Source organism: Conger conger, chromosome 13 (assembly GCF_963514075.1).
Source record: "Conger conger chromosome 13, fConCon1.1, whole genome shotgun sequence".
Classification (NCBI taxonomy): domain Eukaryota; kingdom Metazoa; phylum Chordata; class Actinopteri; order Anguilliformes; family Congridae; genus Conger; species Conger conger.
This window is the reverse complement of record NC_083772.1, coordinates 8,299,451-8,371,539: the sequence shown is the minus strand read 5'-3', so window position 1 is coordinate 8,371,539 and position 72,089 is coordinate 8,299,451. Positions and strand designations below refer to the sequence as shown.

At 41.6% G+C, this 72,089-nt stretch overlaps 2 protein-coding genes and 1 long non-coding RNA gene across 4 annotated transcripts; 2 read left to right on the top strand and 1 right to left on the bottom strand.

Moving 5' to 3' along the window:
* Positions 1–6,731: 6,731 nt before the first annotated feature.
* LOC133108567 (uncharacterized) lies at positions 6,732–10,822 on the bottom strand. Its single transcript, XR_009704675.1, has 4 exons — positions 10,561–10,822; positions 8,299–8,380; positions 7,677–7,775; positions 6,732–7,384 (listed from the first exon to the last, which is right to left on the bottom strand). It is a non-coding gene; the product is annotated as an uncharacterized LOC133108567 (long non-coding RNA).
* Positions 10,823–25,497: 14,675 nt separating this feature from the next.
* Positions 25,498–36,391, top strand: LOC133107717 (short transient receptor potential channel 4-like). Its single transcript, XM_061216841.1, has 5 exons — positions 25,498–25,889; positions 28,518–29,036; positions 33,609–33,945; positions 34,643–34,782; positions 36,065–36,391. The coding sequence occupies exons 1-5, from the start codon at positions 25,512–25,514 to the stop codon at positions 36,389–36,391; spliced, it is 1,701 nt and encodes a 566-aa protein (XP_061072825.1). The 5' UTR covers positions 25,498–25,511.
* Positions 36,392–47,038: 10,647 nt separating this feature from the next.
* Positions 47,039–68,450, top strand: postnb (periostin, osteoblast specific factor b). 2 transcript variants are annotated; one of them, XM_061217492.1, is made up of 22 exons: positions 47,039–47,195; positions 47,699–47,797; positions 54,455–54,519; positions 54,967–55,124; positions 55,290–55,454; positions 55,606–55,752; positions 56,099–56,240; positions 57,259–57,471; positions 57,883–58,017; positions 58,856–59,004; positions 59,409–59,545; positions 59,691–59,821; positions 60,062–60,192; positions 61,045–61,150; positions 61,745–61,812; positions 62,194–62,239; positions 62,421–62,450; positions 64,169–64,477; positions 64,921–64,965; positions 65,692–65,778; positions 67,294–67,332; positions 67,599–68,450. In XM_061217492.1, the coding sequence occupies exons 1-22, from the start codon at positions 47,077–47,079 to the stop codon at positions 67,634–67,636; spliced, it is 2,559 nt and encodes an 852-aa protein (XP_061073476.1). In that variant the 5' UTR covers positions 47,039–47,076; the 3' UTR covers positions 67,637–68,450. The 2 variants fall into 2 exon arrangements, with proteins under 2 accessions (XP_061073476.1, XP_061073477.1); XM_061217493.1 differs by lacking the exon at positions 67,294–67,332.
* The last annotated feature ends 3,639 nt before the right edge of the window (positions 68,451–72,089 follow it).

Here is a 72,089-nt window from a genome sequence, read left to right as displayed (position 1 = left end):
AGTCACGGTCCCCGACAGCTGAGAATTGCTGGTTTTCCGCCCTCCCTTTACCTGGGAGGTGTGATGACAGTCTGGCCAATCAGTAGCACTAATTGCCCAGGAGAAAAGAAGGGCTGGATTTGGATTGGAAGCCTAGCATTGCTGATCCCTGATGCTGTAGAAGGGAAAAACAGACATTGAGCCGAATGAGAATGAGAATCCACACACACGCATTACATTACATTACATTATTGGCATTTGGCAGACGCTCTTATCCACAGCGACGTACAACAAAGTGCATACCCATAACCAGGGATAAGTGCGCTGAAAGACCCTAAAGGGAAGTACAATTTCAATTTCTACCTGCACAACAAAGATAAGGGAGGTGCCAAGCGGCCTTTGGAGGCTGAACGAAGAGGTCTGGCAGGGGTGTAGGGTCTGATAATTTTTTGTAGGTAAGCTGGGGAAGACCCCTAAACTGCTTGGAAGGCTAGCACCAATGTTTTGAATTTGATGCGAGCCATGACAGGCAGCCAGTGGAGGGAAGTAAGCAGGGGGGTTACGTGTGAGTATTTGGGAAGGTTGAAGACCAGACGAGCTGCTGCATTCTGGATAAGTTGGAGGGGTCTGATGGCGGACGCTGGGAGGCCAGCCAAGAGGGAATTGCAGTAGTCCAGGCGGGACAGAACCATCGCTTGGACCAGACACACATTACATTACATTACATTAATGGCATTGGGCATACGCTCTTATCCAGAGCGATGTACAGTTGATTAGACTAAGCAGGAGACAATCCTCCCCTGGAGCAATGGAGGGTTAAGGGCCTTGCTCAAGGGCCCAACGGCTGTGCGGATCTTATTGTGGCTACACCGGGAATCAAACCACCGACCTTGGAACAAAATATATGTTTCATAGAAAACATTAGCTAGTGGAAATATGTTTCTGCAGAAAGCAACTAACACTTGCTTTTATTTACAAGTCGAAGTAAAGGACAAATACTGTCTGGTCTGGATCCAGGCCCCGGTCTCAGGACCTCAGTGGGGCATGACATGGGTTTTGTATAAAATGTAATCACTGAGGTATCTTTTTCAGCAAGAGCCGCCCCCATGGAATAATGTACTGACATTATCACATTTTATTTAATATGACATTGTCTGCCGGGTACAGAAGCAATCATGTTTAACTAATACCAAAGTCACTTCATGAATTTATGTCAGGGAAGCCACAGAATGTCAAAATATTTCATGACATGAGACAAGCTTACTGAACTGTAATTAATGAATTGCCTTCAGTTAAATAAATTGTGGCAGGCCATGAATACGTTCCTAGACTAAACTGAAGATGCATATAACATGCGGCACTCCATTTTGATGATGACACAGGACAATATGTGGGCATATCATTTTGAATAAGGAGTTGCGCAGTGTCCACAATTTAGCCCTGCCCTCGCAGATTCTAATTATAATTGGTGATTCCCCATTTAACATGGGCAGAAATATGCGCAGAGCTACATATAACCTCCTCCAATGAAAGGATCAGGTTTTTATCATAGTGTGAAAATCTATGTGTTTTCACAGCATGGTGTTTATCAAGAAACCCCATCACGCACTGTGGAGGAAATGCAGTTGGGGACGTGCAGTTTTTTTTATCTACATCAAATAAGGCCAGTTCAGAAGGTGACAGTATCCTCTCATATTTGTAAGAACCTTTAAAATAGTTGTTCAGTCAAAAACAGTTTTAAACAACCCTGCCACTATATAATTCCAAGACCATTTATCAGCAGCGATTGACTGATAAAAGACTTCTGGGAAACTCTAGCCATTAAGGCATCAGTTGTGGTTTAAGACCGCAGAGTGAATGCAATATACTGACATTGCTTTTAAAAGCCATTTCTGCTTTCTGCTGACAACTAAAAAAACCCCGACACCTCCAACCCCTCGCCCTACACACACTCAGTGAGCACATTATTAGGTATATATTTACCATTTATTAGACTTATATTCTGCTGCTGTAGCCTATTCACTTAAGAGGTTTGTTGTGTGTTCAGAGATGCCCTTCGGCATACCACTGTTGTAACGTGTGGTTATTTGCGTTACTGTCACCTCCATGTCAGCTTTGACCAGTCTGGCCCTTGTCCTCTGACCTCTCTCATTAAGAACGCATTTCTGCCCTCAGAACTGCTGCTCACTGCATATCTATTCTTTCTCGTCACCATTCCTGAATTCCACAGGCTTCATTGAGGCTTCATGGGAATTGCTGGGGAACATGTTGAAGCATGGTCATATATGACATCACAAGCACATGAAGATTAATTGACAATGTGCTGTGAAGTCACTGCGGAATCTTAATGATGTGTAAAGCTATTGCAACAAGGGATTAATCAACGCTCTTAAGAGGGTGAAATATGTTACGTTAACGTCATTAATTCTCATTGAGAAAATATTGCTCGTGTTAAAATTCATAGCTTGTGCAGTCTCCCTCTTAACCATTCTGCATACATATCCAGCTGATTAGTCGCTCATTGTCTTTGAGGATTAAACCCTTCAGCTTGATCACTTTTAATTTTGGGTTTAGGATTTTTATTCCAGATATTTCTCCAGTGCCTGCCTCTTTGTACTCAAAGATCCTCAGTGATTAATTAGGAGAAAAAAAATAATGTCACAAAAAAAGCGCTTTAGTGCCGTTCGTCATTGTTTTTTGTTTCAGGCTGTTTATTTAAAGTGGATATATAAGAAGCGCTCTTCCATAATAACCTTATTGTTCAGCTGGCGTCCTCATTTTGCTTTAAAGAAACAGTAGACAGACATTAAGTGACTTATTTACATTTCCTGTTTATGACTAATTAAGGAGTAAATGGCCCAGGCAATGAACAGAAAGCAGCCAGTCATTGTGCTGATTTTCTTTCACTGGAAAAGAAAACAACTAAAAAGGGATTATTGGGAAATTAGTGCCCAGTTTCAAATGTCCCCCTTCCTCTGATGTGGAATTTTCCATTTTGCTTATTGAATTATGGCAATTATTATGTTTTCAGTATCTCCTATCAGACTGCATGTGAGGTTGTTTGGTTTGTTTTTCTTAGAGGTTTAGGGGCTGTTTCTTTTTATGCTTGTTTGTTCAGATTTTGACTAGGCTGGTATGAAACAACTGTCCCAGAATGACCCTGAATTAGGTTTGATGTGTATTTTGATGCTGTAAATGTTCTGGCCAGATTGTCTAAGATTACTACCATTTGCTACCATGAACAACTACCGGCCTGTCTCTCTTCTTCCCTTTCTCACTAAAACTCTGGAACGGGCAGTCTGCTACCAACTGTCCACTTATCTTCTCCAGAACAATCTCCATGATCCCAACCAGTCCAGCTTCAAAAGTGGCCACTCCACTGAGTCTCTGACCCTCACCCCCTACAAACTGGAGTCCTGCAGGGCTCAGTTCTTGGTCCTCTCCTCTTCTCTATATACACCATGTCTCTTGGTTCTGTTATCTCTTCCCATGGCTTTCCTTACCATTCTTACGCCGATGACACCCAGCTTTTTCTCTCCTTCCCCCCCAATACCCAGGTCACCACAGAGATCTCTGCATGCTTGGCTGATATCTCTGCGTGGATGACCTCCCACCACCTGAAGCTTAACGTTGCCAAGACTGAGCTTCTCTTTCCCGCTAAGTCCTCTCCGACAATCAACCTCTCACTGACGGTTGAGGACTTTGTAGTTTTCTCCTCCCACATGGCAAAGAATCTTTGGCTCCACAAGTATCCTCCACTGCCAGAACCTGCAGGTTCTTCCTCTACAATATACGCCGTATCCGTCATCTCCTGACGGAGAAAGCCACCCAGCTCCTAGTCCAGGCACTCATCATTTCCCGCCAGGATTACTGCAACTCCCTCCTAGCCGGTCTCCCAGCTTGTGCCATCAAGCCCCAGCTGGTCCAGAATGCTGCAGCCCGCCTGGCCGAAAAGGACAGGTTTTATACACAGGGGAATGAGACAAACTAGGTGGGGCATGGGAGTGAGGGCGGTCTAACAAATAAACATCAGGTGAGACAAATGAAAGGGTAATAACACAATAATGAGGGGGAAATGAAAACGCAGACTGGATTTACAAAGACACACATGTAATACAAACGGCTCCGGACTAGGGAGTAGACAATTGCACGGAATCAGGGGATGTCGAGATACGAGAGACAAGTGTGAACACTTCCCTGAAACTAAGCAAGTAATTAGTGATAGAATAGGGAGGCAACAGAACAGAATTTAACCTGGAGATGCATTAGTAAGTTAATTATGTGATTAAATTTAAACTACCCAAATTAAGTGATTGTTAGTTTGTTAGACAGACAGTAAGTGTATTAATATGATTAGTACTGTACAATATCTAAATTACCAGTTGTTAGTAAGAATAGTGCTTTACAACATTAACTAGCGAAAGAAGCCGGAAGTAAGGAATGCAAGATTGGAAGGAAGGTTGAACCTAGGGATGCCACCCGTCCTGGATTCTCCGGGACTATCCCGGATTTCTGTTGTCTGTCTGCAGTGTTTGGCTAGGTAAGCGGTTTGTTCATACATTTGCGTGTTGCGGTATTATTATTATTATTATTATTATTATTATTATTATTATTATTTTAAAATCTGAGGTCCTGGGTTCGAATCCCCGTCGGCCGGGGCCTCTCTGTGCGGAGTTTGCATGTTCTCCCCGTGTCTGTGTGGGTTTCCTCTGGGTACTCCGGTTTCCTCCCACAGTCCAAAGACATGCAGGTTAGGCCGATTGGAGAGTCTAAATTGCCCGTAGGCATGAGTGTGTGAGTGAATGGTGCGTGTGCCCTGAGATGGACTGGCGACCTGTCCAGGGTGTATTCCTGCCTTTCGCCCAATGTATGCTGGGATAGGCTCCAGCCCCCCTGCGACCCTGTTCAGGATAAGCGGGTTCAGATAATGGATGGATGGATGGATGGATGGATGGATGGATGATCAAATAGGCCCTGGTCCTTATCTTTATTGTGCAGGTAGCAGTTGGAATTGTACTTCCTCTAGGGTCTTTCAGCGCACTTATCCCTGGTTATGGGTAGGCACTTTGCTGTATGTCGCTCTGGATAAGATCTGCCAAATGCCATTAATGTAATGTAATGTAATGTAATGTAATGTAATGAATAATGAATACATGAATAAATTAAAAGAATAACGATAATAAACAATGACAAATGAACAGACAGAACTTAGGAACATAACAATAAAAGCAGCAGCTAAATAACAAAAAAAAGAAAAAAGAAATTAATTCAACTTTTTGGTTTGTAATGCATTTTGGTGCACATCTAAGTAAATGTACAGTGTTAGTCTTTTCTGCTCAGTTTGGCAAGATTGTTGAGTTCAGCAAACTGTGTTTGTGAGGAAAAACATGTCTTAAACTTTCTAAGATGAGAGCAACGCTCAGTGAATTCAGGTTTAAATCTCACTGGAAAAGTATACTGTATCTGCATGGCATCAATGACAAGCAATGCCCAATTCACAATAACAAAAATAAAGACCCACAATTGTATGCAACAGCAACAGTTCATAGCATCTTGAGAACAAAATAACTTGCGCAATCTCTAATGTACTGCAAGACTTGCTTTTTGAAAAAAGAAAATTCAGAAGAAAAAAAACATTATCCACACTGAATCTGTAATCTTATTACACCACCGGCTATCAACTGGTCAAAAATCTCAATGAGTGGTTGACTGACATATAAATCAAATATGCAGGCACTTGGAAACCCTGAATTAGGGTTTCCAAACTTCAAACTTTTCAAAACCAACCATTTTGAACAAACGGACATTACTGTCCAAAACCGGGTATCTTGCAACCCTATTCTGAAATCAGCTGTGTTTGTCTCTGAATGACAGGGGGACATAATAAAAATGTAAAAGCTTGATATTTTTTGGAAGTTTTTGAATTGCTCAGTGTTGCATATTTTCATTATACACAGTGCTGTTAGCATGTGTTTCTCATGAAACGTTAATCTGAAAGTCAGTTCTCCGAATCATCACCACCATGACCATCATCATTAGATCATATCCTCTTGATAGATTCAAGGCTTTGGATTTTAACATTACTGTGTTTTTGGTCTGTTTGAATAAGCAATGCGGACCAATCTATTGAAACTGCAAAAGCAATGATTGATATTCAACAGCTAATTCTGTATATATGATAGCCAAAGCCATAGGTACAAATGACAGTTAGTACTAATCCTTCTGAATAATGCCTTAATTCTCCTGACTGGTTCATATTCAGTGGAAGCATCAGATGGTAATGAAGTTCTCCCTCTCTGTTGAAACCCTGTAATATTTAGAACAGCAGCAGCATGATCAGCCTTGTGCAAATATAATGTTTCACCATGCCAGAATGTTCAGCAGTTAAACAAAAAAATGTTTTGTGTCAGATCTGTGATTTGTTTATTTGCTATGAAGTAAAAAAGCTGGATAAACATCCTCTAAGTGTGCCGATTCCATAATTTTTGCCAGGGGTTGTATGTGCTTGTAAAATCCCAGGAGATCATCAGTTTCTGAGATACCACCCTGTTTGGCACCAACAATCATTCCACAGTCAAAGTCACTTAGATCACTTTCCTTCCCCATTCTGACATTTGGTCTGAAAAACAGCTGAACCTCTTGACCCTGTCTGCATGCTTTTATGCAGTTAGTTGCTGCCACATGATTGGCTGATTAAATATTTGCATTAATAAGCTGTACAGGTCTGTCTAATAAAGTGATCACTGAGTGTACATGGTTGGATATACCTCATGGATATAATCAAAACTATATTTATTTTCTCAAAAATACATCTCATTTCCCACAGTCTCACGTTTGCCACACTGTCCTTCCATGAAGCATTTCAATAAAGAGTCAATAAAAAAAGAGTGCCCCAAGTGTCTGTGTGGAAGAAATGTAATTACCTCGGTGAAAAGACGCTGAAATTGTGTGCAATTGTGTAAATTTGGTTTTATGAATGTAGTTAAGAAGTTAATAATTCCAAGCATAAATTGGGAAATATACTGTATGCAAGAGTGACTGTAAAATATGCAAAATATACTGTATGCAAGAGTGACTGTAAAATATGCTAAATATACTGTATGCAAATATACTGTATGCAAGGTACGGTTTGCATGAAAGCGATATTATCATGTCAAGCCACTGTAATTGGTTTCATGGATTTTTGCCTTGTTGTTAGATCAAAGATTTCAAATCAGGTAGCACCAAAATATCACAAATAATGCCAGCAGTCCCAGAAAAGACCTGTTGATCAAGATAGCAGGACTGGAATTGCACAGGTTAGAGGTGCAGCAATTGAATGTGGATCCATGCCCAGGAAATATCAAATTCAGGAGGGCGCTGTCACAGGCTGACGATTTGAAGCACTGACGAATGGTCTTCCCTCCTGTGTGGAAGACAAAAAGGTTAGGCTACCTGTGTTCTACTAACACTGTTTTTAGCAGAAATAGCAGATGCTCTTATACGGAGCAATGTACAGTTTATTAGACTCCTCCCCTTGGGCAATGCAGGGTTAAGGGCCTTGCTCAAGGGCCCAATGGCTGTGCGGATCTTATTGTGGCCTTTGAGTATTGTGTTCAAACCACTGGCGGGTCTCAGTCATGTACCTTAACCACTACGCTACAGGCCACCCAATGTAAAAACATTTCAGAAGCTAGATGTACATGGAGATGTCCAACCTTTTTCTTTTAGTGTCAGGCAGGCATCCTGCCTGCCGCAGTCCTGGACAGCTGAACAGCTTTTAAATCCTGAGCATTTGTAGCAGCGAAGGGTTGATCCTTGTGATGGAACAGAACAACAACCTTGTGTATAATGTTTCCATTGCCATTTTACATTTTAGTCATTTGGCAGACGCTTTTAATCCAAAGCGACTTACAAGTGCATAGGTTCTTCCACAAGTCAAAGCATCACATCCATAATTAGGAAAATACATAGGATGTGTTGTTTTAAACATATAGTCATCATATGTTGTTTTAAAAAAAAAGATTTTTTGGGGGGTTAGACAAGGTAGAGTTTGAAAAGGTGTTCAAACATGTTCAAACATCATTGCTGAGATGTGTCTGCTACAATGTACATGTATATTGTTAAATGAACTACTGCATGTGAAAGACAAACCATGTATTTCCAAGCTGAAATTCACGGGTGTTTTCCCTTTTAGCTATTATGAAAAATGCCAGTATGTAGGCCTAGATCACTACTAATTCATAGCTCTTGTTAAGGATAAACATTTTATGGAAAAGGTAATTATGACAATACAATAAAGTAAGGTTGGCTGATAACTATAACATTATTTTGTCTTACCCAAGCTAAAGGTCGCAAAAAAGAACCCCAAGCCTATTATCAGAGATGTGTTCATTTTTGCAGTCATGTTTGTTTCCTTTTCCTGAAACAGAAAATTAAAATTGTCTTTCGAAAAAAAGAAAGCAAATAATTATTGTTTGGTTTTGTTTTGCGTCGTAGCAGAAAAGAAATGGCAAATGCGGTACGTCTCAAAAAAAAAGGGATACATTGACTTATATTAATATTACCATAAGTTGTTTTGTCGGAGCCAAGTTCATTACAGAAAACATGGAAAAATATATTGGTAGCATTTGGTCAATATAAACTACACAAACTCCAAAGCACAACGTATAAAATCACATTACTCACCCGTTTAAGGGTCATTCTACGAAAACGTGCCATTTTATGTCCCTGACACAAAAACTACCTCATAAAGCTATATTAACAACAAAACTTTAAAAAATTTAGTTGGTATCATTTGGTAAATAAACAGTCTTCATTTTAAAAATGTATACATTGATTTATTTCATGAATTTTAAAGACTTTTTGTATTGTATATCTTGTAAACATTGTAAAAATAGCTAAAAATGGCTTGTCCCTGGGTAAAATATTTCTATTACAACAGGCTTTTAAGGAGGATGAAATCAAATTATCTGAAAACAAATTATAATTATGAAAAGCTTCAATTGTCAGTTAACAATGTATTTCTATGTATTTTCTTCACCTTTTTGGAATATTGAAAAAAATAACATTTTAGTGCTGTCCCTGCGTTTTGCGTCAACCCTGTTACTTTGGATAAACACCCCCCTCAGGGACAATGGACTATCCCAAAAGTGACATAATTTTCAGGAAGTGATATCCTCTGCCTTTTATGAAGATGATGCCAAGCAGACAAGTAAGTGCTCCTCTCTTTTCATGGATTTTCATTGAGTTATGTTTAGTCTGACAGAAGGGGACAGTCATAGTGTGTCAGTCTTGTTATCATGTATTAAAAAGTTATTTCATGGAAAATTTAAATGTACATATAAACAAGCATATTAGCCTCTCTAGAATGCACACCATGTGGTGTCATTGTGTTAACCACAAGGCTAGTAATGGCTGCCAAAAACATATTTCGTCAACCCTGTTACCGTCAACCTTGTTACTATTAACCCTTTCCCTGCCATGTCCCAATGTTTACTGTGTGTTCAAAACCAGAATTATTTATACAGTACATAATTTTAAATAATATTTATACTACAAATAGCATGTTTTGTCCCTAAATGTGTTTGTTATTTCATTGTGTTGCAGGCAACATCGTGAGGGGCGTTTAAGATCAAAGGAGAGAAAAAGGCTCTGACTTGAACTTGAGGAATCTGGCATGGCCAGATTGTTGAACTTGCAGCTCAGTTTGTTAATGGGGAGGCTGCTCTGCTCTTTTTCATCAGAAATTCCTGAGAGATGACACTGATTGTATTTGAGAGGATGCATCAGATAGCATCATTTCATTTTGATGCAAATTATTTTAGTTTTAATTCTTTCATAATTTTAATAAAATAACTGTTTTACATATATGTCTTCAGTGTCCTCATTCATTTCCATAATGTTCTATGCCAAATCCACTTACTACAGTCTAAAAACAAACTCGTCTCCTGAACAGGTGTGCTACCGTCAATCCTGTTACTCTTATAATACTCTTATTTAATGAATAGAAATAAAAGTCAAATATACATAAACTCTTTTGATATGTTAAGTAAAATATAACAATACCCCCCTTAAGTAGTTAGGATATGATTATAAACACATTAGTTTGTTTTCATGATTTTGTCCTAAAAACTAAGATACAGTGACTGGGCAGATTGCACATGAGTGTATTCATCCATGTAAAAAAAAACATATTCCTCATTATTTTAATTTATAAACACTCTTAATGTAAACAGGGATGATGTATCTTTCATAATATACCAGATTTATTATAAGTATGACTTCAAATAATTTTAAATACAATTTGATGTGTGTAACAGGGTTGACAAAACACACTTGATTATTTTAAGAAAATAAATAAATAAGTAAGATAGCCTGAGATGGCACCACATATTTTTCTGACAGGTAAGGGTCTACTTAATCCAAATAAATCCTTAAACACAACAAAAACAATACTTACAATACAATACTGAAACAATACTGAAAATCTGATTTTCAGAATGCAAAATGGCACGTTTTTAGAATGACCCTTAATCTAATTTGCTTTCAACTCTAATTATAGGCAATTACCTAACGCATTATATATAACGTTTTACTTACGAAGACCTTGGACCGACGACCAAAAATCAACTGTGAAGTGTACCGTAAAGAACCGTTCTTCCACGAGACTATTTTGATTCTGGACCACACCTCTTTCATGACATTACGTTTCAAAGCATTTAGCAGACGCTCTATTTCGAGGAGCGACGTACAACGTTCTTGCCGTTATACGATTTTCCGAGTCTACGAAGCCTATTTGTTTCCAGAAATCATTTTAATGCCACTAATTTCCTCCTTTTTTGGAATATGACGATGTGACCGAATTTTTTGTACTTTTATTTTCGGGATTATTGTCTAACGTTATTGTCTAACTTCTTCTTTTCATATTCAAAATGAGAGGTTTATATAAAGGGAACCTGCACCTTGATATGGCTCATAGACGACGTTGTGAAACCACGCGCACATGGAGCAGTGCAATGCGTACAGTCATGTAGATACGGGTCAGGAGCTTCAGTTAATGTTCACATCAACCTTCAGAATGGGGATCAAAGTGACTTTGACCATGGAATGATTGTTGGTGGCAGACAGGGTAGTTTGAGTCCTGCTGATCTCCTGGGATTTTCATACACAGTAGTCACAAGGGAGCAGCAATTTTGCTGACTTGTTAATGAGAGAAGTCAGAGGAGAATGGCCAGACTGGTCAAAGCTGACAAATCCTGCAAATCTTTCAGCGAACTTATCCCTGGTTATGGGTATGCACTTTGTTGTACGTCGCTCTGGATAAGAGCGTCTGCCAAATGCCAATAATGTAATGTAATGTAATGTAAATAACCACACATTACAACCGTGGTATGCAGAAGAGCATCTCTGAACACACAACACATCGTAACCCTAAGTGGATAGGCTACAGCAGTAGAAGTCTAAAAAATAAATCTAATAAATACCTGATAAATAGCTCAGTCAGTGTACATACTGGTTATATATACATACATTTTATTCCATTGGAAAGCCTGTTTATTTCCCTTTTTCGAATCATGGTTGAGGAGTGGAATGCCATCCCACAGCAGTGTGTGACCAGGCTGGTGATCAGCATGAGGAGGAGGTGCCAGGCTGTTGTGGCTGTGTATGGTTCTTCCACACGCTACTGAGGCTCCTGACTGTTTGTTAAATTGATAAATTGTAAAATTGCCAATATGTCTTGTTTCTTCCTTGTTACTGATCGACTTCAATCATCAAACAACACCAAACAAGAGTCAATAGCAACAGCAGAATAAGCTGTTTGGCATTGGCAGGGAATATTTGGCAAATTTTACATGAGCGCTACCCACATACTCAGCTGTGCTGCTCATCCCACAAATGCATGTTCCTTACAAAATGGGGCACCATTTAAAAGGGAAATAAACAGGCTTTCCAACGGTATAGAATGTATTTCCCAGAAGCATTGTTACAACACAGAAATAATCAACCAAACACAAATTTCCGAAATTTTATATACAGTATATATTGAAACATCAAATTGGTTTGCTGAAATAATGCTGAAATAATATTCCAACAGCAATACTACTACAGCAGCCAATTAACCTGTGCACATTCTGTTCTGCATGTGAGCTTAAAAACTCAAAAAGTAGCAAAACTGTTCTACAACTGGTTATCATCACAGCAATTGTCAAGGTAAGTCTACATCAGTGCCATAGCTGGCCACAGTGGGGTAAATAAATATAAGTCTGTATGATGCACACACCCCTATGTCCACACATTTACAGGCTATTTATGCAGAGGTTTATTAAACCATAATTTCCTTTAGATTAGCTTCTTATACTATTACGAATTTGAGTCCTGATGTTAAAAAGTAATTCTAATTTAGGTTCTGATTTTAAAAAGTAGACAGTCATTTGACAGCCCACCCTGACTTGTTAACCAATTGTTTATTATCTGGAGATCCATATGTGGGTGAAAAAGATTTACTTAAACCTAAGATAGAAAAAGACATCCATGTATGTGTAACAGTGATGATTTGGTTTCTTCCACTTGCAAGCTTTCTGTATAATTTTCTATACTACTATCTAGACATATAACACTGTTGGGAGAATACTGGCCCCTAGGGGATAAACAGGTAGAACTGCGTGGCTCTCGTCCCAGTTCAAAAGGATTAGAGCCACGGTAAATTGTGTTAAAAAGCGCTCCTGGAATATTATTTTACAATTCTACAACTGAACGTTCTAAGTTAACACTAACTACTAAAATGTGTTCTACATGCGTCCCTTATGTAAACAGTGTATTTTGTGTTACACTTTTGCACATTGAGAGCTATTTTTTATCGAAGTTTATAACAAAACGTGTGAATAGCTAATATTTCATCTCCTTTTCATATTAGCATGCTGTGTTGATCCATGCCGCCTTGCTACGGAATCCAACGTATTGTCTTTTGCGCCAGGTACATGTTATGTATTTCATTTGGATGTTCTTGCTGTATTTTTATTGAACTTATAAAAATAGCGAGCCCAGTTCAAAAGGATTAGAGCCACGCATGCTGTGTTGATCCATGCCGCCTTGCTACGGAATCCAACGTATTGTCTTTTGCGCCAGGCTAATAAACTGACGAACTGGTCCCACGTCTCCTGCCTTTCATTGAGACACAACGCAGACGAATATGAGAGGTTACATATGCATCATGATAGAAACATGCATAACCACACATTACAACAGTGGTATGCAGAAGAGCATCTCTGAACACAACGCGCCAAACCTATACGTGGATAGGGGTCAGCAGCGGAAGACCAATTAGTCTAAAAAATAAGTCTAATAAATACCTAATAAAGGTATTTAGGGGGGAGGAGGTGTCTGACAAGTTGAGATAAAAATGTTACATTTGTTACAGGTGGAGCAAGTCCTCCCCATTATTTCGTTCCAATCACCTGGATTTACTAATGAAGACTATTCCTCTGCCAGGAGGTAGAAGTAATTAGTGAAATCAGCTAGTGGAGTTCATGGGTGAAAGAAAGGCATGTCAGTACTTTTAATTTCTGAACCCAGGACTTTTCATCCATGTGATGCCATTGTGTCAGCATGGACCAATATCCAAAATTAATATTTCCAGCACCTTGTTGAATCCATACAGAAATCAACAAGATGGTGGGAAGACACACAAAAGAGCTTGAAACCAACAAGTATTGTCATCAGAGATGCCTTTACGCTAGCCTTTACGCAAGGTTGATGTGAGTGTTTTTTCCCAGTTGCAAATTGCATGAGCAGCCATGCTCAGTTTCCTCCAGCAGTGCATAATTCCAAACCTCTATACAGGGTGTGAAAGATGTTCATTGTTCTCCCTGCTGCCCATCAGTGGAAAATGTGATATAGAATTCATTAATACCAAAGAACTGTTCATTGTGCCTGTCCACAATGCTTAATACATTACATTAATAATACAATTGCATTACAACTGAAGATAATGATTCTGGATCTTTTGAAGGACCGAAGTGTCCCGTGTGTCCAGTGAGGGGGTGGTGGTGTAGAGAGAGATACCGAGACAGACTGAGAGACAGAGAGCGAGAGAGAAACAGCGATGTAGATGTACAGTACTGTGCAAAAGACAGGTGTGAAAAAATGCCGAATGCTTTCAAAAATAGAAAAGTTAATAGTTTATTTCGATCAATTAACAAAATGCTTGAACAGAAGAAATGAATGAACAGAAGAAAAATCTAAATCAAACCAATATTTGGTGTGACCACCCTTAGCCTTCAAAACAGTATCAATTCTTCTAGGTATACTTGCACAGTTTGTAAAAGAACTCGGCAGGTAGGTTGTTCCAAACATCTTGGAGAACTAGCCACATTTCTTCTGTAGATTTAGGCAGCCTAAAAGTCTCTTCAGGTAATCCCAGACAGACTCGATGATGTTGAGATCCGGGCTCTATGAGGACCGTACCATCAGTTCCAGGACCCCTTGTTCTTCTTTATGCTGAAGATAGTTCTTAATGACATTGGCTGTATGTTTGGGGTCATTGTCCTGCTGCAGAATAAATTTGGGGCCAATCAGATGCCTCCCTGATGGTATTGCATGATGGATAAGTATCTGCCTGTACTTCTCAGCATTGAGGAGACCACTCATTCTGACCAAATCCCCAACTCCATTTGCAGAAATGCAGCCCCAAACTTGCAAGGAACCTCCGCCATGCTTCACTGTTGCCTGCAGACATTCATTCTTGTACCGCTCTCCAGCCCTTCTGCGAACTGCCTTCCGCAACAGCCAACTATTTCTAATTTTGACTCATCAGTCCAGAGAACCTGCTGCCATTTTTCTTCATACAAGTCGCTTGGCCTTGTTTCCACGTCAGAGGTATGGCTTTTTGGCTGCAATTCTTCTATGAAGACCACTTCTGACCAGACTTCTCTGCACAGTCGATGGATGTACCTGGGTCCACTGGTTTCTGAGCAGATGGTACAGCTGGACATCTTCTGATTGTGCAGGGAAGTAAGCATGATGTGTCTTCCATCTGCTGCACTAAGTTTCCTTGGCCGACCACTGTGTCCATGGTCCTCAATGTTGCCCGTTTCTTTGTGCTTCTTCAACAGAGCTTGGACAGCACATCTGGAAACCCCTGTCTGCCTTGAAATTTCTGCCAAAATCCCTGACTTTGTGCGAGTCTTCCTAGAAGAATTGATGTTGGTTTGAAGGCAAAGGGTCATCACACCTAATATTGATTTGATTTAGATTTTTCTTCTGTTCACACACTTTGTATTTTGTTCATTCATACAAATAAATTATTAACATTTCTATTTTTGAAAGCATTCTTAGATTTTTTTACACCTGCCTAAAACTTTTGCACAGTAATATAGATGCTGTGCTCCTAATGAGCTGCCCATCTTAGAGACCCACATTGTACACTGTGGCCTTTTGACTCTGGTCCTAAAGACTGCAGGCCAAGCTGCTGGCATCCTTGTCACTCAGACAGCACTTAATTGATTAATTAATTAATTAGCTGATTGCACCACGATTGGACAGTCTCCCTGTACACTACTACTGTCGTGAACATCTGTCTTCCCAAACCCAACCACACTCTCACGGATGCAGTGTTTGTCACATTTTCTTTTTCAAACATCTCTAAGGTGTCGAATGGTTGATTATTTATCCGCTTTGCTTTTCACGTTGTGCCCCCTCCCGCCACCGATTACTTTTCCCTCCTCCTCCTGGTTGGCTTGGGGGATGACAGTTAGTGGAAGCTGTAGTCTAGGCAACAGGATGTGTTCTGGAAGACACAGCTCTCAAATGCTATAATTTATCCGGTGTTGCTGTCGGCTCCCAAGTGTACAAGAGTCTGCATGGCAACAACCTCTATGGTCACATCTGATTTTTTTATGCTTGGTCCTGACAAAGGATAACCCCTTTATGATTGTTATTTTTCCCTTTTGTATTGGGACCATAATTTCATATTTTGTCTGCACTGATACACCATAAGGAAATCACAAAAGGTAAATAATTGTCACATACCATCCACAATTTTCGATCAAAGACGTTTCAAATGAGTGACAAAAAACATTCCTAGTGTGTGTCTTAGTGGACAATTTCATCTAGCCTCTCCTAATTATCTTTCCATAACCAAAACCATAAATATCCCTGTTTCAGATATGCACTCCTTGACAAAAAAAAAGAAGAGGAAAAATAGTTTAATCTGATATTTTATAATTTCCACCAAACCATTTCCTGCTGAGCAAATTATCAATTTGTATTATATTTAGAGATCTATTACACTACAGCATAGTACACACTGGCTCACTTTCTATGGACTTTCTTTCTCGAACAAACAATACGAACGGCTCATCAATTGAGACTGTGGTCCACATTCTGTTCTCTTTAGTAGCCCTGCTACTCAAATCAATACTGACTAATCTGCTATTAGTCAGACAGAACCCGCATCAGTAAGAATCATATCTGATACAAGCCCTGAAACAACATCCAAAACACTTAAGGAATGGTCCACAAGAACTCATAAAAACTGTGGTAAGCCTAGAAATCCATTAAGAAAATGTGCAGTCTTAACACAGCAAACCACAGTTGAGGAGGGGTTCATGCCAGATGGCTCTGCATAGATCTTATTTCTGTGAGGTATATGCAACTGCTGTTTTGTTTTCCTTGAATTTTGTTTTCCTAGATAAAATACAAATAAATAATTTCCACCATGACAAGAAGTAGGAAAATGCATTACTATTCATCCATTATCTTAACCCGCTTATCCTGAGCAGGGTCGCAGGGGGGGCTGGAGCCTATCCCAGCATACATTGGTCGAAAGGCAGGAATACACCTTGGACAGGTCGCCAGTCCATCACAGGGCGCACACACCATTCACTCACACACTCATACCCATGGACAATTTAGACTCTCCAATCAGCCTAACCTGCATGTCTTTGGACTGTGGGAGGAAACCGGAGTACCCAGAGGAGACCCACCCCAACACGGGGAGAACATGCAAACTCCACACAGAGAGGCCCCGGCCGATCGGGATTCAAACCCAGGACCTCCTTGCTGTGAGGCAGCAGTGCTACCCACTGCACCATCCATGCTACCCTTGCAGTATAATTATGAAAATAATAATAACGTCAGACCTGGGTGTGATTGCTTTGAATTAAAAAACGTTTATATGCTTCTAGGGCGGCCTATAGCGTAGTGGTTAAGGTAAATGATTGGGACACGCAAGGTTGGTGGTTCTAATCCCGGTGTAGCCACAATATGATCTGCACAGCCATTGGACCCTTGAGCAAGGCCCTTAACCATGCATCGCTCCAGGGGAGGATTGTCTCCTGCTTAGTCTAATCAACTGTACGTCGCTCTGGATAAGAGTGTCAAATGCCAATAATGTAATGTAATGTAATGTAATACTGAGCTTGTCTGGTGTATTGGAACCTACCAAAAAGTGCAAATCGCCTGGTCCTCTTGGATGGCTCAGTTGCACCGGGCAAGATCAATCGAGCACAGAAAATAACTTGAATCCTAAAGAATTTGGCCCAGGTCTGATCCATGCTGCTGATGGCTAGTGTGAAGTTGTTCTTGCTCAATTGCTGCAGTTCTGCTCACAGGTATAACAGCCTATATTACAGAAGCTGTGGTATTACATTTTGATAGATCAAAGGGAAATGAAAGCGAAGGTGAACACAAACCCATTCCATCAAATCCCCACCCTGTGGCACAATTTTTTAACTGCACAGCGTTTTGCAAGGCCTCACATTACAGAAAACTAATGTTCTGAAGAAAAAGCTGATTCAGAAAGGGTGAAAATGAAAGGACACTCATGAGATAAGAAAAACATAAATTCGCAAATTCAGCGCTATTAAAATAGATAAATTCACTAATTCAGTTATCCACCAGGTGTGATAACTATACCTATAAAATTACAATTGAATTTAATCAAAGTGTCTATACTTCAATTGTTAGAATGATATAGGTATACATCATTTCAGACGGAGATAAATCTGCTCCACATATTTAGGCCTACAGCTTGTGGGCAGATTGTAACCCACCTAATGTTTAATCCACCTGGCCTCTTCTTAAAATAAAAGCTCTTTTTAGTTTGCATCACTAAATATAAAGGTAAATTCACAGTTCCCAGCTACTGAAGTGCAGTAAATATTTCCTCTGTGACATACTAGTGGTGCTGGGTTAGTGAAGCGGTTTTAACCTTCATATTATGTTTGGGGTCAATTTAACCCCATTCAGTGTTTGACATCTCTTAAAAACCAGTTAGCCCTTTGTTATATTCACACTGTATGATTTTTTTCATTTTCTAATTTGGTGGGATTAAATAGTAAAAATGCAAAAATAAATGCTGATATGATAAATCCTGTACACACTTTGCATACAAATGTGTTGTGCAGTGTTCGTCTGACCCTCTGTAACTACCAAATGTAAGAAAATATACAACCACTCAGATTTCTTTGTGAATGATTCTGGTGGCACTTTCCCATAGAGGTGACAAACTTTCACTTACTGTTCATTAGGCTCTAAAACGAGATATTTTTCACATATTTTTCATACTCATGGATAAAAGGCTAGTCATTTGGGAGTCAATAACAAGGTGACACACTGTGTGTCAGAATTTTTCTTTTACAATATTTCTGTGTTTATTTCAACTGTTGGGCTAAATTGGCCCCCAATGTAAAACTGGTCATACAATCTTAAAATAATAGGAGGGTTAAGAAGCATACCAATTTATGCAGTACTGTATATTCTGTACATTCAGTGATATCAGATATGCTGGACTAAAACTTCTGTCAAAGTAGCCTAGTTCATACAGTGCGCTGCAGCAAATGACTTTCAGAATGATGGCCCTCACACTGAGAAACTGTTTGTTGCCCTGCTGGTTGTATGGTTGGATACATAACTATTGTCAACATAACAGGGTTTGGAACTTGATCAGTCTCTGTGATTTGTGCTCAGGACACAATTCAATTACATTATCTATGGCCTCCATTTGTGCATGCTGTACTGCCAGGTAACCAGTTTTTACTTATTTATTTGGTGGGTGGGCATTATCTCTCCTGTGCAGATTCAACACGGAATGAGCCAGCACTGTCATACAGGTCAGGGTATCTGCAAATCTTTAATCAGAAAAAAGATGCCTGGTCTTTCCAATATTTCAAAGTTGAAGTTCACCTTGTTGATGCTGATTACCTAATGCAAATCAGCAGATATTGAGAACATATAACTGTATTATCATAAAGGTACAGTTGGGTATAGTTTGAGCACCGCTGGGTTAAATGTCTGTTACAATGAATCTGTATGTGATCAAAAGCAAACTTGAACTCTAAATGGTACAGAGTTAAACATGAGACCTATCAGATTATATATATATATATAGATTATATGAAAAAGGCCCTGTGCAAAAGTTTGGGAACCATCACATCCATCCATCCATTATCTGAACCCGCTTATCCTGAACAGGGTCGCTGGAGCCTATCCCAGCATACATTGGGCAAAAGGCAGGAATACACCCTGGACAGGTCGCCTGTCCATCGCAGGGCACACACACCATTCACTCACACACTCATACCCACAGGCAAATTAGACTCTCCAATCAGCCTAACCTGCATGTCTTTTGACTGTGGGAGGAAACCGGAGTACCCAGAGGAAACCCACACAGACACGTGGGGGGGGGGGAGAACATGCAAACTCCACACAGAGAGGCCCCGGCCGACGGGGATTCAAACCAAGGACCTCCTTGCTGTGAGGCGGCAGTGCTACCCACTGCACCATCCGTGCCGCCAGTTTGGGAACCCTTTTTGATTATTCTTTGTTACTTTTTTAAAAAGTACCAAGGCCTAGACCCAGGTGATCTACTTGTGAGGGCTTCAATGAGTCAGGTGAGTACAGGGGTTTATCTTCAATGAGTCAGGTGAGTACAGGGGTTTATCTTCAATGAGTCAGGTGAGTACAGGGGTTTATCTTCAATGAGTCAGGTGAGTACAGGGGTTTATCTTCAATGAGTCAGGTGAGTACAGGGGTTTATCTTCAATGAGTCAGGTGAGTACAGGGGTTTATAGTCAATGAGTCAGGTGAGTACAGGGGTTTATCTTCAATGAGTCAGGTGAGTACAGGGGTTTATATTCAATGAGTCAGGTGAGTACAGGGGTTTATATTCAATGAGTCAGGTGAGTACAGGGGTTTATATTCAATGAGTCAGGTGAGTACAGGGGTTTATCTTCAATGAGTCAGGTGAGAACAGGGGTTTATATTCAAAAGCAACTCCATACCTTCCAACGTATCCAACTGTTCTGTCTATGGGTTCCTAAACAGTTGTCCAAGGATGTCAGAATGACGATGGTTCATTTCCACAAAGAAGGAGAAGGCTACAAAAGTAGTAAAAGTAAAATAGTAGCAGACACAGGTCTAGCTGTTCACAGGACAACAATACAATGTACTTTAAACAACAAAGACCTACGTGGCAGAGTTGCCAGAAAGAATGACCTCAACACAAAATTAAACATCTGAAGTATGCAAAAAGAAAACATCGAGACGCCTGAGGCATTCTGGAAAAATATGCTTTGGACTGACGAAACCAAAATTGACCATTTTGGCCACCACCAAAGAAGGTATGTTTGGAGAAAAAAGGGTGTAGCCTTTGTAGAGAAGAACACCTTGCCAACTGTGAAGCATGTGGCTTTGAGGTTGTGTGGCAGCTGAGGGCACAGGACATATTGTGCGAGTGGAAGGAAGAATGGATTCCACCAGATATCAAGAAATGTTTGAAAGTCAGTCCAGACATCGACGCTGAAGAGAGGTTGGGTAATATTCCAGCAAGACAATGATCCAAAGTATACCTCAAAATCAACCATGAAGTACCTCCAGGAAAGATAGATGACGGTTTGGAATGGTCACCACATTCCTCAGACTTGAATATTATTGAAAATCTGTGGAGAGATCTCAAACATCCCGTACACGCAAGGAGGTCGACAAATATTCCTTGAGGTGTTCTGCCAGGTAGAACGGTAAAAAAATTCAAAAATCGAGAATAGAAAGACTGGCCACAGGAAGCGTTTCAAAGCATTTACAAAGTATAATACAGTGCAGTATGTAAGTATTTGGACAGTGGTGCAATTTATTTTGGCTTTGTACTCCAGCACATTGGATTTGCAATGAAACAATGAGGTCAAAGTGCAGACTGACACATTTAATTTGAGCTATTTACATCCATATTGGGAGATCTTTTTTTTATTCAGTCTCTCCATTTTCGGGGGAAAACCAGAGTTTTGTCAATGACAGTCAAGGAAGCCTTAGTTTTTGACTGCACTGTAAGTGATGAAAGTAAAACTGTAATCTGAAACCCGAAAGTGTGCTAGTGAGTTTCACAATGAGCTTTTTTGCCGCTGTTTTTTTATTTTTATTGTTAATTTTTCTTTTTTTTTTTTAAGGCTGACCCTTTGTGCAGAAAATAAAGGGAAAAAGTTCACAATCTCTCAATCTGTTGATGCAGTGGAAGGCCTCCCAGGAAACAAACCAACATTTACATTTACATTTTAGTCATTTGGCAGACGCTTTTAATCCAAATTCTAAACATATAGTCATCATAAGTGCTTTTTTTTCCTTTTTTTTTTTTTTGGGGGGGGGGGGGGGGGGGGTTAGACAAGGAGGATAGGGATATCAGAAAGGGGGGCGGGGGAAATCAGAAGGGAGGACTAAGGTAGAGTTTGAAACACATCTCTTAACTGCTATCAAATATAATGGAAATACGGTATGTGTTTCGCGAACAGTAATCATGAGCTGAATGATACATTTTGCATGTGGGTAAATTGAATGTGTTAGGCCTACATTACACTCATTTAGCAGGCATTCTTAGCTAGATTGAGTTACAATATAGAAGAAACATAAGTGCATTCACCTGATGAACAACCGCAGTAAAATGTTCAGTGTTAAATCAACACTTATAGACTAGCCTATTATGGTTCTTAATGGTCTCATACAGTGTTAGAGTACTGTATGAGAGTACTTCCAAAAATCACCCGCAAGCAGTTATTGTAACGTAATTTTACCTTCTTACCACAGGAGCCTAACACTTTCACATAAATGTAGACCTACTATGTTACAATTGCAATTTTAGCACTTTTCCGCGCACATTTAATTTCCGTTGCAACTTTTTAACATTTCTGTTTATATGGTCACGAATTTCACCACTACAGTTGCTCTCAACTGCAGATCAGAAACATAATTTCGAGACTTTTGTGTGTGTTGCCCCAGCTCAGTCATGCAGGTCGTTCCCGCTGTAACAGTTTGGGTGGGTAATGACCGAGAGGGAGTAAGTGGAGATGAGAGGCTATTGTGCGAATCACTAAAAACCTGGCAGAAATGGTTCCACTGACAATTCGAAACCTTTGCGCTTGCCTAAATAAAATACATTAAGCTCAGTTGGTAAGTCTTGGTAGCTTAAATCACAAGAACAAAGCTCCTCGTGGAAATAGAATATTTTAATAAGCCATGGGAACGAACTGGATGAAAATAAAGAATCCTAACGAGACCCATCCGTTGCGCAACGAGCGAGGAAGCGCTTCAGGAAAATAATTGTAAACATTAAACAATCAACAAAATTATTTCCCATAAAAATGTCGGCGTTGTCAAGGCTAACGTACACGCTTGAAATACACATCGTTTCTTTGGAGCAATGCTACGAAGTACATTCTTGTGGTAACTACACTTTTTTCAAAACCGGCGGATCGTTCTGTGTTGTGAAATGCAAAATGCTGTGATTTCTTGGCGCTTGATGGCATATGCACAAGATCAGGTACTGAAACAGGTAAGTTCGTTTCAGAGTGATGCGCTTTAACGTGTAAATGAAATTGCGTCCGTAATTCTTAGTTTATAAATAGACAATCTCAAAGCTACATTATTAATAAGACTGCAGCGTTACTCGGTTAGTTATATAGTAATGTTTGTGTGGTTTTGTTCCGGCTCCGTTCAGAGCGTGGACCGTTGTAGTAGTGTCATCCTGGAGCGATTCGCCTTTTGGCGAATGTAGACTCGCAATGTTAGACGGACAGCAATCAAAATGTACGAATCCAATTAAAAATATTCTGTAGCCTACTATCCCCATCAACATTAGCGCATGTCAATCCTTTATGTATATGTATAGATAGATAATTCATGCAATTCCAGTATAGGTATTGGTTGAAACGATTTTATCGTTATTTTACCTGTAACGTCTTGAACCAGGTACGGGAATACGAAATCACCTTTAGAAGACCCAGACTCGGGTTAACGGTGCACACACTATTGTCTGAAACATAGACTGAACTGAGCTCTGAAATAATTAAGCCTATTCATAATAATTGTATAATAGCTCTTTAGATTTAAAGTGCGCTGTCATTAATATTGTCTTAAACGTGTCATTGATATTGTTTTTCTTTTCATATGAGACTGCTCCATCGCCAGTGACATATATACTTTGAATTTCATTACTCGTATATTTATACAGCTTACTTAAGTAGCCTCTCGTAAATATCATATTGATGTCAAAGGCTACAGACTGTTGTATTTAGTAATTGATTGATTGATTGATTGATTGAATGAATTTTGAATTTCCATCCCCATTCGACTTTTCGTTCATCTTGACCTTTCATTATGCATTATCAATACTTGAATATGTATAGGGAGCTTTGGAAGTTTCTGCTTCCTGATATTTCAGATAGCCTACTCCTGACATGCCACGCTTATTGTGTGAGGGGATCATATTGACCAATTTCTGCTGCTGGATTTTTTAAAAAGGGCTTTTTACAGAGTATAAGGGTCTGAATTGAACCACAGCGTGCTGCTTTGGAAGTGCCATTTTGTTTTGGTCAACTTCGAGCTGAGTTTCAGTCTCCTGTTAATGTTCTGCCCTGGTTCTGCTGCAGTTGGGAGAAAGTCAGCTTCTTTCGGACATTTCTGTCTAATGAGCATGCGGCGGAGATGCAGCGCCATTCAGTCCTGACAAATGTTTTAATTTGACAGAAAGGCTTTAAAACGACAGTCAGTTAGTCATGGTGTAACGTGTACATTCCTAACATGTTCATGAAGTTTCCTGACTGGTCCATGTTGGTTTGAAATCACATGCAGTTAAGTCTACTCTGCCCTAGTGCGGTTACCTTTAACTCCTGGATGTTGTGTTATGTTATGTTATTGTGGGAAATGGATGCGAAATGCAGGAGAGACGGTAAAAGGTTTGTGCCGTTTGGTTATGTGGTGGACATTAAGGTTCGGCAAGTGCATTGTTGTAGAGAGATGAATGTACGACTGGCAGCGTGAGTCATCACTTCGGATGGGCAGTTTGGTTGGGCTGACATCTCAAATAAGATGCTCTGTCATAAAACTGTGTATTGTGTGTCGTATATAATATTTCAACTGGTGTTTGTGTGTGTGTGTGTGTGTGTGTGTGTGTTAAACTAAATTAAAGCCTATCACTGAGCTCAGCAGTCAAACTTCTCAAGCACTTCTAATAACACAAACATGAGTGCAGATGTGAAAAAACTGCAGACAAAAATGGTCGAAATCACCACTAAAAAAGACAACATTCAGCCCATTAAAAAGAGGACAATGTGATGGAATGACCCTTCCCCCTCCTCCCACCGCAGTGGATGATGTCGATCTCTCAGGAAGCATTAGACCAAACATAAGCAAGTCGGTCAGTTAATGATGCTTTCCCCACGGACTTGCTGTACCAGGCACGCCATTCTTCCGGGCAATTCTGCTGTCCCTCCAGCTTAGAGTATATATGACTTCACTACAGGATGAAGCCTTTGAAGAGTTAGCATTAAGTTCATCACTGATACTGGTTCCTGTACATCTCGGCGATATCACAAAATGGATGTATCTGTTGTTGGGATGGTGGCTGTGTGGCAGCCTCTGGCATGGGTCGAAACCTAAATCTGCAGATCATCAGCGCCCTCGCCAGAGTCAGCTAATTGCTCCTTTTTACGCAAGGCGTGCCTCTTCTGATGCTTATGTTGGAAAAGCCTGACGGGACAGCAGGACATAGAGCAAGAAACTCTCTGCTCACCCTGATCACAGATTCTTTAGGCTCGCCAGGTATGCTACTCAATATTCTTACTGTTTATTCCTTGTTCTCCCTAACCATCGAACCATCTAAACAAGTGTGAGAGGTTTCCTGAAAATCGATTAAGGAGCATGACAAAATACAATGGCAGTGGATGTGCTTTCTGTGACACAGGCATGAAGCTCCTGTTACCAACTGGACCACCTCTGTAGTTCAGAAATCAAGAGAACGTGAGGAACTGTCTGGTCAGTCTACCCAGGCCTGGAGATTTTCTGTCCTGTAGCTTTTCCCTCCAATTCTAGCAAAGCGCACCATATTCAACAGCTTGAGATCTTGCCTGAGCTGCTAATTAGTAGAATCAGGTGTGCCATATTAGGGTTTAAATGAAAACCTACAGGATGGAGGACCTTCAGGAACAGGGGTGGGCAGCCCTGGTCTAAAGGCTGTGGTTGTTTTTCCTGAATTCTTTTTTTTCTGGGCAGCGTGAGATGGCCTAGCAGCGATGTCTCAGCTTTTCTATCGCCGGACGGACAACTCCACGTACCAGGACCGCATCCCGCTGCGCATAGTGCGGTCCGAATCGGAGCTGTCGGCCCAGGAGAAGGCCTACCTGAGCGCGGTGGAGAAGGGCGACTACGCCAGCGTCACGCAGGCCCTGGAGGAGGCCGAGATCTACTTCAAGATCAACATCAACTGCACGGACCCGCTGGGCCGCACGGCGCTGCTCATCGCCATCGAGAACGAGAACCTGGAGATCGTGGAGCTGCTGCTGGGCTTCAACGTGTACGTGGGCGATGCCCTGCTGCATGCCATCCGCAAGGAGGTGGTGGGGGCCGTCGAGCTCTTGCTCAACCACAAGAAGCCCAGCGGGGAGAAGCAGGTGGGGCTTTCCTGTTTCTCATACAGTCATTTCCTTGCAATAGACATCGGGGGTGTTTGAACATATGCATTTCAACACTTCCCGTCTTTCTAAGCGGTCAAACAAGTGGCTTTGGTATTTGTAGCAGATATTTATTCACTACTAAAGAAATTATCCGTGATATTATGTATGTATACATACAGGACATACAGAGTTTGGGCAATTCAGGACCAATCATGAAGTGTTTAACGACTGTTACTTTTGGACACTCATTGGTTGGTCTTTGAGCACTTGAATTCTGCATTCTGTTTTCTATCTATGTACTTCAAGTGAACTTTTTTTGTTATTATCAGCTGAAAACGTTTAGCTGTCATGTTCCAGAAGTATCTTTTAAATTATTTTATTAAATGACAAATACAAGTTTTGGACTGGAAAACACACAGAAATGCAATTGAATTTGAAACAAAACAAGACAGGGTGATCACAGGCATTCAGATTCCGTCCCTGATAAAGTACGAGGTAGCAGAATCTGAGCATTTGGCAAGTTCTCCACAGCCTTGCTGGTAATAAGGTTTAAATTAATTACCCTGAAAGATAAATCGCTCCTTTTCCAATATATGTATGTGTTGATTGCGGGATATTTTCTTAGCCTAGATACACACTTTTTGGAGGACTAGGCTTCTAGGCAAACTGAAAACTCCAGCACAGCTGAAAACTAAACTAAATTATTTTTCTTTAATTTGAGAAAAGGGGGTGAACCACTGGAGGCTAAAATCACTGCAAATCAGAGATTTGATCCTTCATCACAGTATATTTTAGCCCTCAGGTGTTCTTCCTATTTATATCCAAGCTTTCAATGCTTCTCTGAAATGCTAATTAGCCATTTGCATCTCTGTTGATCACACTCCAGCCAGTCATTATGCTTAGAAGCTTTATACAGAAGATTGCTTCTTATGCACTGGACCACAAATATTCAAATGACTGCAATGAAAGTGCTTTATTGTCTTTGGTCAAAGGAAAGTTTTGTAGTAATAAACCACACCACTCATTGCTTACAGTGTGAAAAAAATAGTTGGAGATTCAAGTTGGATTTATGACATTATAGAGTCCTCCTTCAAGATCAATATATAGCAAATATTCCTAATAACTGCCACCGATTTTATCATTTACCATTCTGTGTTTTATATGTTTATGCAGCATTCATATAATTTAAGATAATAAGATAAAACTATAAGGATACCGACCAAGATGGATGTTTCACCAGTGGAATAGAATAGAATTATTTGATTGTTGACAGTAATGACCGTGGTGGTGTAACCTCCAAATATTCCACTAAAATGAGCAGCATTTGAATTACTGGTTATGTTTCAAGATACAACCCCCTGTTACAGAACATAAAAGCCTGTAACTGAACATTTTTACAGATCAATCTGGGATCGTCTCGACCAATGTGAACCCGACAAACTGTTGACCTAACCTAACAGCATTATGTAAGGATTATGTGAGGTCTTATTAATATGAAGTTGTTGAAATTATACTTCCCTCTTGGGTTTTATCCCTGGTTATGGGTATGCACTTTGTTGTACGTCGCTCTGGATAAGAGCGTCTGCCAAATGCCAATAATGTAATGTAATGTAATATTCGCTCCTCCAGTGAAATAGCTTGGGTGTGCCTCTGTGCCGGGGGCTTTGAATACTTCCTGTCCTGGGCCTTGGCCCATCCGTGTGGTGATTCATCAGTGTGTGCTAACCGTCTAATCTGAGAGGGCTTCAGCCCACCTCTGACATAACTCTGAAACGAGGCGATTAATCATCTCTGCATTTTCTCCCTGTGAGTCAAATGAAGGCTTACACGAATATTTGCCTGGAAGAGCTGTTTTCATACCTGGATTGTTGTAAAATGGACGATGACAGTTTTTTTCAGTTAGTCACGTCATACATTTGCTATCTTTGTTTTTATTACTGTTTGTTGTTGTTACTCTTTTTTTCTGTATACCTTTTTAAAAATGCTAAAGATTTTCATCTGCAGTACTATCAGAGGCCTGATCACTCTGATGTGAGATATGGCTGCTTTAAAGTTAACATAGCAATAAGTAATAGCAATTGGATCATCAATAGGCGAGTGATTTACATATTTATAGGTCTAGAGGTCTATAGATGGCTACCACTCAGTACTATTAACACTAGTGATGGACCTCCCTGGATTGTCGTTTTTAAAGTTTAAAACAGAAACAGATGCATTTGTCTCTATCAAAAATGAATTGCTAGCTTCAGGTTAAATCAAAAACCATAAAACCATATAAACTGCAAATTTTCTATGTCTTGCCTCTGGTAACTTCTGTCACGTCTGTTTTGTTACTTCACAACACCATTTTTTCTAGTTAGATTCTAGAGTCTAGTTAGATTCCAGTCAGATGGTCCTCTTCAGGTCCGTCTCGCAGTGCTTCTGGAGGAAGTCATGCGGAAGTCATGAGGAAACATCTGCCGTCAGCCTTGCAAAGTGGGAATGGATTGGGATCCAAAGGGATTCAGTTGGATGGCAAATTAGTTTGAAAGAAGCTGTCTGGAGGGGCGTTTTTTTAAACGGAATCACATCCTTCTCTATCCCTCCCAACGCCCCCTTGCCTCCCCCCCCGATCTCTGTTTCCAGGTTCCGCCAATTCTGCTGGACAAGCAGTTCTCCGACTTCACGCCGGACATCACCCCCATCATCCTGGCCGCGCACACCAACAACTACGAGATCATCAAGCTGCTGGTGCAGAAGGGCGTGTCCATGCCCCAGCCGCACGAGGTGCGCTGCAACTGCGTGGAGTGCGTGTCGGGCTCGGACGTGGACAGCCTGCGGCAGTCCCGCTCGCGCCTCAACATCTACCGCGCGCTGGCCAGCCCCTCGCTGGTCGCCCTGTCCAGCGAGGACCCCTTCCTCACCGCCTTCCAGCTCAGCTGGGAGCTGCAGGAGCTCAGCACGGTGGAGAACGAGTTCAAGCAGGAGTACGAGGAGCTGTCGCACCAGTGCAAGCAGTTCGCCAAGGACCTGCTGGACCAGACGCGCAGCTCCCGCGAGCTGGAGGTGATCCTCAACTTCCGCGACGACGTCAACCTCCTGGAGGAGGAGAGCAACTACGACCTGGCCCGGCTGAAGCTTGCCATCAAGTATCGCCAGAAGGAGGTGCGTCCCTCTCCTGCTAGCACCCTTTTTTTTTACATTACATTACATGTCATGTCATTTGGCTGACACTTTTATCCAAAGCGACTTACAGTTGATTAGACTGAGCGGGGTTGAGGGCCTTGCTCAAGGGCCCAACGGCTGTGTGGATCTTATAGTCGCTACGCTGGGGATCGAACCACCAACCTTGCGGGTCCCAGTGATGTACCTCAAGCACTACGTTAAAGGCCCCCTTTCCAGGTGTAATGACTAGCAATGATATAAATGGTAAATGGTAAATGGTTGGCGTTTATATAGCGCCTTTATCCAAAGCGCTGTACAATTGATGCTTCTCATTCACCCATTCATACACACACTCACACACCGACGGCGATTGGCTGCCGACCAGCTCGTCAGGAGCATTTGGGGGTTAGGTGTCTTGCTCAGGGACACTTCGACACAGCCCAGGCGGGGGATCGAACCGGCAACCCTCCGACTGCCAGACGACTGCTCTTACTGCCTGAGCCAATGAGACGACAGCTTTTACTGCCTGAGCCATGTTGCCCCACATAGCAATGACAGCAATGAGAGGTGCTGCCCTGTAAATAGAGTGAGGCCATTCCTGCAGGTGGTGGTTAAATATTCCCATTCATGCTTCATTTCTCATTTCGGTGTAATTTGCCGCTGCTGTTTGCGCCCCTTTCCAGACGCATGATGCATAGGGATCATACCACCTCTGCCTGGCTGCACAAATGCATAATGCAGATGCTTGCCTTTTCCACAGAGCCTTCAACAGACGGTTTCTAGTCCTGTGAGTCTTGCAGAATTGTACACCGTTGTACAATTCTGTTGTTGCATTGTACCCTTATGCTTTGACCTACTTGCTGCCCTTTAAATTACATTATTTCATTTTCCCTGAAACACATGCGCTGAATAATGAGTACTTGATGAGTACCTTGGCCGTAAAATAAAAATCGATGATGGTGGTGAGCTGCATTAGCTCAGTGTGATGTGGGGATGTGGTGTGCCATCCCAGGGGGCTGTGGGTTGGCATCACTTCAGTTTGTCAGCCTGAACCCCTGATGCAAAGATAATTATTAATAAGCATTAATAATAATCGTTTTTTAATAATGATAAAAACTCCTTTGACTAGCTTCGGGGAAGTATAAATCTTAAATGAGAGATATTTGCTAAATCGGTGGGATGTTGCGTTTTTTAGCTCAAGGTTCTACCCTTGAGGGTGGAATTAATTAACTCTTGGTTTTCCAGTATTTCCAGTGTGTTCAAAACTGTGATTCTTTAATCTCTACAGATCACACAGTACGTTTGTGCTTTGGATCCACATTCTGTTGCTGTTGAGATGTATGAAAGATTGAACTCCTGCTGATGTAACTGCATACTGTACAGTGTACGATGATTCAGAACACTGGTGTTTGATGGCAATGTAACTCAGTGCTGATCTGCTATCAGTGCAGTGTGCTCTGATCTAGCAGGTCGGGTATAAATATTCACAAGAGACATAGCTCTGTCAAAGGGAATATTCAGTGACGTATTTAGAGGCATTTTGGGGTTGCACTTTGAATTATGCCAAATAACTAATGTCTTTTAATTTAGAACTAGAAACCAGCTTTTTTTGTACAATTTAAGGCTGATTTTTTAAAAATGTATTTGCATAAAGATTCTTAGTCCCAGTGTACATTTTCATCGGTTAGGCAGTTATTTTGAAATATCAACAGCACTTCTTTTTCAAACAGACTGCTGTTGCCCCCCTTTGAAAAGACAGTGATATTACAACTGAAGTTTTATTTGAAGTATTAAACCAAACTGAGGCCAAAAACTCTGGTCCTGGAGAGCCGCCAGCTTTCTTATTATGTTCTCTGCACTCAATTACTGTAATTACAGCAGCTGTCAGCTTGCTTCTGAACTGCATGCTGATGATTTTAAGGTGAAAGTAAAAACCAGCCGAGCATGCGGATCTCCAGGACCAGGGTTGCAGACAATAGGTCATTTCGGGCAAGAGAGGAACACCAGCAACAAACACCTTCAAACCACAACACCGTTTATCCCTCCCCCTTCCCTGTAAACACGCTGACATTGAAATGTCATTGGCTGTGGCAATTAGAACAAATTTTCAACCAATTATTGTACATTTATACAGTGTTTTGGTACAGGCCGTCAACTTTATATTTTATTTTGAAACCTGAATTTAAGGACTATAAACACAGGCAGAGCGTGAGTCAACATGTCAGTGAGCCTTTTTCAATGATCGGAAGAGATTTACAATAGTCTTGTAACAATGTTTTGACTGAAAAATCTTACCTATTGTACCTTTAAACAATGCATGACTGCTAGTGAGGACCTTGAACTTGAGCAAAAAGAACCACGGCTGTGCCTGAATATGTTCCCAGGATAAAGCGTCCTTTTGCACACTGTAACGAATCGACCGTCTGTGGGTAAATCAGTGCTGCACATTTGTTCTGTACTACGTGAAGCAGGTCGGCCTCCTTAAACTTGTGCCTTGGGACTGTTAATTATAGTCATGATGTTAGTCTGTGTTATGGAGGCAGGACAGGCATCTGCTTCTGACTCACCGCACTCCCTCTGCGACAGCTGCTTCCGTTTTCACAACAAGCCTGTTTGTAAAAACTCACACCTTTTTAATCGGCGGGCTCATTTTCTAGCTGTTGGAAGATGAAAAAAGCTGAAAGTTCAAGCATAAGTCAACAGCAAAAATGAAGCCTTATGAATGTACCTTTTTGGGTTTTTGGAAAATGTGTGGGAGACGTTGGAACTATGCTGTGAGCGTAATGTTGGCATTTGATTCACGCGCTTTGCTCTTGACTTGGAATGGAATATTGTGTTTCTTGGCCTTTGTCTCTGTGGGAAAGTGCAGTATGGTTTGCTAGAAGTACGGTGTAAATATGGTGATTATACCTTCAATTATGATGGTTTTGCGGTTAATGATGGCGTTTAAGAGGACGATGACTAAATATGACAAGTAGTCAAAATCAATATGTTCTCTATGCAGGAACTACTATTAGGCAGGCTAGAACATAAAAGAATAGTAATGATTTTTGAGCTTCTGACCAGAATCACAAAGCAGGATTCCACTAAATGTATAGTGTGGTCATACTGTACGTATATTCACTGTAAAGACAAATACCACTACTTTCTCTGTCATTAGAGATCTAATGGTGAGTGGACCGGGAAAAGACAATTGCAATGGATGTTGTGATGTCATTTTTACATGTGGAAAAAGCCATGACTAATGCCATTTCTTTAATAGCAGGTGATGCGGCCTGTAGCGTAGTGGTTAAGGTAAATGACTGGGACATGCAAAGTCAGTGGTTCTAATCCCGGTGTAGCCACAATAAGATCCGCACAGCCGTTGGGCCCTTGAGCAATTGCATTGCTCCAGGGGAGGATTGTCTCCTGCTTAGTCTAATCAACTGTACGTCGCTCTGGATAAGAGCGTCTTCCAAATGCCAATAATGTAATGTAATGTAATGTTATTGTGGATATCAGGTCTACAAACATTCATTATAAAAATGCTACTTAAAAAAAAAAACCTCATGAATTCAATTAATATTAAATGAAGTAAAATCCTTTAATTATAATTATTAATAAATTATAAATAAATATAAAACTATGAAATTAGTTATTGACTGAACATACATTTATCATGGCCACAAAAATATTTTTGTAGTGTTGTCCAGCTCTTTGGTTGAATTAAGATATTTTCCTGGAGAATAGATCCAAGTAAAATGAGGCAGCAATGTGCCATCTGAGGGTTCAATGGAGATTTTGATTTTATTCCCAATGAACACCTGGGTATCCGTTCCAGCTGCTGCTCTGTGTCATCTGGAATACACACCCGTTTTACTGGAGAAACATAGCTGCAAATTGGGCTGTAGAAATGCACTTAAATTGCCATTATTTCCTTTCAAACTGGTTAATGCCCCCCTCGCCCTGGAAAACCCTATCAGGGCGTAATAAGTGATAATTTGGTTACGCTGAGATTGCTTTCTGCCACACATTTGTTATGCTACGTAGATAATCGCAGACAAATTGCAATGTCCCTCTCTGTGAGTTGCACCAAACACAGGTTATGAGAGTTATTGAACGCATGCAAATGTCATATAGTGCGAGAAGAAAATATGCCGCCTTGGTGTCATTGTTTTTCATTATTTTTCTAGTGTTTTTCTCGAGGAAAGTGAATGAAGACACAGAGTGGACACTGACAGGTGCCTGTCGATGGTCATGTTGATACGGTCTTCGCTTAAATATATGTCAATTTAACTGAATCTGTATGGTGCAGCCCTAGTTGATAACATAATTTAGAATTGGGTTGTATCCTTCCTATCCTTTGTTTCTGTTTAAATTGCATAAAGAATGTGTGGAAAATTCTTCCCTCTATCGCTCTCTCTTCCTCGCCTTGTCACCGTCTCCCTCTAGGTGATTTGTGGTTGGTTGGCAGCTCGGCCATTATTGGCTAATTTGTAGAATTCACAGATGAAAGGGTTGTTACGTGATCTTGTCGTCCCCCCCCCCCCACTCCCCGCTCTCTCTCTCTCTCTCTCTCTCTCTCTCTGTCAGTTTGTGGCCCAGCCAAACTGTCAGCAGCTGTTGGCGTCGCGCTGGTACGACGAGTTCCCCGGCTGGCGGCGGAGACACTGGGCGGTGAAGTTCCTCACCTGCGTCTTCATTGGACTGCTGTTCCCGCTCCTCTCCCTCTGCTACCTCCTCATGCCCAAGAGCCGCCACGGCCTCTTCATCCGCAAGCCCTTCATCAAGTTCATCTGCCACACCGCGTCCTACCTCACCTTCCTCTTCCTCCTCCTCCTCGCCTCCCAGCACATTGCCAAGACGGACCCCTCGCGCCAAGGCCCGGCTCCCTCCCCTGTGGAGTGGATGATCCTGCCGTGGGTCTTAGGTAACCAGACCTTCGCAGCAAGTCATCATCTACAGTACATTATCTACGAGGGTCGTGCCTATAGTTTTATTGAACGCCACTATTCACCACTCTGAAAGATTGACATTCACCCCCTAGCGCTATGGAATACTAATACTAACCGCTATTGCAATGAAAGATTCATATTCACCTCTAGAGCTGTAGTGTTCTGATACTCTAGTGCTGTGCTGTAGGCAGTGCACCGCTTTAAACTTTGCAGAGAATGGAAACATATGCCTCAGCAAGGATGGAAGAAATATGTATGTTGTGTGAGCTTGGGTTGGCATGTGAAATCAAAGTCATAAATCATGGACTGTCTTAAATAGCAGAACCTGCTCTGAGCCAGTCGTAGATTAATTATTTTCCTGTGTCACGTTGAATCTAGTTTATGGCGTACTAGTAAAAAACAAAAATACATGGTTGGTTTTGCAGACATGGATAAAGCCTAGTTCTAGGCAATAATCTTCTTTGCAGAATTTGTCTTTAAAGGAAACGGATTAAACCAAGTGTACCATGTCTGGGAAACCGGGTCATATTTAGCTACTGTTGTTGCTGCTACTGCTGCTGTTGTTGCTGCTGCTACTGATGCTGCTGTTGTTGTTGTTGTTGCGAAGGTAAACTATGTATTTGGTTCAGTGATCAAAGGTGACGTGCCTGTCTTGGTTCTCCCCCCCCGTAGGGTTCATATGGACGGAGATCAAGCAGATGTGGGATGGGGGGTTTCAGGACTACATCCACGACTGGTGGAACCTCATGGACTTTGTCATGAATTCTCTGTACTTGGCCACCATTTCGCTGAAGATCGTTGCATATGTTAAGGTGACTGAGCCCTTTGGCTATTGTGCCTCTCCGGTTATTGCAACGGTAGCTAGCTTTTTAACTCGACATCCTAACGCCGGTGAAACGGTCACTACTGGTAATTGAAAGCAATGGAGTTCCAGAACCATGAACAGTTCATTTTTAATGTAATGCAGTCCAGCTTCATCCTGGATTACAAACACATGTTTAACATTTGTGAAACACTGCTGCCTCGGTAAGGAACGTGAGATGTGCAGGTTTGTTTTGATGGTGATTCTTTGCAGCAAAATGGATATTGAAATTACATGTGAAAATATAATCAGACCGAGAAATGGGTGGAAGGGAAAGAATGAGTTCACAGGAAACATTTGATTACATTAAAATTTCTGGTGATCAGCGTGAGTGGTTTGGAAAGCGCAGCACATTTCCTGGAGACAAATTGTTTCTTTTCTTCTTGGAAATGAGTCATGGTGACTGTGATGTTCAGACAATTGACACATTTATTATATTTTGTGTTACAAATTATATGCTACATTCATAAATTGCTTTTCATGACAGGTATTGGTGCAGATTTGCTTCATTAAAGCAATGTGTATCCAAGGTTTGCAAATGAGTTCTGTGCTTTCAAACAAATGTCAGCTGATTCAATTGTGGTGGAGTGTAAAATGAAGGGGTTTTTTTCTGCTAAAAGTGAAAACAATTTTAGATGTGTACATCATTGCTTTTGATCATTGCAAGAGACCTGTAATATATAACAATGTCCAGAAGTGTTATTGCTCCTGTTATTTAACCTGGTGTGTGAATATTCATGCGTATTAAAAACACTTGAGAAAGGGAGGGGGCACATTCTGACAGGAACAGCCAATTATTGTTTGAATCTGTTAAGTGGATTTAAGTGTGCGAATGGTGCAATAATGATGTCGAGGTGAAAATGGCTGTGGCAATTCTCAAGTGGTGTTACAGAGAGGTCACACTTTTCAAACGAAGAGCTCTGTGCTCTGTGAAGAAGAGGGAGAAAGGTTGACACTTAACCCTTTGAAGAGTAGGGGGTTGGAATGTATTATTATTTATTTTTAGTACTACATTTCCTAGTACTCCATTGCTTTCAATGAACAGTATTGATTGTTACTGCAGTGTTCAATTTAGAACACTCTAATCTCATACCTTGTTATCCTACACCTTAAACAGCACAAGTTCAGTGGCTAATCTACGGGGAGAAATGAACGTCTTGCGTAATTAAAGATTAAAAGCGCTGTGGGTGGCGAGATTGAACGGGTCTCTTGCTCTCTGGCTCCCCCTGCAGTACAGCGGCTGTAAGCCGCGGGAGAACTGGGAGATGTGGCACCCCACGCTGGTGGCGGAGGCCGTGTTCGCCATCGCCAACATCTTCAGCTCGCTGCGGCTCATCTCGCTGTTCACCGCCAACTCGCACCTGGGCCCACTGCAGATCTCCCTGGGCCGCATGCTGCTGGACATCCTCAAGTTCCTCTTCATCTACTGCCTGGTGCTGCTGGCCTTCGCCAACGGCCTCAACCAGCTCTACTTCTACTACGAGACGGACGAGGCGGACGAGGTCAAAGGGTGCAAGGGCATCCGCTGCGAGCACCAGAACAACGCCTTCTCCACGTGAGCCGCGCCCCCCCCCCCCCCCCCCCACGCAAGATTAATGGAAATCACTAAATCCATGAAAGCCATGTCTCTGGTTGCCAGGAATAGCCAATGCCCCTTCAGAAAGTGCGACTGGGGTTTCCGGAGAGCCGGCCATCCCATAATGCATTGCTCTGAACAAAGGCCACAGCCTTTTTAAATGTGAATGGCAGGCGCTGGCCTCAGAGCTAGAGGCCGTGGCTGCTCACTGCTCCTATAGACTATATCATTTGCATGGATTCTCCAGCTGCAGTTATTTTAACTGCTTAAAATAATTTTGAAACCAATTACAACAAGTACATTTGAAAAAAAAAAAAAAAACTTAAAATTACTTTAATAATGTAAATGATGATGACAATATTCTGTCGTACATGGTTCCTCAGCAGAAGTTATCTTTACTGACTAAAAATGAAAAACACTTGAAAAACATTTCAAATGACTAAAAACTGATTTTAACATGACATACACATTGAAGTCCACAATGATAATAGATTTTTTAGATTTTAGAATTTTATCATGTATGTTTGGAGCCACTGACAGGACGAAGAGCTGAACACAGTTTGTACAAATTCCTTTCAAAATAAAAAGACTGTGAAGTGCATCATTAGTTGATCGGAGGTTCACTGTCTGCCTTACAGCTTGTTCGAAACCCTGCAGTCCTTGTTCTGGTCCATATTTGGACTCATCAGCCTGTACGTGACCAACGTGAAGGCCAATCACACATTCACGGAGTTTGTGGGCGCCACCATGTTCGGAACGTACAACATAATCTCCCTGGTGGTCCTCCTGAACATGCTCATTGCCATGATGAACAACTCATATCAGCACATTGCCGTGAGTCACACCTCTCTTACAGGACGGCTCTCAACTCTCATCCTTGCACTGTAAAAAAAAAAAAAAAAAAAAAAAACTCAGCTGAAAAATGTTCCGTCATATCATTGTAGGTTAAGTGAACTTGAGAGAAAAAGTTGTTTACAGTAATTCTCTTTGAACTTGCTTTTTAAATGCAGCAATTTTAACAACTAATAAGTTCTCACGTTCAGTTATTTAAAAACTATAAACCAGTGTGGGTTTTTTTTTTAAAGTGTGTATATCCTCTTAGTTTTATGCATCTTTGGGAGGGAAGTGATTACGAATAATTGCCGTTTGAGAACTTATGTGAGGCACATATGTGTCATTTACTGTTACTGTAATTATACACTGTCCTCATTCCTACCCTTACCCGTGACAGGATCACGCAGACATTGAGTGGAAATTTGCGAGAACGAAGTTATGGATGAGCTATTTTGAAGAAGGAGGCACTTTGCCATCTCCTTTTAACATAATCCCCAGCCCAAAGTCCCTGTGGTACTTCATCAGATGGATAAAGAGGCAATTTTGCAAAAAGTCAAGAAGACCGGAGAGATTTGGAACCTTAGGGGTGAGGTTCAGTATAAATAAAACATCCATAAAGCAATTACATTTTTTAAATTAAATGAAAGATGAAATTTTGCTTTGAAAATAATATTGCACTGTCATTTTTGGAATTTTGCATAAATTCTCTGGCTGTGGAACTTTCCCCCTAGACAAATGAAAGTGCATGTGTGTGTTATCCAAGATGTAGCGTTGCCATGTATTTGCATTGTGCCACTTTAAAGAAAGATTACAGGTGGTTTACATAAATGCTCTTTCTTTGTTTGATGCAGAGACGGGCAGCAGAAACCATGAGAATAAACCATCAGTATCAGGTAAAGCTATTATATTTAAATGCAGAAATGCTTTGTCAGCAGGAGCTAATGTGAAACATTCACTGAGGTGCCAGAGAAGTAATTGTGCTTTTTTACGTTCTGTCTGACCTTGCCTTTCAACTGCAGACTTCTTAAGAAGATCTGATATTGTTGCCCTTGCCCGATATGAAGACTTATTTCTCCCTGGGGATGAATATTTGTATTTCCATTTGTTGCAGGAGGTGCTGAGAAATTTAGTAAAGAGGTATGTGGCTGCAATGATAAGGGATGCCAAGACAGAGGAGGGGCTGACCGAGGAGAATTTCAAGGTAATTTGTACTCGTTTACCACTCTCATGCGTGGCGTATGTACTGAATGTAATGTGCCCAATGTGTGTGATGTAGTGTAGTGTTATTCCGAATATAAAAAGTGGACACGTGCATTTGTCATTGCGATGCACCAAAAATAAGTAATCTGTTGCTTCTTCAGCCAGTCAATGAAAAATGAAAAATATTTATTTCTTTACCTACTTTCTTCACTGCATTTTTCTCTCTGCACCATTAACAGCTTAGAACTTGCATAGAACGTGTTAATATGCAGTGTATCCCTACTGTTTAGCACTACGTAACAGTGATTTTCTCTGGTTATAACAGCACACATACTGTAGACTGCATCGTCAGTAGTGAGCTTTGCTGAAAACGGGGAAAAACTGACTGTTGCGGAGACCGTTGCTATTTTTATCCTTGCTTTTCATTGCGGTGCGAGTCTGAGTGGTAGTTACAGGGGCCCCATCATTTGTTCGCAGTTTTGGGCTAGCGCAGTGGTATCGTTTAGTGGTTCCATGTAAACATGACATGGGTCAGAACTAGAATACTGGATTGACTGTGAGAACTTATTGTATATGTTGGGGAACATCTTTTTTTTGTCGCAAGATTGGCCATCGGTAGGATATCAAGTTAGTTACTAGTTAATACTCAAAATATATTTTGTATGTTTGTAGAGCCGGCTGGTACAATATAACATATCATAAAGACTATCACAAAAAAACACTGTCACAGGAAATACTATGTAATGTGGAAAATTCTGATTGGCAGGATATAATTCTTCTCCACATCTTAGATTTGTTATGGGCTCTTGAACCAACCTTGGCCAACCAAACTCTTAAGACACATTTTAGCCTGATGTCTCATTTGATAAGGGTACACAGACACAATGAGCATCAGATTATCGCAGAGAAAATGTATTCCCTAAATGCTCTTAGTGTCATTTTAGGCTCTTGAAGTCTATTGACAGTAAATGGTAAACGGCTGGCATTTTTTATAGCGCCTTCATCCAAAGCACTGTACAATTGATGCTTCACATTCACCCATTCACACACACACTCACAGCGATTGGCTGCCATGCAAGGTACCAACCAGCTCGTCAGAAGCAATTGGGGGTTATATGTCTTGCTCAGGGACCGACAGCCCTTCAACTGCCAGACAACTGCTCTTACCGCCTGAGTTATGTAGCCCAGTTGAGTTTTCCATGATCAAAAACAGCACTCAGTGTTATGAAACGGGATTTCTATGAATTACTATTCGGATTAAATATTTTTAATATTCTGAATAGTTAATTATAACTGTATTTCTGTTTCAAGTTCTCATTTCTCTAAAGAAATCGGGTCGGCTGTTTTTAGTTTCTCTTTGATTGTCCAAAAAATCCAGTACTGAGATAATATTTTTGTAATATCACCGTTTCAGCTGAACAATATCTGTTACACTATTTCTAGGAGCTGAAGCAAGACATCTCCAGCTTCCGGTATGAGGTCTTGGGCATGATGAAGAACAATCGCCCCTCCAGCCTCGGTGGGAAACTCAGCGGCTCGTCCAGCTTCGTGTACCCTGACCACCCCTTCAGGTATCCCCCGGCATGCAACAGTGCTCAAGAACAAAACAAGCTCAGCCTGTACGTCGCCAACCAGCTACAGCACAGCATCGCCGCCGGAACCTCAGAGGCATGCGGCGGGCTGTCCAACGGCGTCCCCGCCGCCAGCCCCTCCCCGGGCCCCAGCCCCTCCCCCAGCCCCTCCTCCAAGGAGAAGTTGCCCCGGAAGGACTTCCCGAAGGACATCTCCGATTTCCGGCTCTTCCAGAAGTGTCACAAGGGCAAAAGCTCGGCCCTGAGCCCCAGCGCCATGTACCCCGTCTCAGAGGAGGCGGGGGAGTCCGAGCCCGACGACCCGCTCCGCCCGGAGGAGGGAGAGGAGGAGCAGGAGGAGGAGGTGGAGGTGGCAGGTCCGGAGGAAGTGCAGGAGGAGGGGAAGGACACGGAGAAGTTCACAAAGGAGCAGACTCCCCGGGTGGACATTTGCGTCTCCCCTGTGGAAGTGGCTTCGGACCTGCCCTGATTCCAGGTCCAGTTTTTAAAATAAAATAAAAGGGGGGGGGGTGTGTGATGACAATCAGATCTGTGTGCCGAGGAGATTTCCCTTCTCCTACCAGCGAGCCACAGGGATTCTATAGCTTTCAAAATGAGGTGCGGACCAGAAGAGATGAACACACACAGAGTGGTGAGGTTTGGAAAAACGGTTTCTGTGACGTCATGAGTCTCTAGAAATTTGTTTTTTTTTTCTTTTTTTTTGTGTAGCAAGATGAATAGGGAGGGTAAATACAGACTCAGGGAATTGTGTGGCATGTAAGACTGGTGAAGATTAAGTTCCCTTGAATGCCTTACAGCACAGGCTTTTACTATCTGGGGCCTGTCACTAAGGAATGTAGGAGTCTCATCACTGAATAGCGGCACATGTATCCAGACTTATACCTGTTTTTCACAGACAGTTATGCGATAACAGCATTTCTTCATCGTATGTGCTTCTCATATCTTACACAGTGAAGTAGCTGCAGCACCCGACGTCCTCATAACGCCGGTCCTCTGCACTCTGCCTTAGCATACACTGCGCTCCCTTGTTCTACCACAAAACAAATGTAGGGCGGCCTGTAACGTAGTGGTTAAGGTAAAGGACTGGGACATGCATGGTCGGCGGTTCTAATCCCCGGTGTAGCCACAAGTAAGATCCGCACAGCCGTTGGGCCCTTGAGCAAGGCCCTTAACCCTGCATTGCTCCAGGATTGTCTCCTGCTTAGTCTCATCAACTGTACGTCGCTCTGGATAAAAATGAAAGACAATGGCCTCAACAGGCCATAGACTGTGGCAAATGTAGCTCAATACATCATCTGGTTTTCAGAAATTGCACGTTTTCAGTGCTGGTGAACCTTGTTGAATACCGGCTTTTTTTTTGTTGCCAATATATAATCTTACAATCAATAAAACTCATGAGTTGATCACATTTTCAACGGCAATGAAACACTTCTATTATAATTTTTCACTAATATAAATGGCAGCCCACTGCACAAAAAAAAAACTGAAGACTAAGCTATTCTCTCTTACATCAGTGGAGTCCAGTAGCTAGTGTACTCTCACAAGGGAGACCTGCAATCTTTATGTTGCACTTTATTTTGTATGTAAAAGGATGCAGTTTGATGTTTTTAATGCAAAACTAATACCTTTGTATTTATTTCATACATTTTCTATGCAAACCTTTGGATTCATTCAATTTTAACTTCCAGAATTAAAATGATCAACAGGGATGAACACACACAGCCTGGCTTGGTTTTAATGTGTTACATTACGTTACCGTGCTGAGACCTCTAACCAGGCAGTACTAATTCATATCCAGTCAGTATTACCGTTGTATATTGAAGCAGCGCATTTGCAGAAAATCAGTAGTAGTTTTTGTAACAGACTTGGCAAGGTTACGTGTATTTAATGCAAACAGAAAATGTAATGTATGATGTAATGGGTATGAGCATATTAGTTTCATCTTCCATTCCAGGGCATGATACTCAAGTAATACAGATTTAAAAATCAATAAATCAACAATATATAAATGACTGTTACATTGCATTCACATTTTTTAATTTTATTGTTTGATATATGTCATATTTAGACAACCACTGTGTTTGTCACTGTGTCGGAATGCCGTCATGCATATGTCACCAAGATTGCTGAAATGCTTTGGCAAATTAAACAGATTGCTTCAGCTCACAACTTCACACCTCTTCCCACACACCCTCACATATAGCTTTCACATACAAGATTGGCCCCACCGGTCTAGTAATGCTGTCTTACACCAGTCTAATAATATGCTGCCTGTTACCGGGGCAATTTTTTATGGAATGCTTATTCACTTATATTGCTTGATCTTAACCAAAGATTGTCACTCAAAATAACAGGCAAATGTTTCCTTTTTTGTAAGTTCCAGGAAAGGTATTTGGGAATAAGAGCATGTGCAAATGTGTTGAAGTGTCCCCCTGAACACGGGTTAACAAGAACTTGGGCGTGAAAGTGTGAAACTTTCAAATGTGAAAGCAAGGGCCAACTTTGTCCCTTTGTGAAGATTGGCACAGTCTGCTTTATCAAATTGCAATTCATGGGTATAAGTGCATTGAATATGCAGAGCGATTGTTAATGGCTAAACAGACAGCTTTTAGAGACTGTTTACAGTGCCCTTAAATGATACACTCTGGTGTGCGTTTAGTCTATGCTTTATGCATCCATCTCCATAAATCCACCTGCACAGCCAGACAAGGACAGAAAGTGCCACTTAAAGAAGGGCAAGACATCAAGATGGAGAATTAATGCATTTGTCACTGAACCCTTTAAAGGTACAAGATCACAAATATGTGATTAGAATGTTCTTAACTGAACATTCTAATGCTGACGTAACAATCACTAATTGAGAGTAATGGGGTTCTAGAACACAGACTTCCAAAAATCCTGGTATTCAAAGTGTTAAACAGTTATGTGTGAGATGCATGTACTGGCTGCAGTAATGTAAGGGTCTGTGCCACGTTCACCATTCAAACTTGTGACTGATTTATTCAGGATTCAAGGCTCCAAATGTAATATGGTTAACATGCAATGCAAAAAAGGAAAAGATAAACTACCTTGGAGGTTTCCTAAGGTTTCAGTTACTTGGATGGTTTCCTGGATGGATTGTAAGTTTGGAATCTTCCTATGCAGAATCTCCTTGCATCTGATTGCTATTGACAGAGTGATAATCGTGTGATAAATATTCTCCTGTGTTGTCTCCTTTATGTTTGCCAACCAACACCATAGATCGCGGACATCAAGAGGCAGTGGATAGTGCCTTACATTTTAAATGGATGACTAGTCCCTTGGTATGGCCCAAATGCCATTACCCCAACTGTGTTCTGTGTAGCACACATCACATGGAGATAATAAGTGCCCCACCTGAGGCAATAAAACTGTTGAGGGAGATGTATTTCAGTAATCAGTCCCATTGCGAGCTGTCCTCTCTACCCCTGATATACCTGTTCTTTGAAGTATAAATGCACACTGTTTGCAAGGTCAACTGTACACTATCAGTTCTAAGTGCTGTTCCTCCTAGGTGCCTATCTGGAAAGCATTTTTCTCTCAACTCTTTGAAGAGTAGGTTCCTTGGAATGTGTCTTCAAAATAAAAAAAGTCAGCATTCTAGAACTGATTTTTACATCAGCATTAGATTGTTCAGGTTAAGAACATTGTAGTCACATATTTGTGATCTCACACCGTAAAGGGTAAAACAGACTGGGTGCCTTTACATACGGGTTTACAGTATGTCTTACAGACTCCATAGAGAGCCTGCATTGTGTCAGAGAGAGACAGACATGGGATGAATCAGGTGGGTTCATACTTTGTGAGGCATTGTGTTTGCATTTAATGTATCACCAATTTGTTTGCTTAATGGTGTATATTCGCATACCCATAAAGTATACATGTCAAGATTTAAACTGCGCACTGTTATGTTTAGAATAGGTGTACAGCACATGTGTGAAAGTCTGTGTGTGTGTGTGTGTGTGTGTGTGTGTGTGTGTGTGTGCATGCATACATATATTGTGCGTGTATCACCGTGTTTCTGTAGGTTCATGCCGGTGTGACTGCATGTATTGTAACTGCTGTCCTCATCTAGTCCCTCAGCATTTTCCCTTCCTCAGCTCTCTCCCCCCACAGGGAGGCTGTCTGCACTCAATTATATAAACTCTTTAGATTACTCATGGGGAGTTTCGCTGAGTTGCAATATAATAATAATATAATAATCTAATATGTACATTTAACTGCCATGTTCAAATGTTCCTGGTACTTGTTAATAGACTCAGCTGGTTGGTGTGCTGATACAGTTTGCTTTCTGCTCATATGTTCAGCACATGCTGGATCCCAGTGGTCTCGGCTGGTGTAATAAATAATGTGCAATAGGCAAAAACCCTTATGATGGAACTTTAAAGGCATGCAAGCCATCAACGCACAGATGGGGAAATACCACAAGAGCGCATATCAATTCAAAACATGGTTCTCACTTTTACTTTAGCAGTGCAAACTTTTGATTGAAAAGCTGCTAAAAGAAAGACTAGACCAACATGTGTATGAGTAGTTAGGGGTCCAAGCAGCAATGCTGATGGAACCATATCGCTTTTGTTCAAATTTTTAGTATTATTTAAAATGTTTTTTTCGCCTACAAAAATTTTCCAATTTGCACAGAATGTGTACCGCCTTCTTTGACAAAGCTTCTTCAAAAACATATTGATAATTCTGATATGCATGAATATTGATGTGGGTGTGCCTTATCACAAAAAGTGGTATTAACTTCTGAAAGCAAAGTCAGATTCTTGTGAAACTGGATAAAAGTATTTGCCATAATAAGCTAAGGTTGCCTGTATAATTTGGTTCAACTGTGTCAATAGGTGGTGCTATTGTAGAGGGAAATGCAAGAATTGGCACAACACCTGAAGCAAATGACCAAATAACTTATTGACACATTAAAATACCAAATAAAATGCGTACGCTGTGTCATGACCAAAGTCCACGCAAGAGCATTCAGCTGCAATAAAGCTGTTTCCGACACAGTTAGCACAGTTGCCTCCGAGCAAAAAGGTTGCGATCTCGAAAACCAGCCACAGCCCTTCCTGTATGGAGTTTACATATTCTCCAAATGCCTGTTACATCCTCCATCGATTTCTCTGTGCTTGCCGACTGATGCTATGCTCCTTGGACACTGGTATTTACTGTTATTTGTCTCCTTATTGGCAGCACGGATGGTGCAGTGGGTAGCACTGCCGCCTCACAGCAAGGAGGTCCTGGGTCCGAATCCTGGTCTGTGTGGAGTTTGCATGTTCTCCCCGTGTTTGCATGGGTTTCCTCCCACAGTCTAAAAAAAATGCGGGTTAGGCTGATTGGAGAGTCTAAATTGCCCGTGGGTATGAGTGTGTGAGCTGAATGGTGTGTGTGCCCTGCGATGGACTGGCGACCTGTCCAGGGTGTATTCCTGCCTTTCGCCCAATGTATGCTTGGATAGGCTCCAGACCTCCCTGCGACCCTGTTCAGGATAAGCGGGCTAAGATAATGGATGGATGGATGGATGTCTCCTGACTTCATCTTATTACTGCTAGATGAAATGTCCTACAGCCAAAAGGGAGCATCAAGCTTTATGCAGATTTTGAATAAATAAATAAATAAATAAATAAATAAATAAATAAATAAATAAATAGAGCTGCACTGTAGAGCATCTCGCCAAGATATTTCTGTTTACCTCCTACACACATATGTTTTCATACAGAACAAAAAGCAACATTATCTTGGCAAGAGGTCAAACATTTCATGCACAATAAAGAACCATTAAGTACATAATAAGACCATGCCATACATTCCGTTTTCCATATTTTAATTTACATAAGTAAAAATGTAAACTGTTAAGAGTAGAAAAGATGTGTGACATTTCCAGAAGCTGTTCAGAAGCGATAATTGGGCATACTCAAACACTGATTCAGATCTGCAGGGGATCCTCATTTCCCGTTACAATAGTCAGTTTCTTAGTTCCTTTTTTTAGTTTCCCGTTACTGCATTAACGGTTTCCTCAGCGTGAGAGTTTTAATTAAAACGAGGAGAGATTCACAGCTGGAGACGAGCACAATAACAACAACGCTGAGTCGCAACTAGATATTTATAATTTCTCATTTCTTTATATTGCTTTATATATATAATTTAAAAAAACAGAACTGTCAGTCATTTCAGTTCAGATACTATTATAAAACATACAGGAAATCATAAATAGCACAGAGCATAACTAAACAATACGTTATCGCGATCTTTGTTAAGTGCTCTGAAGTTTTCCTTCGTCTTCATCCAATAAGATTATGGAGGCTACTACCGGTGTCCACTTGATTCCATTTAACCACTAGATGGCGATCTGCACAAAGTGTTTAGTCCATATCCATGTGACAGTACTACTTTCCCTCCATCACATTTCTCCTCAAGTTGACTTAAATCTGTCTTTGCGGCTTGCAGAGGATGAGATCACCGATGATAACTTACTGGAGAGCTTTCCATTTTCCAATGCTCCCATCTGGCTTGTGTTTTATGGCTTCTAATTCGGGAACCTCGACTCCCCGTCCCCTGAAATTGACTTGCCACCTTTCGACCCCAAGGGGGCTAAAAAGTAACTGTCCGTTCCTTGGATGTGTTTGTGTTAAGTTTTGGAAAAAGGGAGACTCTCAGACAAAGATAACGTACTCACAACTCTCAGGATGTACTTGGCTCAGAATACATATGAAAAATTTCATTTGAATTTATTTTTTATTTTTTATGGAGCATAGTAATAATAAGTAACAAGAACAACAACCACAATAATAACAAGAACAACAACCACAGTAATAATAATAATAATAATAATAATAATAATAATAATAATAAACTGACTCCGGACTTTGGGACTACACCCTTTTTCTTGCTGGGGTTCATTGGGTGGGTGGTACAAACATCAGGTTGGCTTCCTCCCACATTGGGATCCTTGTCATATATAAGCTCTCTCTCTGTCAGACCTGCTCCCACTTCTTATTGTGTAGCTCAGGCATTAGGAGACCTGAGGATGAAGCTCCTGTTCGCGGCCGCCTTCGCAGTGTTTGTGCTGTCCTCCCTGGACCGGGCGGAGTCCTCCGCTTACGACAAGATCGTCACCCACAGTCGCATCAGGGCCAAGGACAAGGGGTAAGAGCCGTGGCAACTCTGCAACAGCAAAAAGCTGCTTTCCATGAAATTAATGCAGAAACTACTGCGGGGATTGCTCTATGAACGTGAAATCAGAAAGGGATACAGTAGAGTGCAAAAACTAATGATTTGTTTGCAAATTGAAATCATTTAATTGAGATGTATAATGAGAACAAATAGATGTTTTGAGGGCAGACACTTTTTTCATTGTTTGTGGGTAAGGTGAAGAATACAGAATGTTTCTAAATGTTGATATAAAAAATGAACTGCATTGTTTTTGTCAGCAAAACGCATATTCATTTATTTTCAATCTCATGATTGTTTTTTTTTTGTTTTTTTTTGTGAATGATAGTACACTGAATGGTATGGAAAGATTTGTATAAATTTTACAAGTTTTATATTAGAAATTGATATTAAAGTTCTGGGGCAATTTACCAGTAGTGTGCAGAGAAATAAGAAAATAAATGAACATTCACCCTAATTTCCCGTTCTCCTCATCTCAGACCCAACGTGTGCGCGCTCCAGCAGGTCAATGGGACCAAAAAGAAATACTTCAGCACTTGCAGGAACTGGTACCGTGGCACCATCTGTGGAAAGAAAGCGTAAGTCCGCTCTCCACTCACCTCTGCTGCTGGATTAATCACTCGGGGTTCTGGAACCTGGAGTTCAGGAATGCTCCTGAATTCTCGGGGTCAAAGGTCGAACTTTCTTTCTTTGGATTTCTTTTTTTTTTGGATAGCAAAATAGGGTGTAAAGATAGTTTATCCATCTAGTTGTCCTGTTTTTGTTACAATCCAAATAGTTGTTTGTTAGATTAATGTGGATTATATGGATTATAATGTGCCGCTGTGCCTTCTTGGTGATACTGTATCTTATTTTCCTGTTCCTGAAATTAACACTGATGTCATTGGATATAAGATGAAAACCCCCCCTACACACACACACACACACACACACACACACACACACACACACACATGATTAGGCTGAGCCATTGCCAAATTTGCCAAATTGGCCAAATTGCCAAGTGGAATCTAACTGGCCTCACTGAAGGGAGAGCAGGAGAATAGAAAGCCGGTCCTTTCCTGCTAAAGTTCACTCCTTTCCCGGTAGTTCGCACGCAAGAAGAATTCATAGTCTCAAGCGTGTTTATTATAGTGAGTAAATGTAAGCAGCACTTAAGGTGAGCAGTGCCTGCCACACAAACAGCCACGTCTTCTAATATACACACACGTAACACTCATTTATTATGAGACATCATTTATTTGACAACTCGCATTAATAATTCATTTTTAAGCAAAGACACACAGAAACATTGGCATGGGGTGATGTGTGGCTTGCCAAACTTCCCCCATGTAAAGCTTTTAAAACTGCTTTGAAGAAAGAAGTCTGACAAAGACTTGTTCATAACATATTCGGATGAAAATAGGATGCTTAATTTAACAGCAACAGGAACTGATTCTGCTTAGGGCAATGTCATAAAACTGTTGCTACAAAGTACAAATCTGTGTTGAATTATTAGCTGGTTTGAGAGGCGACTATGGCGAACCGCTGGTATTTAAAAATGTTGCCGATGTAACGTGAGAGTCTTCCAGGCCATTTTTCATGGTTTGAAAAGAGTTGGCAGGGGGTGTTTAACAAAGGCTACCTATGGAGTGCTCACGCTAAACTGAGTTATGCTGTCTGAGAGGCCTGTAGCGTAGTGGTTAATGTAAATGACTGGGACATGCAAGGTTGGTGGTTCTAATCCCGGTGTGGCCACAATAAGATCCGCACAGCCGATGGGCCCTTGAGCAAGGCCCTGAACCCTGCATTGCTCCAGGGGAGGATTGTCTCCTGCTTAGTCTAATCAACTGTACGTCGCTCTGGATAAGAGCGTCTGCCAAATGCCAATAATGTAATGTAAATGTAATGATGGGCCATTTTACTCTCTTTTTATTCTGGCCCGGCACCCTTGTCAAAAACACGGATTGCATGGCTTTCCACACTCGTCCAAACCGCAGTTTGCGCTCAAGAAACGTTTGCACAAAGGGAGAAAGCACCAGGGAGCACTCTAACTCCTTCAACCAGGACAGCATTTTATATTCAGGTTTTATAAGTAGCTGTGTAAGATTTTCTCTACCTCAGATGGCTTCACCCTGATGTGGCCATCCAGTGCTATATCAAGTTAAATGTATACGACTGACTTTTCTGTTTGAGAGTTACTGCTTCAGCTGGTACAAAAGCACAACGATCAGATTGCTGGTCCCTATACTATAAGGAATTATTTACAAACGATTGTATATCTAGAAAAGAATTAGGCGCACTTCAAGGGTACCTAAGGGTATAGCCACTGGTGTTTATTGGAGGCAGAGGTAGGCATGCTGAAGAAAAAAAACTAAAAAGAAAAAAGGCACTCACGTGGATGTTAAAAAGCTTTTATTCCATGTGCAAGAACATATTAAAACAATATGCAACCAATGCGTAGTGGCTAAACAGCTTTCATCAGGGTACTGCACTGCAAAAAAAACAAAAAATAAGTCAGTCTTAACAAGTATCTTAGTCCTATATTTAGACTTAAAATGTTATGTCAAATGAGACAAAAAAAAAACTGCCAATGAGGCAAGAATGTTTGGCTCATTTCAAGATTTTCCAATGGGGAGAGAAATTTTCACTAAAGCAAACGGGAAACAAACTAAAATGTTGTACTTGAGAGAAAAAAGATCTTAAGTCTTATTACAAGACTAAAAACACTTGTTAAGACAGACATTTCTTGCAGTGTGTATATCTGCTCCCAAAATTGCATTGTATCAGACAGGTTTATGAAATTATGTGCTGCCCAACAAATACATATTGCGTGTCATCAACATTAAGATAAAGTTCAGTGGCCAAACAGATTATGAAGTTGTGTGGATCCTGTTGTGTGGTTATTAATGTTTTCTGCTGGTTCTTGGCATGCTTGGTTGCTCACTGGCTAGCTTGCGGAGATGAGTGAGAGCAAAGGTGTATCACTGGATTAGCACTTTGGTGGCTGTGTGTCTCAGTTAATTCCTGCGGTCATTCAAAGCCAGTCTTCTGTTAGGGTTCCAAGTTCCAACAGCGCACATGTGTTCCTCGTGACTTATGTCTGCAACTGCAATTGGACTGGCGTCTGCGAATGTGCTTTTATTCATTGTTTTATATTTTGGTTTATCAAGCGTCAATATCAAATTAAACTTTATTTTGTGACCACTATTATTTCCGCATCTTTCTCATTGTGGACCCATTTGAATCTGTAGCTGTGGCTACCTGAATGTCTTGGGTAGCAGCCCGCAGTATACCCAAGCAGGGCCCCTTTTGTGTAATGGGGGGGGGGAATATCCTGCCAACAGAAACCCTTCCTCTCTGGTTAAAGCTGTGGGATATAGCACACCGTGGCTCTCAACCACGGTTTGCAGTGGCATCAGCCCTGGGTCAAAAGCGTAACTGTGCTCGATTGATCTTGCCTGGTGCATTTGAGTCAACAAAGAGGACCAGAAGGTGGGGTTTGCACTTTTTGAGAGTATTTCATTGGTTCCAGTACACCAGACAAGCGTAAAAAAAAGTATTTGAATCCAAAACAGTTACATACATTATCTCATTCAGGTCTGACAGGTATGTTTAGAAATTTAACTGTAGACAGTGGGCCACATCGCAGAGCAGAGGACTTGTGTTTTAGAGCAGGACAAAAGTAGTCAAACTATCCCAATGAACAAGCCATGCTTCCAGTTACCCTCATCCTTCACCCGGGCTGTGAACAGCATCGTCAAATAAGCAATGTGGAGAAGGATGAATAAGGTGAAAAAACATTCAGCGAGAACCTTGTGACAGATTGAAAATGGATTTCTTTATTTATTTTTGGCGGAATCCTCCTATTGGCTCGTACGCTCGGCTCTGGAGGCCAGGAATGCGCCGTTCACCTGGGCGCTGGAGCGGCGTGCCAGAGCGGTAACACTTCATCAGGGCTCTGAGACGGCGTTTCTGGGGGGGGGGGGGGGGGGGGCTGCGGTGACCTCATGAGTTGTTGCGCTCCCCGTGCCGCGACTTAGAGACAGAGAGGGTGGCCCGGGACCTCACTCCGCATCCACTCCCTCTCCTCTGTCAGGAACCCGTGTGCTCACTCTCCCTCCAGAGTGTTTTTCCTGGAAACGAGCACCTTCGGTCTCTCCAGCCTCTGGTGCTTGGCCAACACACCCCCCCACCCCCCCTTCCCACACCCCCCCACCCAAAATTTCTGGTTCCCAGTTTGCGTTAGGCCACTGTGAGGAACATATGGAAGCGTTTGGCGTTTGTTCACGTGGAGGCTTCCTCCTACTATCCACAAGAAAGGGAGCACCCCTCCTCATTTTCCACCCTCCACACCCCCCCTTTCCCAAAAAAAAAAAAGACCCCAACTGCTATCCGAGGCAAGAACGTTACGTTATGAGCGATGGGAAGATGATGGATGTTCTCTGAGGCCCGCAGCGGAGACCGTCTGCGCGGAGCCAGACGGGTTTTCAGCGTTCGCATGTCTTCCGTGTCGTCCCGAGGCCCGGCCATGTGGCTTCACTCCGCAGCGTGTCGGCTGCCGCGGCCACGGGCCAGGCGTGTGGAAAATCACCCATATCCGTTTGATGCGTCGCTGAGTAAAATGTAGATGCAAAAAATATGCATTTCTGCTAAAATAATCACGCGCTGCACTCAACGTTCAAGGTTCAATTCCCACGCCGTGTGTATTTATATTCACGCATTTATATTTAGACCGAGGCTCAGAGCATTTTGTAGCGATGATTTAAATCACAGAAACACACCTGCAGTGGTAATTAATAGGCTCATAAATTCCTGGTACCCGTGTGGTTACTGTAATGCACATTAATTACTGTGTGACAGAAGTACTGCAGGAAGAGAGGAAGTATTGTCATAAGGGACAGTCTGTGGACACATGCCAGGGGGTTCTCCTTGCTTTATAGCTATTCTCACGAGACAGTCCGTGTTCCAGTTCAACCTATTGCCAGATCACGGCTCCGGTGTTCCGTGAATTCATCATATTTTTGTGTGAATATCAAGAGCTTATTAGTGAGCATTAATGTGGCTTTATTGCATAACGATGATGTTACTTAAATTCTAATCGTTGCATTGCAAGCGCGCGCAGTTCATCTGAATTTAAAGTGAAGTCAGTTCCAGGTGGTGAATAAGAAAAGTTACATTCCACAACAGTGCATGTTGAGCAGTGGAGGCGAGATCACACAAGCTTTGGGAAAAACATACCAGACTAAGAGAGGCAGACAGCATATCTGCGCAGTGAAATAGCTAGACATTAACATATCAGTAATATGGAAAATATGAGCCTCTCATTGTGTTCATTCCAGTTTTACCTTCTATGGGTGTGGCTCTACCTCTGCTAATCTCTCTTCAAATCTGCTTTGCTTGGGGTGCCTCGTCCAGTGAACTTCCATTTCTCTGTGAACGATGGGCTCCATGGTCTGGTACAGAATGTGTTCTGTGTCAGTGCCGGCAGACACAGATAGCGTCTACTATCTATCTATCCATTGTATAATACATGTATAATAAATGTATAATACACTATCCATTGCATTACATTACATTACATTACATGTTGTTTGGCTGACGCTTTTATCCAAAGTGACTTACAGTTGATTAGGGTGGGGGGGGGGGGGGGGGTTTAGCCAGCGAGGATGGCAGTGGCCATCTGGAACCTCACCAGACCTGTGTCAAATACATAATCGCTTTGGATTCAAATACTTTTCTGCGCCTTACTGAGCTTGTCTGGTGTATTGGAACCTATTAAGAATACTCAAAAAACTGGTCCTCTTGGTTGGCTCGATTGCACCATGCACGATCAGTTAAGTGAAAAGAAAAGTGTTTTGAATCTAAAACAATTACGTATTTGACCCAGGTCTGAAACTCACAGCGAGAAAGTCCCAGGTTTGAATCCTAGCCAAGGCCTTTCTGTGTGGAGTTTGCGTGTTCCCCCCATGCCTGTGTGTTGTGGGTTTCCTCCCACAGTCCAAAGACACTCAGGTTAGGCTACTGGGGGGGCCATTAGCAGGGCATTGCTGTAAAAGAGCACAGTCATCCTACTGCACCCTGTATAATACAGGTAAATAAATAAACAAATAGAAGCCACCACTTTGTTCCTTAGCGTTCACATGTTCTTTCTTTGAATGACATTGGTGTGTAGAGGTTGAAAAAGAGAGAGGAGAAACTGTACACTAAGACACTGTCAGAGCCGTAGACTATGCACTGTAAGCACTGTAAGTCAGGAGAAAACACACAAATTGCATGTTGTGCTTTGTAATATTTAATCTTAAAATATTTACTCTTTCATTATTAACATATGAATTGCCATATGCTGGATTAAATCCTTTGTGGGATGGGACTCAGGAAGTTCCATCTTCTAGCCAGTGTTTTCCGACCAGTAAATACAAATGATTGCAACATATAATTTCCTGGGGGGGGGGGGGGGGTGGGTATGCTTTAGAGGTTAACCAGACCTTGATTGTGAGCCATGAAACTGCAGCTGTATTAAAGTTGGGAGAATCTAACATGCATATAATGGTATGGCAGCAAAATCTGAATGAACAAGCACTTTTTCTTGTTTCACTGGCACAGAGACTGGGACCACATGGCATGTTTAGGTGATGAATCAGTTTGTGAATTCCGTATGGGAAACCACTGCGCTGTACGTTCGGCAACATGAAGCCATTACAAATATCATTGAGTCAGCAGAAAAGGTTTCCCTGGATTGCGCTATGGGAGAACCTTTCTTGGGTCTCTGGGATCAGTAACCATTGCAATTACTCTAATGTACTGCTGTCCACAAGGGTTCTCGGGTTTATGGAATAACACTGCATATCCTCAACTGAACTCTGTATGCCACAAGTTTGGACCCGTTCCCCGTTATTACAAACACAGTTATTACAACCAGTGGGGATACAGGAAGCTTTCCCCTCGATAGTTTAATCTCCGTCTGAACACACGCAGTATCCTTACATCGTTAAAAAACAATAGAAAGCCTGCATCATCCACTCTGCTGGACAATGTCAATACTGCCTAGCCTTTGGAGGAATAAAGTTTATTCAATTCACCGTTGAACTTGTATAATGTAATGCAATAATATAATTTTAAAAAACAGTTTTTCGAATTTCCTGAAACGTTCCCCTTTGGGAGATTGCTTTAACAGCACAGCATATGTGCCAGCAGACTGATGCAGTGTACCGCAAAACAAAACGGCCTTTTTTCTCCTTCCCTTCTGCCCTCAGGACGGTGCTGTATGAATGCTGCCCTGGCTATATGAAGCTGGATGGCATGCCTGGATGCTCAGCAGGTAATCACCCCCGCCTGTGCTGGAGGGAGGTTCAGCAGGGCTGCCTGTTGAAAGGCTGATTACACGCCTTTCAGTGCAAACTGGCAGCAGGAAGCTGCTGGCATCAGTCCAGTAAAAACAACTGCACGGGACCAGCTAGTGCCTTTTAACATTGAACAGAACCGAGCCACTCCTTTATCACGACTCCCAGTACGGCTTGCCAGTAGGGCCAGCTTCACAGACACAGATTCAATTTAGTCTCTCCGTTCAAAATTGAATTTAGCCTAGGACGAGGCTTAATCTGCATCTGTGAAACAGGCCCATTGTGTGGGTTTTTTATTTTTTTATTTTATTTATATGTATATGACGACAAAGTGTTCTCCAGTTAAAGGCACTTTTTAAGAGCTGATTTCACATGAAACACTTTTGCAGTGCATGTCACTAATTTGATTCAAATTTCACTTCTAGTGGCACCCATTGACCACGTGTATGGCACACTGGGTCCTGTGCACGCTACGACCACCCAGAGGTATGCAGACATATCAAAGCTCAGGCCAGAGATTGAAGGGGGAGGCTCGTTCACGATGTTTGCTCCCAGCAACGAGGCCTGGGAGATGTTGGACCGCGTGAGTCTCCTGGCTGATTGTTGATCCATTTTTAGGGTATTTATGGGAACACAGTTTGATTAATGCTATGGCCTGCGAATTTTTTTTAATTGTCTAGTATTTCAGCGCTCCATGTTATTGAACTGCGTGCCCGATTGAAGCTGCTTCCTCATTTCCGGCCAACAGGAGATGCGGTCCGCTCTGGAGAGCAACGTGAACGTCGAGCTGAAAAACGCCCTTCACTACCACATGGTCAACAAGCGCCTGCTGACCAAAGACCTGAAGGACGGGCTCACCCTCACCTCCATGAACAACGACCTGGGCCTCTACATCAACCACTACCCCAACGGGGTACGTTTTAAAAAGTGCGCGGATGTGCCCTGTGGTGGTCGGCCTCGTCTCGCAGCCAGGGGGGCAGTCTTTCCAAAATAACGTCACGCGCCGCGTCGTTTGGAGACTAATGTCCCGTTAAATGTTGCGCGCCTTCGCTCCCCTTGTGCAGATCGTCACGGTGAACTGCGCCAGGATTATCCACGGCAACCAGGTGGCCACTAACGGGGTGGTGCACGTGGTGGACCGCGTCATCACCGCCGCAGGAAACACCATCCGAGACGTCCTGGAAGTCGACGACGACCTGTCCTCTTTGATGGTTAGTATCACCGCACACGAACACCGACACTAATCCAGACCTATTAGCATCTGTCACCAAGATGTTTGTGAGTGTAGCTTCAGGCAGTATTCAAATGTATCGTAGGACACCTGTGTCTGCTCCTTTTTCCTACTGCTTCAGCAGACAGACTTAGTGATATTTTGCTATAAGCTTACATACAGTATAAGAGAAATCTTGATGTTATTTTCTCATTTGCTGACAGTGGCATCATTACAGTGCATGCATAAAACTCTATTATATTCTGTATTTATGCATATCAATGGCAACGTTTATATAAATGGCAACAGTATTTTAACTATGCTAATAAATGCCACTTTTCATCCAGGCCGTAGCTGAGAATTCTGGCTTGCTTGGCAAACTGGGGGAGCCAGGGCAGTTTACTCTATTCGCCCCCACCAACAAGGCCTTCGACGAGTTGGACAGCGATGTCCTGAATAGGCTGATGGGGGATAAGGGAGTCCTCAAAGGTAAACCGGCTCAGGATTATAACGACTCCCCTGAAGGTGTGGCACACTAAAGAGCTGGGATCAATTAAGGTCGCTGGGAAGATAGTCTGGCTCGCTGTGATCGATGACTGAGAACTTTACTAAGCCACTTCATGTGGTACTCCTGAGACAAATGTGTACCAGTTTTCCGGTAACCCCTGTGCCCTGAATCATGGATTTTAAATTCTCAGACAGCAAACAAAGGATTTAATTTAGTGATTGCTTTGCGAGAAGACATATGAAAGGGAAGAAATCTTTTTTTGAATGAAGTCTCTGACATGGAGGATGAATACATTTAAGCTTACAGTTATTTTTTCTCTGATGTTTCTTTAACCAAAGCCCTCCATGAAATGTCTGCTAATCTGAAGTCCATGATGACAAAAGCACACCCATTCAGATCATTGCCTTGTGCAGTAAACCAATGTCAATTCATGTTATCCTATATGTCCACTGTAAAATTCCTCATGCATTTATCATTTAAAAAACGAAGGAAAGTGGAAAGTGGTAATGTAATTTGGCAGATCAACGCATGTTATTGTGGGGGAAATGACAGTGTCATTAAAGTAATTAGATGATTCAGACCGCATAATTATTGTGAATACACGGTAATACACAGTGCCAATCACCTAAAGGGCAAAAGAAACAGCTGGTTCCTTCCATTTTAATTTAAAAGCTCTGAAGACAGGCAGCTGTGTGATGGTTCTCTTTGTCTCCTGTCTGTTCTTGTTCACACTGAGAGGAGAGATCATGCTGCAGGGTCTAAGAGCCACAGTGGTTATGAGATACAGGTTGTACTATCGGAGATGCCGAAGGTCATCATGTTTTTATATTCATCACACTTGATCAGGTCTGTTCAGCGCAAGCAAAGTCCTTATAATGTCTCAAAGCTGAGAGGGCCAGAAAAACATGACTTTGACACGATGAAGTTTGTGTGTGTGCATTTGTGCATGCGGCGGCTTCCTGACGAAGTGCTCCACCCTCTTCGTCCGTCTCCGTCCAGCGCTGCTGCAGTTCCACCTGCTGAACTCGGCCCAGTGCTCGGAGGCCATCATGGCCGGAACCTCCTTCGAGACGTTGGAGGGTCACAACATCGAGATCGGCTGCGACGGGGAGAGCCTGACGGTCAACGGCGTCAAGATGGTGCTGAAGAAGGACATCGTCACCACCAACGGGGTCATCCACCTCATCGACAAGGTGCTGATCCCTGATTCAGGTGAGCGCCCCATCCACCGCTCGTGCAGGGTCAGAGATCAAAGTTTACGACATGACTTCAAACCAAGGCAATTCTTACAACTCTAAAGACTGTCCTCAACCCTGGTCCTGGAGAGTCACATGGTCACCAAGTACTTTAAAGTATGACAATTAAAACAATTAATTAATCAATTAATCAATTAATCAATTATCTGTCTCACCTCATCTGGACAGGGTCTGATCTGGTTCCTTATTTTAAGGTGAAATGAAAACACCAACAGACCCTCTCCGGTTCAGGACAAGATTTGGCATTCCCTGTCTTACAGCATTAATAGGGCTAAGATTTTAACACTCTGAAAAGAGTGACCAGGCAATCATCCTTGAACTGGCAGGACTCTCTCACCATGTGTTAAATGTGTTTAAACCTCTTCAGCCAAACAGGTGACGGAGCTGGTGGGCGACTCCCAGGGTACGTTTGGGGATATGGTCGCTGAGCTGGGACTAGCTGCTGCCATGAGACCAGGGGAGGATTACACTCTCCTGGCACCAGTCAATACAGCTTTCAATGGTGAGATTTACCTTCCAGAATGTTCTAGTCTCACGTGTGGGCCAGTACATTGAGAGCCCGGATCAAAATCTATATATTTTTTAATGCTCCTTTAATGTCATGGTCTTAAGTGGATTCATCACACGTGTCTTGTGATTTATTATTTTATTATTGCCTACCTTTAGTTCAGCATATGTTTTCTCAGTGAGCTTAAAATCTCCTTTCCAAGAGTGACCGGGCAAGTGCAGTGCATATATAGCATTGTTTAAAAACTTGTGAGGTGTTTCAGATGTGGGCATGGTTCTCATTGCCAGACTTGCACCAAGTTCTGGCCAGGGGTTGTGGAGGAAGGACATTTGCAAGCGATCTGAGACATTTTTTCAGAGTGAATGTTATTTCCTCAAGTGAATCACATGCTCAATAATAAAAGCCACCTCTGATAGACCAGCTGGGTGCTTTGTTTTCAGATGGCCCTGGTCTGTCTGTCTTTAGACTTTTCCCCGGGGGCTCTTATAATGTGGCCTCCCAGACTGTAGAAGTGTGTGTTGACTGCATCTGGCTTTGTTATGCATTGCACTTTAACCAATGTCTGCTTAGCAGCCAGCCTTATTGTACCCATTATCTCAATCCCTGCAAGAAACATAAATCACTATACCCTACAGAATGAGGGTATAGGGATATGGTGTACCTATTAAATACTCTTGGAAACTGTAAACCCTGCCTTCAGGTCCTTTGGTTGGCTCAATTGCATCAGGTCAGATCAAGCACAGAAAAGTCCTTGTATTCTGTATTTGACCCAGGTCTGATACCCTACCTTGCGTCCTTGTGCAGTTGTAAAATCACTCACTTTAACCAACAGATGAGGTGATGGCCATGGATCATAGCCTCCTCAAGATCATTCTGGAGAACCACGTCCTGAGGAAGAAGTTCCTCCTGAGCGAGTTGTACAATGGCCAGCGCTTGGAGAGCATCGGTGGGAAGAACGTGAGAGTGTTCATCTACCGCAATGTGAGCCCCCTTCCCACGCCCATGGCCTCTCTTTGGCCCCACACCAACTTCCAGCAAATCCCAGAACCATTGCCCAGCATTGATGTTGCAAATCAGATTGTTTATGTCATGCAGACAACAGCGACCTTGGAGAAGTAATCTTTTCTCTTTTCTGGAGAAGTAAGAGATAGTTTTCTCTTCTGCTTTGTATTGGTTTCTCATCTACGTCTTTACATTTGTTCCCCGTCACCATAAACACTGCACTCTTCCTGCCCGGTCTACATACGCTATACATTGCAGTCTACGTGCAGGGTGTAGTCGTCCAGTGTCAGTGTTCTGTCAAATTTACCGAAACTGAGAGGCTCTACCTCTTTGCTGGCGTCGTGGAGGCTGACATAGCAGTATTGGGTCTCTGCTCCATACAGTCCGTCTGCATTGAGAACTCCTGCATGTTGAGGGGCAGCAAGGAGGGGCGCAACGGGGCCCTCCACCTGATGAGGGGTCTCATACGGCCGGCCGAGAAGAGCATGTTCCAGATCCTGACGGCCGACGGGCGTTTCAAGTAAGTGGCAGGGGGGTCGAGACTGTCTCCGGGGGTGCGCCTTCCCACTTTCAAATCGGTGAAACAACATGGCGTCGACCGACAGAGTGGCCGGCCTCTTCTGGGGCAGGGTCAGCTGACCTTTGCGATCTGCCTCTGTACGCAGGGTGTTCCTGTCCCTGATAGAGGCTGCCGGTCTGACCGATTTGCTCAATCAAGAGGGCGAATTCACCCTGTTCGCCCCCACCGATGACGCGTTCCAGGGCATGAGCCAACGGGACATAGCACTGCTCACAAGTGAGCCGTCCTTAATTTTACTGTTGTTTTTATTTGTTTTGGAAACAAACATTTTTCCATAAATAAAGTGCGTTAAGTCAACTCTGATAAAGTAAATCACATCCCTATTGAACTTGGTTTAATTTAATGGTTGTAAGTAACCTAGAGCATTTTACTGTACAATATGCAGATGAATTTTTGGGGCTCACATTTTACAGCTGAGATTCAGTAGAGCCGTTGAGTAACTCGTTTCCTGATCAGGTGACATCAATGCCCTGAGGACAATTCTGCTGTACCACCTGACCAATAGCGTGTCCATTGGTAGTGCCTTGGAGGGCGGAGTCACCAACCTGCTCAAGTCCTTGCAGGGAAACAATCTCAAAGTGCTCTCTGTAAGTTACCATGATCCTTCTGTCCTCCTTTCCCGCTCTGGGACACAATTCTCTTCAGTAATATCAGCTTCAAATACTTTCTGTACTCGCCTATTTGTGCTATAGTTCAGGGATTTACAATGGCTTTGTAACAATATTTGAACACAAAAATCTTACCTATTTTACCTTTAAAGTTTCCTGGAGGGATGAATGGTTTCATGTTTCGTGGAAATCACTGTCCTTGTGCCATATTTAGAGGATACATTTTATTACAGGGCAAATAAAGAACTAAAGGTTAATAATTGTTTTCAAATTTTGATGTGTCCTGCGATAGATCTCGTAAATGTGATACAGCTGATATGCCACTTTAAGTGCTCCATTTTCACTGACAATACGAAAAGTATCAATCGCAAGCGGTATTCGTCAGTTCGTCTGGATCAGGCCAATTCTGTCTTTTTTCAGGACATTTCAATAATATCATTTCTGTGAGGAATCTTGGCAATCTAAAAGCTCCCCGAGCAAGTTCAGTGATCTAATATGCATGTCACGGTCCTGTGGTCTTACTTTTTCTCTTAAGCCAAACAGCTTGTCAAATTAGCTTGTTTTAAATTACTTTTGGCTTGTTTTGCTAAATAGGACAAAAATATAACCAATGGCAGTTTGACTCACATGAAGTACTACAAATAAGATTTAAAGTCGAAATATAAGAGTAAAATACTTGTTGAGATTGACTTATTTTTTGGCTTTTGCTGCACATTTTATTTTATAGTTTATTTTATTTCCATAAACCAGCGCCAGGAATCTGACTTCTGAATCTGATTCGCCACTGCTACAGGATCTGCTGCTTTTTATCACTGTCTCGATTTTGTCCAGGACAAAAGTGGAGCTTTCCGGGTGAACACTGTGGGTGTAGAGGACTCTGACCTCATGGCGTCGAATGGAGTCATCCACATTGTGAAACGCCTACTGTACCCATCAGGTGGGCGCCGATAGCTTTACACCAAACAGGGGCACGCACATAGGCTGTATACGCTGGTTCGGTTCTGTTGGGTTTGGGTCAAGTGAAAATAAAATGAGCTTTGGGTTCTGGTGAAATTACACAACAAAATAAGTTTTAAACTTGATCCAAGTGAAAGGACAGCAAAGCCTCCTATCTTGTTAGATTTCTTTTTCAGCCAATCATAACAAAAGCTTGCTTTCAGTCAAATACCAACACTATCTGTAAATCAAAATTTCGTATTCAAATCTAACAAACTTCATCATTGATTAATGCAATGTATTCCTCAAATAAATAGCCTACTGCACTTGCATACTGTATCTGAAACAAGAACAACTAGGCTAGTTTATTATTACCTACACGGTATGAATAGCCTGCCCACCTGCTGTTGTAGGCTAGGCTAGCTAATTGCCTAATTACTAGGCAGTACCATGCTGTTCTAGCCTACCTATTCCATTTTTATTCAGGGGCTCAACCCTGCAACACCAAGCCTGTGATTTTAAGACAGAAGTGAGGACTCAATGACTGACTGTCTGCGTACGGTCAATGACTGACTCTCTGTGTTCATCTGTGCAGAGCTGCCGGTGGGAAGCCAAGACTTGCTCTCTCTGTTGCGAAGACTGATCACGCAAATCCAGTTCAGGGTAAGGGGACCAGCGCCTGCAAACACTACCCCAAATCGTTCATTATTCACTACCTTCTTTTTTAAATGAAGTGGTTGAAATGAAGTTTATGTTTACATTTTCTGTTGAAAAAGGATGTTTTATTTCAGGTAAATGTGTGTGCAAAGCCTAGCAATACATTTGGAGCATGCAAAGGGATTTTAGCTTTTCGAAGTATACGTGTTTGTTTAATAGTTTCTTTTAGATGTCTCAGAATATTAATTTGTGGTGTTTTATGTGAAAAGTCTGCATGTAAAAAAAAATATGCTAACATTGTTAGCCTGGAGCAGTAGTAGCAGCAAATTCTCTCTGTGCCAAGTATGATGGATTCATCCATCTTTCACACTCTTTCTCCCCTTCCAGTATGTGGCTGGACACAAATATAAGGAAATTCCTCTAACTTTCATGAGTGAGTGAACTGATTTTTATTCATTTATTTATTTCATCAAAATTCATTAATTTATTAGTGCATTTATTTTTCAAACCTGATGCAATAGTTCCGATTTTTGAACACTGGTTCGACAGACAGATAAGTGATCTTTTTTGTGATCTCTCTCTCTCCCTCTATCTCTCTCTCTCTCAATATCCAGAGCGAATTATCACCCGTGTCATCGAAACAGGTAAAACACCAAAGGCACAAGATAATCATTGTGCTGTAAATCAACAAAGTACAATGTATATATTTATATATTTCCAGTATACTGTGGTTAGAAACACACCAGTGATGATAGGAGGAGTAGTTGTAGGAGGAGTAATTATAGAGCCTATTTTAAGCAGGCATCCGGTTTTTAATTCTTACATGTTTTTGTACAGTAATATGTGAGCATTCCTATCAGGTTTTATGACAGGGACTCATTTCAAGATTGTATGGTTACCATCTTACAGAAAAATAAAGAACAGAAACAGATCAGCGTTTTGGTTACCACTCCTATCAGGCTCTTTCTTCTCTGTTATTGAACCTTCCGATACTCGCTGTGGTTTTATTATATGTGTGCTTTTCTTAATCAACATTTTTTACTCCATAACTGTCCTTTGGTAAGGTGATTTTTATGATCAGTGAACTTGCCCAATTGTTCTGGAGAAAATAAAAATGCAACGACTGTATTTATTTGCAAATACAGTAGTTGCATTACTTTGCAAATTTGTACTGTGAATTGTGTGTGTGTGTGTGTGTGTGTGTATATGAACCATTTCAGCTCAACTGGTCTGATAATGCAATTGATAATACTATGAATCCCTCCCACCACCACCAACAATGTATGAGTACCATACGCTGTGCGTATTTGATCCAACGACCTGTTGTGATGAAGACACCACTGCGAGTGTGATTTTGTACTGTATATCCAGATTTGCAGCTGACAACACAGAAAAAAAGGTATCGCACAACGACTGGGCAAAGGTCTTCCCGTTCTCTCCCAGGTATCGAGGGGCTGGGCACCTGCTCGGGTGCTCCTGGTGACCACACTGAACAAGGCTGACGCTCACCGCTTAAACTTTTGTGGGTTCACCGCACAGCCAAGTGACTGGCCTGTGGCGGCCATCTTGGTTGCCAATGTTCGTGTAGTGTATTCACTATAGTTGTGTCTATAGTCTATACTTTCAGCAATGCTTAAAGTCATCTAGAGCTGGACATTAATTGCCTGTCCTCAGAACCCAGATGTGAATTTGGTGGTAGTTGTCTTGCCTCCGTTCACATCTTAATATTTTTTTATTATTGTCATTCATATAAACAGAGGATGTCCCTTGTTTCTCTGTATAAACAATTATTTGAAGGTTGCAGTATTAACTCAAAAACTACCTATCGCTATGTCACAGAAGAAAGTAATGACTGTGTTTTGCATATCATGGAATTATAACACTTTGTGGTGCGCAACTACTAGCAAGTCACACGACAAGAAATACATATGTTAGCTTAATTTCTGGTTGAGAACAACCAGAAATTAACCAGAACGGGGCCATAAATGTCCATCAGCTGAATCTCTTTAGCACTGCTGAAAGCTTCTCTTTGATGTTCATTCCAGAAACACAACACTTGCTTATGGACTGGGGGCTACTTATGTTATACATTTCTCAGTCCAAGTAGAGTCTCACGTTTCTTAAAGTGCCTGAGAACTCAGTGTGTGGAGAACAAGGCATGCTGAAAGATGTTCTTCTGTATCACCCCCTTGTTGTTTATGGCGTGTTGCTGCATGGTTTTCCGCACCACGTGACCTGAATACCACCACTTTTCAGCAAGCAATGCACGTAGGACATTCCGGCTGAAGAGTATTGTAATATTATTGCTTTATTGCCTTTCTTAAGCTGGACTCTAATATCTCTAACCTTGTTTATTTTTTAGACCCAGAAGTTACCACGCTCACTAGGGTAATTCAGGGGGAACCAGAGATTACCAGGATCACAAAGGTCATTGAAGGAGAACCCACCCTTACCCACGTCACAAGAGTCATTCAAGGAGAGCCAACTGTTACCAGGATCACAAAGGTCGTTGAAGGAGATCCCACCCTTACCCACGTCACAAGAGTCATTCAAGGAGAGCCAACTGTTACCAGGATCACAAAGGTCGTTGAAGGAGATCCAACTATTACCAAGGTGACAAGAGTCATCGAAGGAGAGCCAAACTACACGCAATTCACCAAAGTCATCGCAGGTATTCAGCAAAAGCCACACATCACTAATTCCCACTATTTTACTATTTTACTTTTCAAGCGCACTCATTACATGTGGCATTCAACTGAGACTTGACAGTTCCAATTTCAACCTGGTTCCTGGCTGGAATGTTAGATTTTGATTTTGGGTGAAACACCTGTATGGGCATGTACTGAGAAATGACTATGCCCCGTTATATGTACACAGAAACCTGTGAGCAAAAATTCTATTTTTTGAGAATTTAAAATAGTGCTTACAAAAAAATGCTAATATATGCTCGTGAAAGGCTAGCCATGGGAGAACACACTGAAGTTAGATTGAACGAGGTCCCAGCAAATATCCACTGGAGATCAGTATCAGAACCGTCATAGAATCTGAGATATGTTGTGTTATTATATAGTAAAGAATGAGTAACCCGATGATTAACGGTCTTTGTCTTCACAGGTGATGTGGAGAGTGAGGCGGATCTGAAGAGGCTTCTGGAGGAAGGTCAGTCATGGGTAGAGTCATGGAACGAATGGGTGGGACTCGGGATGAGGTCATGTGATGCATGTGAAATACAATAGATTAAATCATGAGCTGATTAGTTCCCCATCCCCGACAAGTATTAAAAAAACAACTAAAGATTTTTATGAAATACTGTGTGCAGATTGTGTATCTTTTGCTGAAAGCTTGCAGATTCTCAACGAGACTGATTACAGGCTAGACTAGAAAGAAACAAAGACTGTTTCTGAATATGTGCTGGCGTGGATAATCTATAACTCCTCTTCATGGTACACCAGAGAGAAGACGAAAAGCAGACATTCTGTGCTTCGTGTCTTCTATCGCACTGCTGAACGCAATAAAGAAAGAATTCAAAACAAAATACAAAAACTGTAACACATAACAATGGCAAATGTGATGGCAAAGGGCAAAAATCCACATAAATGCTACTTTCAGCTTTAGACTTGTTGAGTATATCTTGGCATTTCTCCACTTTAGGAAATGTTTATCCATGCCTGATCTTGTATGAGGTATAGGGACTGGAAAATAACTGGTGTGTAACAATAGAGCTTTACATTGCAGAAAAGCTAACCCTTCTTAAAAATAACAAAACAAATGACAGCGCTTCATGTTCTAGTTATTAAGTACAATGTCTAGAACAATAACGATTTCTCATATCATGGCTCTTGATTGTATTTGGTTAACACTACTCTTCTGCGTCCTGTTCCTCAGGGACCAGCTACTCCCAGTTCACCACCATTGAGGGGAACCCTTCAGCCATTGAGAGAGACACAGAAGAAATAGCCAGAGTCATCCAAGGTCAGTAACCTGACCGGGGGGGGGGGGGGGGGGGGGTATTTTACAATTGTACAAGAGCATTACTGATTACTTAGCTGGATAACTGGATAATTAGCTTTTTACTTTAGTACATGTTCCAGATTTGGGTGGGTTCCAGTTTTTACCATTATCCAGCTAACTCAGTAATCCTGCTTTGTGAATCAAGGCCCAGGAATTTCATTTACGTGACAGGTTAAAGGGGCAGTTCATCCGTAAATGAAATTAAAGTATGCGTCTCCAGAGTACTATCTATCCATCCATTACATTACATTAACAGCATTTTGGCAGACACTCTTATCCAGAGTGATGTATAGTTGATTAGACTAAGCAGGAGACAATCCTCCCCTGGAGCAATGCAGGGTTAAGGGCCTTGCTCAACAGCCCAATGGCTGTGCGGATCTTATTGTGGCTACACCGGGGATCAAACCACCGACTTTGCATGTCCTAGTCATGCAGTTCACCTTGATGAGGTTCACCTTGGACCTCTATGGATCAGTCAAGGCCTGGTCAACAATGCACTGAAAATTTACATTGGAAAAACTCAACAGCTGCAATATCTCTTTCCAATTATAATGCCACAGTTATTAGCAAACATGATCAAAGCTCAAAAATGTGTGTTTTAATCAAGAATTATTTATTCTACTGCCGGAACTTGCCGACAGTGTCCGTGCGAGCAGAAGTTACCAGTGAAGCACACCGGCATTACAGAGTGTCCATGTCTTCTTCATAGTTTCACATTGCGAGCTAATGGAGTTCCTACATTGCCTTGGCACAATTTCTCAAATGCTGGCTAACATGTACAGATAGTCGTCGACTTACGACCTATGCAACTTACGACCATTCGCCTTTACGACCGCGACTGTAATATGTAAAAAGATGATAACAGTACTAAGACTGGTGATACAATGGTTATAACAATAATGAACAAAGAAAATATTGATAAAATATGACTTAAAGATGATTATAATATCATTACACAGTATAATATATGTAAGGTAATTATAACATAGGCCGACTTACGACCAGTTCCACTTGCGACCGGTCGGTCGGAAACCAATTACGGACGACTACCTGTACTTTGTTTCGGTACTCAAGCCACATGCAGTATACAGTTGGCAAAAAAACTAATCAAAACAATCAACATTTTGCCCCAGAATATTGGTGTGCTTCGGTGTGCTTCTGCTTGCACAGACACAGTTGACGAGAAGAAAGATTCCTCAATTAAAATGTGATAAAAATATTTTTTAGCACTGTAGGTATATTTGTGAAAGTAACATTGCTGTTCAGCTCTTGGCACATTGATTAGGTCCATATAAGTCCATTATAGCACAGTGAACTGCATCTAAAAAAAGTTATCAAAGCTAGAAAATTATATCTCTGCAAAATGATCTGGATGGAGAGATAACTGGAAACATACTTTCATTAAAATTTTCTGTGTACTGCCCCTTTAACAGCTTGGTCGTGATTGTCAATTCTCTTCTTTTGTGTTTACTGCAGGAGGCACAACGAGACGTGTCCAAGGCAGAAAAGTTAAAAGTAAAAATTACCGACGGCATTATTATCATTATTATTATTATTATTATTATTGTTGTTGTTGTTGTCGTTGTCGTTGCAGCAAATTGAAAACGGCCTTAAATAAATTTCAGGGTTTTTAGGGAAGGATTCAGAAGAGGACACGTTGCGTTTTCCAGCAACGAAACCATTTCAACACATTCTTATATAACACATTATTATATTACGTAACATATTATTCATTTGATGAGATTGCAGCAGGTGACCGTATCCTCCTCCCTGTTTTACAGCTGGCACCCGGAGACGAACAAGAGGGTCCCGCCAGTGAGCGGGGGCAGAACACAACACCCTGACATCACCAATATGAGGAGCTGGGATCATCGGACATCAGGAGAGCCACGGGGCACTCTGCTCGACAGAGAACTGGTTGTGAATCCACGAGACTCATTAAATTAAATAAGAAATAAAAAACAATTAAAGCAACAATCTTTGTGAAAGCGAATATCGGTGTTTGTACATCTCTACATGAAATGAAAAGCCTGGTACAAAAACGTGGTCCAGAATCAGCCAGTAACATATGGAAGCCCTATGCAAGCTATTTGTGTGTGTGTGTATGTCTGTGTGTTTGCCATCATTAATATTATACAGATCAGCAGGGAACAGCAAGTGAAATGAGACTAAGGAGTGCATGTCTGTAAATGACTTTATTTGCAACATGGGAAGAAAGGTTTATGGGGCAGCTTGGGGCATTTACCTCTGCATGACAGATTCCAAAAAAAAAATCATGATTTTGATGGTGCTTGCATTCTAGTTCAGAATGCTACTTTTCAGATTAAATAAACAATGCTTGGCGACTTTAAAGTGCTCTCTGTAAATGACATATCTTGACAATTGCCACAATTGTTGTGTGTAAAGTTGTGCTCTTTCAGAGGTTAATGCTTCCCTCACGTTTTTTTTCATTTTCTTTTGGTTTTTGTTGCTTGTTCTGAAATGTAACGTATGTTCTGCAGCCTCTATGGTTTTTAAAACCTTTCTGAAAAAGCATTTTATTGGTTCCTGATGTCCACAGTGCTTCACACGTTCTTTGCTACAAACTTCACCTTTGAAACAAGTGTGCAAATAAAATCTATTATGGGTGTTAATATTTTCAGAACTTGTATTTTTGTATCCATTAATTTCATAAAGTACTATCAAATATGATTAAATATGATCGAATCATGAATTCAAGATTGATTCAATTCATTTTACTATGAAAATGGATTTTCCCATGTGGGAGCATGCACATAGGAAAAGTCCTTCTAACAATTTACAGGATATACATTGGCATATACACCACAAGGTCCCTTGGAGCCTATACTCCATAAGAAACTCTATGGGATATACTCATCAGGGCCTCAAAAGTAGAGGGCATTTTGAATACCCATATCAATAATATGTTAACCTTTTAAATATCACCCCTTTTCTTAACACAAGCTTGAAAACGACATACCCAAAATAAAATGCCAACTATTCTTGAACTACTAGTATTACTAAATCAAAGTTACAAAAGTTCAAACACTGAAAAGCTTTTCTGTTCTTCAGTGGACAGATTATTGTAATGGAGCCACAGCCAAAACAACGGGCAAATCCCATAAAAAACGTGATGACAATATCACCAAAAAAAATTTTCTAAGCTACTATGACTAGGAGGTTTTCCAAAAGGACACATGGAAACTAAACGATATGGGTCTCATGACATCTAAAATACTGTATTTTGCTGACTATAAGTATAAACACTTCTTCCCCTGCCTGTCACTCTCCCCCTACCTTTCCCTCTCCTTGTGCTCGCCTCAGATAGCAAACCCCCATCAATAACACATTCCACAATTTCACGTGCTATGTTTTATTCAAGAGCATTCTTGTTCCTTATTTATAAGCATACTGAATAATAAAACTCATTTTTGAGAATTTATTTCAATGATCACTGATATAAAATGGGGTCACACACAATGATTAAAAAAAGCCCTCTCTTATGGAGCCAAAGGTGTTTTCACTGTCTTCCTGAGAAAAATTCACTCGAGAATACTCAAGAGGCTAGTCAGGCGAGAGATTCCTTGGAAGTCCCCCAAAGGAAGTTCTCAATTTTGTTGTAAATCATCAACCTTTTTGGCCATGAAATCTCAAGAACAGTTTTTGCCGAAGCGTAACAGTCTCAGCGTGTGTATTGAAAATGCCACTGTTTCCTTACACAGGCAAAAAAAATGCTGTTGATTTATAAAAGCCTAAATGAACTATACACTATTGGAAATGTAATGGCATTAGCTAAAATGCTTCTCAGTTGCTACTTCAATACCATACCACTAGCCGGTTCTACTGTAGGTTCAGCTGAAGTTCACACCTTTATTGTGCAACAGGATTACCGGTACTGGTCACAGAAGTGTGTACCTGGGCTAATCTTGTTCCAGAGAGCCCATACAAAACGTAGGTTATAGCATTCAAATGTACAGTACTTTTCTAGAAGTATGCAGGGGCAAAAAGGACTACAATTATATTTCCTCCAGAGAAATTCTAAGAAAACAACGAACATTCTATCAATGCTTCTCCGAGTTAGCACGTTTTTAGAATTGCATTATTATACGTTTGGTTTACTGGACCCTTGCCGTGAAAAGGACACTGACATTATCGTATTTCATGTAGTATACGGATTTCCAAAATGCAGAGAAGACGAGGTCCCCCCACGCTTGTTTTGCCACACCACATGTTACAAAATAAGGAACTGTCGTCGCTAAAGCAATGGCATCTTAAGATAGATCATACAGATTGAACCTTGAGTTTTAACGCTTTCAAATTGTATATCCTATTACCATAGTGATTGAAAATTGCACTGTTACAAATGGAATGAATGCAAAAAAACTGACTGGGACCTGCAAGGTTGGTGGTTCTATCCCCGGTGTAGCCACGATAAGATCCACACAGCCGTTGGGCCCTTCACCCTGCATTGCTCCAGGGGAGGATTGTCTCCAGCTTAGTCTAAATCAACTGTAAGTCGCTTTGGATAAAAGCATCAGCCAAATCACATGTAATGTTATGTAATGATAGTGTTCTGAAACTGTGACAACTTTAACAGAAATATGTATTAATATGGAGAGATATATTATGATTGGTCAGACACTGTTTGCCCCTTTAGCCAGTAAACAGATGATACTGGAATGCTTGGTGTTGAGATGATTGGCAGGTTGGCAGAAAAAGTGATGAATTTCAAATATTCCTGAAAGTCCATGTTTGTGCATGCTCTCTGTAATGATATGGCTGTGAGTTGCTGGTATTGTACGCTTGCCGTTTGGGTGAGGTGAGCTGCATGTTAAAGCAAAACATGGCATCAAGCCTGCTGTGAATGTCATTATGCAAAACCCTTGAAATTAGACACTCGGTAAAAAATGACCATTTACCAAGAAAAAATTTATTGAATTTGCAGGCCATTATATATATTAAAAGCTACGGTGAAATTTTATTTGGCAGATATATCTTTGGTAATTTATGGAGCAGTTAATTTTAGATGTGAATGTTTAATCCAGGGGCGGCACGGATGGTGCAGTGGGTAGCACTGCCGCCTCACAGCAAGGAGGTCCTGGGTTCGAATCCCCGTCGGCCGGGCCTCTCTGTGCGGAGTTTGCATGTTCTCCCCGTGTCTGCGTGGGTTTCCTCCGGGTACTCCGGTTTCCTCCCACAGTCCAAAGACATGCATGTTAGGCTGATTGGAGAGTCTAAATTGCCCGTAGGTATGAGTGTGTGAGTGAATGGTGTGTGTGCCCTGCGATGGACTGGCGACCCGTCCAGGGTGTATTCCTGCCTTTCGCCCAATGTATGCTGGGATAGGCTCCAGCCCCCCTGCGACCCTGTTCAGGATAAGCGGGTTAAGATAATGGATGGATGGATGGATGTTTAATCCAAAGAAGCAATGACTACATAGCTCCTTCCAGTGCGTGGCACTATGAATCCACAATTAATTATTAAGCTACTTCCCAAAGATAATACGGCAAGTCTTACAAATCCATCTGCATTTTGATTATTGTAACTGTGATTTGGTCGCTGAGTGCCCAAATGTATAAATCAGATACCAGGTCATTTCAAACAAGGTGAGCCTTAGGAAGGTGATGCAATAAACAGGCAGAAGAGAATTTCCTTCCATGTGTATGCATACATGCACACTCACTTTATTAGGAATGTATTAGACTTATTTTTTAGACTTTTTGGTCTTCTGCTGCTGCAACCTACCCACTTAAGTGGTTTGACACATGCATGATGAGAGGTGCGCTTCTGCATACCACAGTTGTGGTTATTTGTGTTCCTGTCACCTTCCTGTCAGCTTTAACCAGTCTGGCCATTCTCCACTGACTCATGTTTTTTGCGCGCCATTCTCTGCAAACGCTGGAGACTGTTGTACGTGAAAATCCCAGGAGATCAGCAGTTTCTGAGATATTCAAACCACCCTGTCTGGCACCAACAATCATCTCAAAGTCAAAGTCACATTGATCACAATTCTTCCGGATTCTGACATTTGGTCTGAAAAACAGGTGAACTTTGAGACCATGTCTGCATGCTTTTGTGCATTTGGTTGCTGTCACATGATTAAATATTTGCATTAATAAGCTGGTGTACAGGTCAACCTTATAACATGCTCAGTGAGTGTATAACCCCTATATGTAAACAAGCAACAAAAAAAACACAAGAGCAGCTCTCTGAGCAGTGGGCTGAATGTAAAACTGCTCTGAGGGGGCGGATTTGTCTGTGTGGTTGATGGG

Bases quoted from the DNA above. Each gene is read 5' to 3' on its own strand.
- LOC133107717 (XM_061216841.1), top strand. From the start codon at position 25,512: ATGTCTCAGCTTTTCTATCGCCGGACGGACAACTCCACGTACCAGGAC. The intron at 29,037-33,608 runs GTGCGTCCCTCT...TCTCTCTGTCAG, and splicing joins TCAAGTATCGCCAGAAGGAG to TTTGTGGCCCAGCCAAACTG. The intron at 33,946-34,642 runs GTAACCAGACCT...CCCCCCCCGTAG, and splicing joins GATCCTGCCGTGGGTCTTAG to GGTTCATATGGACGGAGATC.
- postnb (XM_061217492.1), top strand. From the start codon at position 47,077: ATGAAGCTCCTGTTCGCGGCCGCCTTCGCAGTGTTTGTGCTGTCCTCC. The intron at 60,193-61,044 runs GTAAGTTACCAT...GATTTTGTCCAG, and splicing joins ACAATCTCAAAGTGCTCTCT to GACAAAAGTGGAGCTTTCCG. The intron at 61,151-61,744 runs GTGGGCGCCGAT...TCATCTGTGCAG, and splicing joins ACGCCTACTGTACCCATCAG to AGCTGCCGGTGGGAAGCCAA.